This window comes from Hemitrygon akajei, unplaced genomic scaffold (assembly GCF_048418815.1).
Source record: "Hemitrygon akajei unplaced genomic scaffold, sHemAka1.3 Scf000164, whole genome shotgun sequence".
In the NCBI taxonomy this organism is placed as follows: domain Eukaryota; kingdom Metazoa; phylum Chordata; class Chondrichthyes; order Myliobatiformes; family Dasyatidae; genus Hemitrygon; species Hemitrygon akajei.
The window spans coordinates 934,458-1,006,546 of NW_027332050.1; the positions used below are offsets into that span (position 1 = coordinate 934,458).

Sequence of the window (72,089 nt, forward strand, 5' to 3'; positions counted from 1 at the left end):
TCTGTAATCTGTACAGAACCCATGATGTTTCTGCCACTTTGCCTCACTTCCATAGAATCCGTGCGCAAATCTTCAGGAAAAACAAACATTCCCCCCCCCCCCCCCCCCATCTGTTTTGGCTCTACGCATGGATTCTAATCTTACAGCAGAGCAATTCTGGCCCTTGGCAATCCCTTTACTCTTACCATTTCTATATACTTGCTTAGGGTTCACTTTGCCTACTCGTTATTCCTTCCTTTAGCCCTCCAGAATTCTTTCTCAAGTGCTATCTTGCAATTCCTGTACCCCATAATCACCTCATTGGTTCCTACCTGGCTATACTTGTGAAGTACATTTTTTTTCTTTTTCTTAATCATGACCTCAATAACTTTTGAAAACCAAGTTTCTCTGCACTTGTTACTCTTCACTATTATTCTGACATACGCATAGAAGTTTTGTAGTCTCAACATGTTGTTTTTGAAGTCCTTCCACCGACACAGAAAAAAACCTCACAATTGACGGCCTCCTGCATACTTCTTTGTTATTACCGCCTCTCACGTAAAACACATGTCAAAGTTACTTCTCAAACATTTAAACCATTAATGACCTCACCTCAGGTACCGCCGCTTCAAGAAAGCATTCCGAGTATGCGCAAATTCCTACCAGAGCACGGACCCACTAATTCAGTAAACATCCCAGTAAAGCTCCTTCGTACCCTCTCCAAAAGACACAACAAAATTTACTCCTTACCCTCCCCTCCTTGGGTGAAGTGGGGTCAGGGTGGGTAGTCAGCTGGCTGCAGTTCTCCAGCTGCGTCTGACTCCCCGGTGTTGATGACTAAGCAGCTCCATAGTTCAGAACCAATGACGGAGACGTGGAGACAATTCGTCCCTACGGCCTGAGGAAGAATGACGTGGACGGGAATCTGCACGTGGCGGTGTTGGGTAATTAGATGCTCAGGTGCCAACAGTGAAAAATGACCTGTGACAGGGAGGTTCTTGAGAGAACGGATGTGGCTGAAGGAGAGACGGGACTTCCGGGGGAAGGAGGAATTGAAAAGTAATAGTCAGCGATCACATTACCTCATAATCCGCAGTAGTGCAGAGGACATCATATCCCAAGCAATGACTGGAAGCAAAAACACAATGAGAGAGTCAGAAGCTCAATAGACAATGCAGACAAGAATCCCACACATTCCACAAAACAGTGAATTCTCTGATGTGGGCCATCAGAAGAGAAGGGCTCTCAGATCAAACCCAACCGTGCAACAAGGTACGACATTAAGAGAGCCGTGCGCGAAACATGGGGGATGTTATCTGGTGGGAGGCTGGTTTGCAGAAAGACGCCGTGCTGGAGAGGGGACCGCAAATGTATTTTTTGAAAGGAGCTCGGTTCTTAGCTCTCATATTGTATGTTGCCGAGTGTCTACAGTTACTGATTGGGCTCGGTACAAATGTTTAATCCAACTACTCAGTTGTGGTTCTTGCCTCGGTTTCCATCACAGGGAGAATCAGGATTTAAGCAATATGGATTGAAGAGGCGGAGTTTGTGAATGGAAGCCGGGTTGGGGAGGGCGGCTGGTCCCGGAAAACTGATTGAAGGAGGGAGGCGAGGCAGGCAGTGCCTGCTCGGAGGGAGTGCAGCACACAGAGGCAGCACTGGCAGGGATACAAGGAATCGGGATAGAGCGGCAGATGGTGGGACTGCGGCAGGAAAGGAATTTGATTCTCGTCTTACTCTTTGCTCAAGACTTCCACGCTGGCCAGCGAGGCGACAAGCAGAAACACGGGCAGCATTGTTACCCTATGAGAAACAGAAACAGTCACTATCCAGTATTTGCCATGGGCATAAGGCCATTCACAGGGTTATACAGCAAACAGCCCATCGGCCTGCTGAGCCAGGTCTAGTACTCAACATCGTTGTATTCCGAAAGATTTTGTACATTGGCTATAATCCCACAATTCTAACTGGCTCATCTCGATACAGGGGATGGAGTGTCAGTGTATCTCTACCCAAGCACTATCCTTCCCACCGCAGCGGGGCGCATTCTGGTTAGCATCCTCGACAACGGGAGAACCAGCCCTAGTTGATTTCGGTCATTTAACAATCCTGGTGAGCCTCTCACTCCGCCTCTTAGATCTATATTGTGTGCTACTGAAGCCTCTGCTACATGGGATAACGTTCCCGCTGTGTGAACTATGCATGCCCTCCATCGGTTAGAACACCTCAGGTAGCCTCCTCCACTCCAGGAAAAGACAGAGATTCTGTCAGAGAGATGGGGAAGGAGGGAGTGCGAGAGAATAGGCGGGAGAGGAAGAGTGATTGAGTGGAATTGGATGAACACGGTAAGGAAGATGTAAGAGCGGGTTGAGGGTAGGGCTGGTTGGACAGAAGGAGAGAGTTTGGTGTGGAGTGTAAAGATAAGCTGTGCACTGTATCTCGTACATGAGATAAACCAATTCAGTCAAATCTCAGCCGAGCAGAGATATTTCATTTCTAAAGCGCCTTCCCACCTTCTCAGCTGCCCAGACCAACTTACGTTTCTCTCCCTCCTCAGTTCTAATGAAGTGTACTTCATCTAATGTCTCTCCCCTTCCTCTCCTGACAGCTCCTGTCTGCCATAAGTATTTATTTATTGCAATTTACAATTTTTCACTCTCACGCTGTGCTGTTGGGACAGAAGAAGAAATTGCACCAAATATGTGAACGATGACACACTTCATTCTGAGATTGATTGCCAATGGCATCCCTTGATGATGGAGCAGGTCCCTGATCCAAAACATCTGAGTCAGTGAAAACATCCTCGCTGACTCCATCCTGCTGAGACTTTGCCCATTGGAGCGTGTCCATCTGTCTATCCATTTATCTATCGACTTATTGATCTACACATCTGTCGGTCGGTTTATCTATCTGTCTGTCTGACTGTCTATCTATCGATCTATCTATCTATCTCCCTTTACTTATGTACTTATTGGGAATTTTCTGTCTTTGCACTGTATTGCACAAAAACACGTTTCACGTCACACAGTGAATGCCAGTGATAATAAATGTGATCCCGAATTCTCAAACAAAACAAAACCTGCAGAAGCCGGAAATCAGAGCAACACCCACAAAATGCTGGAGGAACTCTACAAAGCAGCAGCACCTATGGGGGGATAAAATGTTTGGTGCAAGAGACAGATGGCCATAGAAGAAAGAAAACAAAATTGGGGAGGAGCAGTAGAGGGAGGTGACAGGCAGGCAAGGATATTAGGTGAGAGGGGGAAAGGGGGATGGGAAATGGTGAAAAGGGGAGGGGGCGTGGGGACATTGGTTTTGGTGCCGTCAGGTTGCACCTACTCAAACGGAATATCAAGTGTTGTTCCCCCAACCTAAACGTTGCCTCATCACGACAGCGGAGGAGGCCATGGATGGACATATCGGAATGGGAATGTGAATTGGAATTAAAATCAGTGGCCAGTGGGCGATCCCGTTTGTTCTGGTGGATGGAACGTAAATGCTTGTCGACGCTGTCTCCCGATCTACGTCGAGTCTGGTCAATATACTGGAGGCCTCACCGGGGGCGACAATGGTCTTCATTCTGAGACAGATGTCCATGGATGAAAGAAAAAAAATGGGGTGTGGGGGGTGTGGGGAGGACTACCAGAGCGAGGCGATTGGCGGGAAGCAGATAAGGTGAGTGGCGGGATAAGGGGATAGGAAATGGTGAAAAGGAATTAAGCGTGACCTCATCACGACAGTGAGTGATGGACATATCGGTACAGGAATTGGAACTGGAATTAAAATCGCTGGCCACTGGGAGATCCCGCTTGTTCTGGCGGACTGTACACAGGTCTTTTTCAAAGCCATCTCTCAATCTACGTCGAGTCTCGTTGATGTACACGAGGCCACACCGGAAGCACAGAACACAATAAAAGATTCCAACAGACTCACAAGTGAAGTGTCACCTCATATGAAAAGACTGTTTAGAGCTCTGAATGTTAGTGAGGGAGGTGTAGGGGCAGGTGTAGTACTTGTTCCGCTTACAAAGATAAGAGCCGGGAGGGAAATTCAGTGGGGAGGGACAAATGGACAAGGGAGTCATGTAGGGGCGATCCGTATGGAAGGGGAGAGGGGGCTAGAGGAACTATTCCTCGTTCAACCCTGCTACGTGTAAACACTACATCCCCTTCTCTCAATTCCTACGTCACAGCTGCATATGATCTCAGGATGAGGCTTTTCATTCCAGTGGTCATCCATTTTAGTTCCACATCCCATTCCCATTGCTGTATGTCCATCCATGGCCCTCTCCGCTGTCGTGATGCGGGCACACTTAGGATGGAGGAACAGCACCTTATATTCTGTACGGGTGGCCTCCAACCTGATAAACTGAACATCGATTTTTCAAATTTCCAGTAATGCCTTCCAAACCGCCGACCCTACTCAGCCCCCCACCCCCGCCACTTTCTATGTCCCATCTCCTTTTCCCTCTCTCACATCTCCTTGACCGCCCATCGCCTCCCTCTGGTGCTCTGACAATTTTTTTTCTGTTTTAAATGGTCCTGTCTCTTTCACATTCCAAGCTAATTTCTTTATCACCACTCCCTCCCCTCCAGGTTTCACCTAACACCTAGTGTTTCGCTCTCCCCACCCGGCGCCTTTTAAATCTACTCCTCAGCTGTTTTTTTTTCTCCAGTCCTGCCGAAGTGTTTTCGGCCCGAATCTCGGACTGCACTTCTTTTTTTCACTGATGCTGTTTGGCCTGTTGAGATCCTCAAGCATTTTTTGTGATTCTCATTCTGGTTATCAATAGAGGAGAAACCAGTTTCCATCCCTCGGGAATTTTCACCAAAGCTGTCAAAAATACGACGGGTACATCAGCAAAATACAATGCGCCAAATTAGACGCGTTGACGTGCCCGGGGAGAAGTACAAGGTATAGACTGGGTTAGCGACTGTTCCCCTATGGTGATCTTTATTCTCTGGGTATGGTGCAACAGCTCCACTAACTGGGCATCACCAGCAACAGATCTCTTTTCATTTAATAATGACTATGTCTTCTACACCAAAGACGATGCCCTTATAGCTATCCACAGGGTTTTCCATTGCCACCTTCCCACACACTCACTCAGCCGCTCCGTATCCCCTTTCATCATCCCACGCCCTGCCCTTCGCTCATACCGTCACACTGGTAAGTGTGGTCAGAAACCTTGGTAATAGAACCTGTGACACCCCTCAGTTCAAGGGCTGACGTCGCTGTGACCTGAGCACCACTGACCGTGATTTCCCTCTTCCCATAGACTGCGCACATGACAGAGATGCATGTAGACCCACTGTTCGTTGTGTGGTTATTAACCGAGCCCCAGGTATAATCTCACCAACGTCTCCCATAGGCTGATTTGTCTGAAACAGAGTCTCTTTGGATGGGATGAAGACGATATTGGAGGGTAAAGATCGAGGTGGATACATATATTCTAGTAGAAACGGAGGGCTGCGGTGCGGAATATTGCATAATGGGGACAGAGATGGAGGGACGAATGGCAGAGAGAGACAGAAAGAAAGAGAGATTAAATTGTAAGACGGATACTGGAGGAAGTAGGAGAGAAAGGAGCCGGAACAGAGATAGAGAGGTAGGAGACGGTGTGAGTAAGAGAGAGAAAGAGAGGACAGAGAGACATAGAGAGAGAGGGGGAGGGAGAGGGAGAGGGGGTGAGAGAGAGAGAGAGAGAAAACACGATACGTACAGCATAATCACTTGTCTACTGCCAGACGCTAAGTGCTACGGCTTACCTCAGTGTCGACTTGCTGTATTGGGTGTGCGCTTGTCCAGAGCCTCTATATATGGAGGGATGACACGTGCTGTTGCTATCCAGAACAGCCAATGCAGGAGAAGAAAAAACAACTCGTGATTTTAAGTATTCCAACCGCAAGTATTGCATCATCGAATGGAGCGACATTGTGCAAACCGCAGCTCATTAATTAACTAGGACACCACATCAATATCACAAACATGAGCGGATCCAGACTGCAGCTGAACCCGCCACCTACTTTGCCTACTGTGAGTACAGTATGTGAGACCCCTCACAGTTTTCCACAAAGCTTCCAAATTAACCTGAATCACTTAAGCAAATGAGAGAAGGCATCAACATCGTTAGAGTCCCAGGTTGGTCGTCATTGCTTTTCCGCTGCACCTGTTCTATTGTCCAGGTAATGACGCTCAGTGTCTGTTATTGGAGTAGAGTCCGGGGTAGAACTGTCCACCCACAGGTCGGATCCGGTGGCAGGAGTTGAGGAAACGACGTCAGATAAAAACCCTCCGTGCAGCAATGCCGACTGCGAAACTGTGCGCTCATGTAGACTCACGGTGAAGAATGACCCCGGCATGTTCGACCCCACAAGAGACGGTGGCGCAGGTTCCCCATGCGTTTCAAATTAAACCAAAGCATTTTCCAGGCGACACTCAATGCCGATTAGGGTTTGGACTGTCTGCGAACACGCTCTGTAATTAACTGAATCGGAGAAGCATAGGGTTCCAGATCAGAAACAACCAAGCGTTCTTACCTTAACACACCTTCCTGGACGATTTGAAATTAAATGCTACATCACCAATAAAGCTAAAGCAATTAATACAATAGCAGATCCCTTTTCGAAAATTAGGAACATATGCGTGAGTGCGTGCAATGCGCGGCCAGCAATGGTGGTGGAGGCGGATACGGTAGGGTCTATTAAGATATTTAGGTAGGTTCATGGATCTTAGCAAAATAGAGGGCTATAGGTAAGCCTAGTAATTTCTCAGGTAGGGACATATTCGGCACAACTTTGTTGGCCGCATGGTCTGTATTATGCTGTAGGTTTTCTATGTTTCTATTTTACTCTGGACAAGGTAAATGCAGAACATTAAACAACGAGAAAGAAGTAATAGAGTTAGTTGAATTTAAAACCGGTTAGCATGATACCATACAACAGACAGGTGACAATGAAATATATAGGTTTCTAGGTGTCAAAGCAAACAAAAAAAAAATCCGACTGCCACAGAGTCAAAGTTTCCACAGAATTTACTTCAGGATTAAGAAAATCTGGCAAACAAAGCTCAATAGTAAACATAAAACAAGTGCAATAAACACTTCCGGTATATTCTAAATAACGTCTTCGTTTGACAACAAATTTCGGCTCGATATCAATCTGGAAAACTTAGAAAGAAAAATAAGACCTCAAAGGAGAAATTTTTTGAAAGAAAAATGTACACTCTGGCACACTTAGATTAACATTACCGAGGACAGAAGGGGAAGAATAATAACAGACATTGAACAATAACATGAAACCCCGCTGGTTTCCCTGGCTGCATAAGTCTAGATTAATATACACTCCGGTCTTGCCGAACCCGTGATACTCAGAGGGCTCTCCCACCGCAAACCCCGTTCAGTGTGGATGCTGTGTACTTTGCTGCCCTGTTATAAAGTCACTGCACAGAAATAATAGACAGCACGCGGCATAAGATAAAAGGAATTATATTTATGAATCTTAACTAAAGGTTTAGAAAAGAAAATAAGGATAGAAAAAAACAAAAGGGCCAATTATAATTAAACTTAACTCTTCCAAGTGACATCTTGACCAACTGTGAACCCTTGCTCCATCTAATCACGATTACCCTAACAAAAGATCCAGTTCACTTTCGAAAACACCCGTTATCGCTAACCATAATCCAAATTCACCTGCTACAAAAAAACCATTACATTAGCAGTGGAACCTCTTCCAGGGTGTTAAATACTGAACAGTCAGGTAACACCTCTAGTAATATAGTTTCATAAAAAAAAACCGGAATTCATAGCCCACGTGAACGTATACATTCTGACAAGAAGTACAGTCCATTATACCTAAAGGAAAGATCAACTCAGAAAGCTTATGACATAGTCACTACAGGAGAAGAATTTAACAAATGGGGGAACATGACCCTCCCTGGAACACTAGTCCGTAATCTGAGCAGACTAGATGTCTACAACGAAGCTTCCAAAGCATGGCTCACATCGGGAGACCTCATCCCAGAAACAGAGGGACCCCTTGTGGCATTACAGGGCCACCTGGTGAATACAAAAATATCAAAAATACAGAATAAACGAACAAGAAATATGTCAGAAATTCGAGAGTGTCAAGGACAATGCGTGTGAAGTTGCCATTGGAAGAGAGAAGGTTCTTTGGATATCGAAGCCTGAAGTTTTAAAAGTCTCCTGGACAAGATATTATGCCCCACCAGGGTCCTCATATGTGGAGCACGTGATTGTGGAAGCAACAATAGTGATCTTTCAAGTGTCAATTGAATCTAGCATGGATCCGGAAAAATGGAAAATTACAACCATCACTCAAACTGTCAGGAAGGGAGAGAGCCAGAAGAAAGGACAGGACAATTAGGCTGATTTCAGTGTCTAGGAAGATGTTTAAATCGAATATTACAGTCAACATATTTTCTGACAAGTGTCAGCAAGTTTTCCTTAGGGGAAGGTTTTGCCTGACAAAGCTTTTGGAACTCCTTCAGAGATTATCAAGCAGAATAGGTAATGTAGAATCGGTAGCTGTTCTGTTCTTGGATTCTTAGAAGACCTCTGATAAGGCATCAGACATGAGGCTGCTAAAAACGTCAAGATCCACGGTATTACATGATAGATGCTGGCATTGAAAAAGCAATGACTGTTTAGCAGGTAGGAAAGAGTGAGAATAAAGAGAGCCTTTTCCGGTAGGCTGTCGGTGACTAGTGGTATTCCACAGTGGTCTACGTTGGGATCGCTTACGTTATACGTAAGAACGTTTTGGATACTGTTGGTCGGGATAACCTACCAGGGACAAGTTGGAGTGGTTGAGACTGGACCCTCGGCTCAGAAGGGAAGGAGGGAAGAGAGGAGAGCAGTAGTGATTGGGGATTCGACAGTTAGGGGGACAGATACACGATACAGGGCCCACGATAACTCGGATCGAGTTCTCAGTATTGTCAAGAGGGAGGGTGAGCAGCCGGATGTCGTGGTCTATGTAGGGACCAATGACGTGGATAGGAAGAAGGAGGAGATCCTACAAAGTAGATTGAGAGAGTCAGGTGCAAAGTTGAAGGACAGGACCAGCTACATGCTAGTAAGGCCAGAAATAGGAAGATAATGCAGCTAAATACATGGCTAAGGAGTTGGTGCAAGAGGGAGGGCTTCATGTTTCTGGACAATTGGGCTTTGTTCCAGGGAATGTGAGACCTGTTCCGACGGACGGGTTGCAGCTGAACTGGATGGGGACTAACATCCTTGTGGGAAGGATTGCTAGTGAATCCCCGGGGGGTTTAATCTAGATATGCAGGGGGAGGGGAACCAGAATATTAGAGCAGATAGTGAGGTGGAGCAGGATAAGGGTCATGCGAGATCTACAAGTATAGTGCATGGAGTAAAGCCAGATCTGACATATAAAGAGGCTTTGAAGAAAGTGAAGCAGAATAAAATGTGTAAATTTAGTAAGGTAGAAGGGGAAAAAGTACCTGAACTTCAATGAAGGAAGCATCAGGAACAAAGGTGATGAACTGAGAGCTTGGATACATACATGGAATTATGATGTAGTGGCCATTACAGAGACTTGGCTGGCACCAGAGCAGGAAGGGATTCTCAATATTCCTGGATTTCAGTGCTTTCAAGGGATGGGGGGTGGTGATGAAGGGTGGCATTACAGGTCAGGGATACTATTACAGCTACAGAGAGGGTGGGTAATGTAGCAGGATCATCTTCTCTGTCAGTATTGGTAGAAGTCAGGAACAGGAAGGGAGCAGTTACTCTACTGGCAGTATCCAATGGGCCCCCTGGGAGCAGCAAAGATACGGACGAGCAGATTGGGATTTTGGAAATGTGCAAAATGTTATCATGGGTGACTTTCACTTCCCTAATATTGATTGGCACCTGATTAGTTCCAATAGTTCATAAAACATAGAACAATACAACACAGTACAGGAAATTCGGCCTACAATGTTGTGCCGACTCTTAAACCCTGCATCCCATATACCCCCCCCCACCTTAAATTCCTCCATATACCTGTCTAGTAGTCTCCTAAATTTCACTACTGTATCTGCCTCCACCACTGACTCAGGCAGTGCATTCCACACACCAACCACTCTCTGAGTAAAAAGCCATCCTATCATACCCTCTTTGAACTTCCCTCCCTTTACCTTAAAGCCATGTTCTCTTGTGGTACCCTGGGGAAGAGGCGCTGGTTGTCCACTATATCTATTCTTCTTAATATCTTGTATACCTCTATCATGTCTCCTCTCATCCTCCATCTCTCCAGAGAGTAAAGTCCAGTCTCCCCTAATCTCTGATCATAATGCATACTCTCTAAACCAGGCAGCATCCTGGTAAATCTCCTCTGTACCCTTTCCAATGCATCCACATCCTTCCTATAGTGAGGCGACCAGAACTGGACACAGTACTCCAAGTGTGGCCTAACCAGAGTTTTATATAGCTGCATCATTACATCGCGACTCTTAGACTCTATCCCTCGACTTATGAAACCTAATACTCCATAAGCTTTCTTAACTACCCTGAACTGAACTGGAAGGAGACTAGCATCTTGCGGGAAGTTTTGCTACTGCTGCTCCGTAGGGTTTAAAATAGATTTGCAGGGAGAAGGGATACAAAGTGTTAGAGCAGATAGTGAGGTGGAGGAGGATAAATGTCATGCGAGAGCTGCAAGTATAGTGCTTGGAGTAAAGCCATATCTAGCTTACGAAGAGGCTTTGAAGAAAGAGAAACAGAATAAAGGGTGTAAAGGTAATAAGGTAGAAGGGCTAAAGTGCATGTACTTCATTGCAAGAAGCAACAGGAACAAAGGTGATCAACAGAGAGCTTGGATACATACATGGAATTATGATGTGATGGCCATTACAGAGACTTGGCTGGAACCAGGGCAGGAATGGATTCTCAATTTTCCTGGATTTCAATGTTTTAAAAGAGATAGAGAAGGGGAAATGGAAAGGAGGGGTGGGCATTACTGGTCAGGGATACTATTACAGTTACAGAAATGGTGGGTAATGAAGAAGGATCCTCTTTTGCGTCAATATGGGTAGAAGTCAGGAACAGGAAAGTAGCAGTTCCGCTATTCGTAGTATTCTATACATTCTATTGATAGCAGCAGAGATACAGAGGAGCAGATTGGGAGCCAGATTTTGGAAAGGTGTAAAAATAACAGGGTTGCTACCATGTGTGACTGTAACTTCCCTAATATTGATAGGCAACTGATTAGTTCCAGCGGTTTAGACAGGGCAGAGATTGTTAAGTGCGTCCTGGACGGATTTCTTTCACAGTATGTTGACATTCCTACTAGGGGTAATGCCATAGTAGATCTAGTATTAGGTAACCAAACGGGTCAGGTCAGAGATCTCTCAGTGTGCGAACATCTGGGGGACAGTGACCACCGCTCCCTGGCCTTTAGCATTATCATGGAAAAGGATAGAATCAGAGAGGACAGGAAGATTTTTAATATGGGAAAGGCAAATTATGAGGCTATAAGTCTAGAAATTGCGGGTGTGAATTGGGATGATGTTTTTGCAGGGAAATGTACTATGGACATGTGGTCAATGTTTAGGGATCTCTTGCAGGATGTTAGGGATAAATGTGTCCCGGTGAGGAAGATAAAGAATGGTAGGGTGAAGGAACCATGGGTGACAAGTTAGGTGGAGAATCTAGTCAGATGGAAGAAGGCAGCATACGTGCGGTTTAGGAAGCAAGGTTCAGATGAGTCGATTCAGGAAATAGGGTAGCAAGAAAGGAGGTTAAGAAGGGGCTGAGGAGAGCAAGAAAGGGGCATGAGAAGGACTTAGCGAGCTGGGTAAAGAAAAACCCCAAGGCATTCTTCAGTTATGTGAAGAAGAAAAGGTTGACAGGAGTGAAGATAAGGCCGGTTAGGGATAAAGGTGGGAAGATGTGCCTGGAGGCTGTGGAAGTGAGGGAGGTCCTCAATGAATACTTCTCTTCGGTATTCACCAATGGGAGGGAACTTGATGACGGTGGGGACAATATGAGTGAAGTTGATGTTCTGGAGCATGTTGATATTATGGCAGAAGAGGGTTTGGAGTTGTTAAAATACATTAGGACGGATCAGTCCCCGAGGCCTGATGGAATATTCCGCAAGCTGCTCCACGAGGTGAGGGAAGAGAATGCTGAGCCTCTGGCTAGAATCTTTATGTGCTCGTTGTCCACGGGAATGGTACCGGAGGATTGGAGGGAGGCGAATGTTGTCCCCTTGTTCAAAAAAAGGTGGTAGGGATAGACGATTGAGACCTTACGCCTGTGGTGGGAAAGCTGTTAGAAAACAATTCTTAGAAATAGAATTTATGGGCATTTAGAGAATCATGGACTGATCAGGGACAGTCAACATGGTGTTGTGAAGGGCAGATCGTGCCTAACAAGCCTGATAGAGTTCTTTGCGGAGGTGACCATGCATATAGATAAGGGAAGTGCAGTGGATCTGATCTACAGGGATTTTAGTAACGCATTTGACAAGGTAGGCTTATTCAGAAGGTCTGAAGGCATGGGATCCAGGGAAGTTTGGCCAGATGGATTCAGAATTGGCTTGCCTGCAGAAGGCAGAGGGTCATGGTGGAGGGAGTACATTCTGATTGGAGGGTTGTGACTAGTGGTGACCCACATGGATCGGTTTTGGGATTTTTATTAACGACCTGGAAGTGGGTGTAGAAGGGTGGGTTGGCAAGTTTGCAGACGACACAAAGGTTGCTGGTGTTGTAGATCGCGTTGAGAGTTGTCGAAGATTGCAGAGAGACACTGATAGGATGCAGAATTGGGCTGCAAAGTGGCAGATGGATTTCAGACCGGTGAAGTATGAGGTGGTACACTTTGGAAGGACAAACTCCAAGACAGAGTACAAAGTAAATGGCAGGGTACTTGGGAGTGTGGATGAGCAGAGGGATATGGGGGTACAAGTCCTCAGATACCTGAAAGTTGCCTCACAGGTAAATAGTGTAGTTACAAAAGCTTATGAAGTGTTAGCTTTCATAAGTCGAGGGATAGAGTTTACGAGTCGCTGGGGAATCATGCACTCTATAAAATTCTGGTTACGCCACACTTGCTGTACTGTGTCCATTTCTGATCGCCTCACTGTAGGAAGGATGTGGAAGCATTGGAAAGAGTACAGAGGAGATTTACCAGAATGCTGCCTGGTTTAGAGAGCATGCATTATGATCAGAGATTAAGGGAGCTAGGGCTTTACTCTCTTGAGAGAAGGAGGATGAGAGGAGACATGATAGGGGTATACAAGATATTAAGAGGAATAGATAGAGTGGATTGCCAGCGCCTCTTCCCCAGGGTACCACTGCCAAATACAAGAGGACATGGTTTTAAGGTAAGGGGAGGAAAGTTCAAGGGGGATATTAGAGGAAGATGTTTCACTCAGAGAGTGGTTGTTGCGTGGAATGCACAGCCTGAGTCAGTGGTGGAGTCAGATACACTAGTGAACGTTAAGAGACCACTAGACAGACATATGGAGTAATTTAAGGTGGAGGGTTACATTGGAGGCAGGGTTTAAGGGTCGGCTCAGCATTGTGGGCCGAATGGCCTGTACTGAGCTGTGTTGTTCTACGTTCTATATTCTATGTTCTAGCATTCTGCGGAAGTGGAATAGATAGCTTTGTGGCATAATCTTCAGATGATGCGAAAATAGGTAGAGGGGCAGATAGTTTTGAAAAAGCAGACAGGTTCCACAATGATTTAGACGGATTGGGAGAATGGGCAAAGAGGTAAGGAATTGAATGCGGTGTCTTCTCCTGTATGATTAAATAAAAGCACGGAATATTTTAGAATTCCTTAAATGTTTATTTGCTGGTTGAGTCGCTGCTGCAAAATGCCAATGTGATATTAGCATTAATTTCAAGAGGAATAGAATATAAAAGCAAGAATGAATGAAACTTCAGAAAACGCTGGGCTGGCTGCTTTTGGCGTACTGTGAGCTGTTTTGGTCTCACTAAGAAGGGATGTGCTAGAAGGTGAGTGTGGTATCATTTGTACTGGAGGGGAATTATATTTAATTAATTAATTTGAAGGATTAAAATGCAGGGAGAGCTCAGAAGATCAGGCAGCAACTGTGGAAAAGAGTGCAATATGTATTTAGGGCCGCGGAGAGTAAGCAGCTCTGATCTGGAATGGAGGCCACATTCTTGGAGCAGATGCAGATGAGATGAAGGAAAGGAGAAAAGGGAATGGTATTTTTACAGGAAACTTCCAGGGAAGAGATATGGACCAGGTAACAGTTGGAGCCGGTATGTTTCTAATGAAGAGGGTCGACTATTTATCTCCAGTGATGGAGACACAGAGATCGAGCAAGGGAAGGGAGTTGTTAAAATGGACCAAGTGTGGTTAAGGTCAGTGTGGACGTTGGTGGCAAATGTGATGAAATTCACGGCCTCAGAGTAGGTGCATGAAAAGCATCAATGCTGTCATCAGTGTTCTGGAGGACAAGATGGGAAACATTCCTGGGGTAAGTTTGGCACAGGGACGAAGCCCATAGACAGCTTTCGAGCCTGGATAAAGTAGAAGGAGCAGAAGGAAAAATATTGAGGGTGAGGATGAATTCTGCCAGACGGAGGAAAGTGATGGCGGATCAAGGTAGAGGCGTATTGAGAGTGGTTATTCACGCTGAAAATGAGGCAATCGTGGTCAGGAAATTGATCATTAGAGAGGAGATCACGAGCATGATAAGCTTCGCCGATGTAGCTGGGAAGCGACTGAATCTGGGAAGACAGAATCGGTTTGAGGTAAGAGCATTGGAGTACAGTGGGTCAGGAACAGGCAGCAAATGGGCCTATCCGGAAAAATCGGGATTGTGGATCTTGGGTATTGGGTCAAAATAAACAGATCTGGGCGAAGGATCTATGAATTTGGTGACAGTGGATGGGAGTTCTGCAGAACTGAGGAGGTCAGTAACAGTTTTGCGATGCTGCAGAGCTGGGCTTTCTTCATGTGGTAGGGATAAGGACGTGTTGGACTCCACAAATTCAGTCCGAAACATTACAACAGCACAATCTTTGTCTGGGGGTTTGTTGGTAAGTTTGGGATAGGCGCAGAGAGAGTGGAGTTTAGAGTGGGTAAGACATGAGGAGGAATGAGGCGTGGTAGTGTACCTGACTGATGTATCGTCGGGAATTAGGGATTAAAAGATCCAAAGCAGGGCAGCGAACCAATGCGATATGTGGAAGGAGTTTTGCAGAAGGGAGAAGTAGAAATCTGTGCGTCCGCTAAAAAGAGCAACACCTTGTATTTATTACTGTTAACACTGACTTAGACAATTTGGACGTTGTGTGATAAAAAAAAAAGTATGACTCTTCCTTCTCAGGCTCAAATTGCACAATCAAATAAATACGAAAAACAAAGTTTGTTTGCAGCATTCCACGGGAAGATTTTACTTTAGAAACTAGCAATATTGCACAGTCGACTTTTATAGCAGAGCCACTTGGTTCTCGGACCGAGGTGTTGACTGTAGGAAGGGTCGCATCATGTTTTAGAAGTTATTGTGTTTTTTTTAATCCAAAAAAGTGGCCAGGAAACTCAAAATAATCGAAAAAGTTAAAAATGTGGGCAAACTAGCCAATGACATGAAGTAGGATGCTAAAAGTCTGTTTTTCAGTTACGTAAAGAGGAAAAGGGAGGTGAGAGCTGAAAATAGACCTCTGGAAGTGATGCTGGTGAAATAGTAATAGGGGGAAAAGAAATGGCATATGAGCCGAATGAGAACTTCGCATTAGACCTTACTGTGGAAGACATTACCAGTGTGCGTGCCAGGTAGAACGCGTGAGAGCCTTTGCTATTACAAACGAAAATGTGCCAGGGAAACGAAAAGGCATACATTGTCTGACACGGAGCTCTTAAAGATGTTGCCGAAGAGATAGCAAATGCATTTGTTATGATCTTTCAAGAATCACTCGATTCTGATATGGGTTCGGAGGACACTGTGATTTCAAATGTCACTGCACACTTTAAGAAGGGAGGAAGGCAAATAAAGAAAAACATTTTAAGACTTATAGACTAACCTCAGCAGCTTTGAACGTTTTGGTGTCCAGTAATAACAATGATGTTTCTGATAATTGGAGATGAATGATAAAGCTGTCAAAAACAGCATGATCTCTGTCAACGGACACCGTGTCTGACAAATCTGAAACAGTTCCTTAAGGACGTAACAAGTAGTATGGAGAAAAGGAAAGGCAGTGGATGTCCTTTACTTGGATTTTCGAAAGGCAGTTGATATGGTGCTACTCATTATGCTTCATAACAAGATAAAATCACATGGCATTACGGGGAAGATACTGACGTGGTTGGAGGGATAGTAGAATAGCAGGAGTCAGCAAGTGGAATAAAGGAGGCATTATCTGTTTGGCTGCCAGTAACTGGCAATCTTCCTCAGGGGCCTGTATTTAGAATGTTACCTCTCATATTTCTTGTCAATTATTGAGATAATGGAAATTAATAGCTTTCTTGCAACATTCAGAGATGTTCTGAAGATGGTTAGATGGGTCGGTAGTGCCGAGGAAGCAATACGATTGAGGAAGGAAATTTGAGCATCAGGGTATATGGTGAGAGGGCAGGTGTATGGGGTTGAATCGATCCGGGATCAGCCATTAGGAAATGACAGACGGGCTCATTGATTTGAATGGCTTAATTCTACTCCTTTGTCTAATGGCTTCATGGTCTAAGGACTTACACAAATTGGCAGAATGGTCGGAAAAAAAGACAGATGGAATACAGTTTTCAGAAATAAATGAAAATGCATTTTGGCAAAAGGAACAAACGTGCAGAATGTTATCTAAGACAATTGAAACATGAGAGGAGCAGAGGGCCTGAAGAGACGACTTGCTAGACTCCATGAAGGTTGATTTACAGATTGAGATTGTCGTAAAGAAGGCAAGTGCAAAGTTGGTATTCATTTAAAAGTGGAATATAATATAAAAATAACGAAATGTTGCTGAGGTCTTGTAAGTCACTCTTCTGCTCTTGGAGATATTGCCAATAAGGCTGGCTTTTAAGATCTTACAGTATTGTAATCCTTCAAAGATACAAGTTTTCCCTTCCTGTACGGTTGATGCTGCACTGATTTCACTGTTAGCACATCCGTTCATAGTGGGACCAAAAACGGCTGACGTGCTTGGAGGGTTAGTAGAATAGCAGGAGTCAGCAAGTGGAATAAAGGAGGCATAAAACGGCTCACTGAACGGCTTGAACGGCTTGCCCAGCGCTCGATAAAGCTTCATTCAAAATTACGCCTTGATTTTATATTCTATTCTTTCTGAAATGAAGGTTCCACTGCTAATGTAATGGCCATTCTGTAGAAGCTGGGTATGGGTTATGGTTAGAGATAACGGGTGTTTTGGAATGTGATCTCGGCCTTTTGCTCAGTGGGGACGGTGTTTCAGTGGAGCAAGGGTTCGCAGTCGACTTAGCATCAGTGAATATGCTTTTTGGAATGGTTGGTTTTAAATATAACGACCCTTCTTGTTTTTCCTTGTTTTATTTTTCTTTTCTTTTCTTTACTGACACATTAGTTAAGTTAAGATTCATGGATATTATTCATTTAATCGTATGCCCTGTGCTCTACGCAATTCCTTGGCATTGACTTTGTAACAGAGCAGCAAAGAACACAACATCCAGACAAAACGGGGTTTGCGGTGGGAGAGCCCTCTCAATATCACCGGTTAGGCGGGACCGGAGTGTGTATTAAACTAAAATTACGCAGGCAAGGAAACCAGCGGGGTTTCATGTAATTATTTAATGTCTGTTATTACTCTTCCCACCTCTGTCCTCGGTAGCGTTAATCGAAGTGTGCTGGAGTGCAAATATTTTATTTCCGAAAATTTATCCTTTTCAGTTCTAACTGTTCTTTTTAAATTTTCCAGAATGATTTCGGCCAAAATATGTTGCTAAAACAAAGACGTTAACACGGATATCACGGAAGCGTTCTTTGCATTTGTTGTAAGTTTACTATTGAACGTTGTTTGGCAGATTTTCGTCAACCTGAAGTAAATTATGCGGAAAGTTTTTTACATTTGTCTTAATATGATCAAATTTGTTTGTTGTAGACACCTAAATACCTACTGTATATGTTTCATGTTCATCCATCTGTTATATCCTCTCATGGTACTAATTTTTGAATTCAACTAACTCTACTACATCTTCCCCTCTGCTTAATGTTCTGTAGTTATTTAGTCCAATCTATATGTCAGATTTTTTTCGAAAAAATTCTATTTGCATTCATTGCTTTAGCTTTAAAGGTGAACTAGCGATTAATTTCAAATCATCAGTAAGGTGTTTAAAGGTGTAATTGGTTTGGTTGCTTCTGATCTGAATCCCTATATTCCTCTGTTTCAGTTGCATTAGAGAGCGGGTTTGAAGACTGTCAAAACCCCAGTAGTCTGAGAGTGTCACTGGGAATTGCATGGGTAACCTGCACTGCCGTCTTAGGGGACGGAACAACGTGCTGGGGCGATCTCTTACAGTGACTCTACATGAGCACACTGTTCTGCAGTATGGATTGCTGTAACAAAGTGATTTAACCTGAGGGCGGTGCCCAGAACTGCTGCCACTGGATCTGACCTGTGATTTGACAGATGTTTTCCAGACTCACCTTGCTCAGATTAGAGACAATGAAGGTCAGTAGCTCGACAACAGAATAGGTCCAGTTCTGTGTAACGTCCGAAATGTGATGACGATCAAACTAGGATTCTAACTACACAGATGTCTTCATCCATTTGCATAAGCGGCTGAGGTTCATTTGGAAGCATTGTGGAGAGCGGTGGGGTGTCTCACATACTGTCCTCCTCGTAGGCAAAGTGGGTCAGCTGCTGTCTGGATCCACTCATGTTTGTGACATTGCGGTGGTGTCCTAGTTAATCAATGAACATCTGTTTGCACAAGGTATCTCCATACAATGTTAAGAACATAAGAAAATAAGAAATAGGAGCAGGAGTAGGACATCCGGCCCATCCAACCTGCCTCGATATTCAATAAGATTATGGACGATCTGTCTGTAAACTCAGCTCCATCGACCTGCCTCTTCCCCATAACCCTTAATTGTCTTACAATGTAAAAAAATACTATCTAACTGTTACTTAAATATAGTTAGTGAAGATGCCTCAACTGCTTCCCTGGGCAGAGAATTCCACAGATTCTCCTCATGTCCATGCTAAATCTTGTCCCCTGAATCTTGAGGCAATGTCCCCGAGTTCGAGTCTCACCTACCAATGGATACAACTTTCCTACTTCTATCTTATCTATCCATTTCAAAATGTTGCATGTTTCAATAAGATCCCCTCTCATTCTTCTGAACTCCAGAGAATATAATCCTAGGCAACTCAATCTCTCTTCACAGGTAACCCCTTTATCCCGATGCAACATTTGATAATTGACAATAGACAATAGGTGCAGAAGTAGAGCATTCGGCCCTTCGAGCCTGCACCGCCATTTTGAGATCATGGCTGATCATCTACTATCAATACCCTGTTCCTGCCTTGTCCCCATATCTCTTGATTCCCCTATCCATAAGATACTTATCTAGCTCCTTCTTGAAAGCATCCAGAGAATTGACCTCCACTACCTTCCGAGGCAGCACATTCCAGACCCCCACAACTCTCTGCGAGAAGAAGTTTTTCCTTAACTGTCCTAAATGACCTACCCCTTATTCTCAAACCATGTCCTCTAGTACTGGACTCTCCCAGCATCTGGGACAGTCTTCCTGCCTCTATCTTGTCCAATCCCTTAATAATCTTATATGTTTCAATCAGATCCCTTCTCAATCTCCTTAATTCCAGCGTGAACAAGCCCAGTCTCCCTAACATCTCTGCGTAATACAGTCCAGACATCCCAGGAATTATCCTCGTGAATCTATGCTGCACTTCCTCTACACCCAGGATGTCCTTCCTTAACCCTGGAGACCAAAACTGTACACAATACTCCAGGTGTGCTCTCACCAGGGCTCTGTACAAATGCAAGAGGATTTGCGGGCGGAATACTTAAAATCACGAGTTTCTTTTTTTTCCATCTCCTGCACTGGCTGTTCTGCAACACACAACCAGTACGGCAAGACAACACTGAGCTAAGCCGTAGTACTTAATGTCTCAGTATTAGAACAGTAGTCAGTGGATGTTAGAAACAAAGGGTTATTCTACACTTATCGCTCCCAATTTCCACCTCTCTCTCTCTCTCGCTCTCATTTTCTCTCTCTCCTCTCTCGCAATTCCATCTCTCTCTCTTTCTCTCTGTCAGTCTCTCTCCCTCCCCTTGCCTCGCTGCCTCTTCTAATTAGCTTTCTCTCTCTAATTCACACACTCTTACATCTCCGTTCCAGCTACTCTCTCTCGCCACTCCTGCAGTCTCTGTTGAACAATTTCATCTCTCTCCCCCATCCGTCCCTCCGCCCCTGTCCCCATTTCGCCATGTTCCGTCCCCATCCCTCCGTCTCCGTCTGGAATATGTGCATCCACCTCGCTCTCTACCCTGCCATATCATCTTCAACCCACCCGAAGAGACTCAGTATCAGACAAAACACCGTGCCGGAGATGTTGTTGAAGTTAAGCCTGGGTCTGGGTTATTGATCACACAAGAAACATTGGGTCTAAATGCACCTCCAGCATGTTGGCTGTCTGTAAGAGCGGGAAATCATGGCCAATGGTGTTCAGGACACAGCGACGTCACCCATGAACTGAGGAGTGACACAGATCCAAGGACCAAAGTTTCTGACGACATTCACCATGTGTAGGAGTGAGCGCAGAGCAGGGCTTGGGATGATGAAATGGAATATGCAGCGGCCGGGTAAGTGTGTGGAAAGGTGGCAATGGAATATCGTGTGGATGGTTGTAAGGTCATCTACCGTGGTGCTGAAGACAATGTCTTTATTAAATAGAAAGTGATCTGTGGGTGTTGATGCCCTGTTTGTGGAGCAGGGCCACCACACCACAGACTGAAAACCAGCCTGGGAGAACAGTCGCTAACTCACTGCACTGATGGCGCTCGGCTTTCTCCCCAAAGAGCTTGCTCAGTGAAGAGGGAAAAGTTCGTTCGAATTGTGCGCGACGTTTTTGCAGATGTACCGAGTGTATTGTGGACAGTGTTAGTCTCGGAGAGGGCAGTGAAGATTACCTAGGGAGGGGTACTGGTCTGTCCTCTGGAGTAGTTATTAACAATTAGAATCAGAATCACAAAAAATTGCTTAAGGAACTCAGCAGGCCAGGCAGCATCTATGAAAAAACAAGTACAGTCATAGTTTCGGGACGAAACACTACTCTAAGACTGGAGAAAAAGAAAAAGCTGAGGCATCGACATAAATCGTGGTGTGGTGGTAGTGTCCTGAGGTTAGAGCGAAACGCCAGGTGATAGGTGAAACCTGAGGGGGAGGGATGAAGTAAATAGCTGGGAAGTTGGTTGGTGAAAGAGAGAGAACGACATAGAAGAAACAAATAACGAGGAGTAGCACCAGAGGGAGGCGATGGGCAGTCAAATAGATAAGGTGAGAGAGGGAAAACGGGATGAGAAATAGATAGGGGGTGTTGCTGGAGGGCATTACTGGAAGTATGTAAAGTCAATGTTTGTGCCATCAGTTCGATGCAACCCAGAGGACTATAAGATGTAATTACTCCATCCTACGTGTGGCCTCATTATGACAGTGGAGGAGGCTGTGGATGGATACACCGCAGTGGGAATGGGAAGTGGAATTAAAATGTCTGACCATAGAATGCAAAGCCTCATCCTGAGAGAATATGCGGCGCTGCTGGAGGAATTGAGAGAATAGGATGGTGTTTTACAAGTAGCAGTGTCAGACGAGGTATAGAACAAGTACCAGCGTAGAATGCCATCCCCTTCTCTCAGTTCCTCGGACATCCACAACCAAGCAGACCTCTCCCTATCTCCTTATTCACGTTCTGCTCTCCATACGGATCTCGCAGTGTGCGACTTTCTTATCTTTGCAAGCAGAAGAAGTGCCACAGATCCTTACCTAAACAGTCCTTCCATGTGAGCCGACACTTCCCCTGTGAGTCTGTTGGGGTCACTTATTGTGCCCGTTGCTCCCGGTGTGGTCTGCTGTATATCGATGAGACTCGACGTAGATTGGGAGACCGCATCGCCATGCATCTACTATCCATCTGCCAGAACCAGCGGGATCTTGCAGTGGCCACCGACTTTAATTCCAATTCCCATTCCCATTCAGATTTGTCCATCCATGGACTCCTCCACTAGAACAACACCTTATATTCCATTTGGATATCCTGCAACCTGATGGCGTGAACATCGATGGCTAAAACTTCCAGCAATGTGCCCAGGCCCTTTCCCCTTTTCTCCAATTCCCATTGCCTTTTCCCTCTCTGACTTCATTTGCTTGTCCACCCGTCGCCTCCCTCTGGTGTTCCCCCTACCTTTTATTCTTCTTTCTACCATGGCCTCCATCCTCTTTCACCAATCACTTCCCATCTATTTACCTCATCACTCCCCCTCCAGCATTCACCTATCACACAGCGTTTCTATCTCCCCTCCACCCAACTTTTTACTCTACTCCTCAGTTTTCTGTTTTCCAGTCCTGCCGAAGTGTTTCATTCGGAAAACTCCAGTGTATTTGTTTCCATAGATGTTTCCGAAATGGGAAATATAAAGGTTTGTGTGTGTTGGAGAGAATTACTGGAAGTTTCAAAGATCACTGTTCATGCCATCGGGTTGGAGGCAAGCCAATCAGAACATCAGACGCTCTTTCTCCATCCTAAGTGTGGCTTCATCATGACAGAGTGGAGATCAGGGATGGACATACCTCAATGGGAATGGAAGTGGAAGACCACTAGAATGAAAAGCCTCACCCTGAGAGCATATGCGGCGGCGACTGAGGACTTGAGAGCAGGGGATGGTGTTTTAACATGCAGCAGGGTAGAACATGTTATAGTTACTCTTGCCCTTTGCCGCTTTCCATACGGATTGTATATTTGTCTCTGCCCACCGATCTTCCTCCTGGCAAACGGAGCAGTTGCTACACCTGCCCCTGCACCTCCCCCCTCACTGACATTCGGTGGTCCCGGTGTGGCCTGTTGTATATCAACGAGACTCGACATATATTGGGAGACGGATTTGCCAAGCATCTATGTTCCGTCCGCCAGAACAAGTGTGTTCGGAAACTGGCAACCGAGTTTAATTCCATTTCTCATTCCCATTCTGATATGTCCATCCATGGCCACCTCAACTGTCGTGAGGAGGCCACGCTGAGGGTGGAAAACAACACCTTATATTCTGTATGATTACATGCAACCTTACACCACGAAAATCTTCCTGTAATATCCCACGCACCCTCTCCCTTTCACAATTTCCCATCCCCTTTCACCCCTCTCACTTTACCAGAGAAAGGGAAACTAGTTTCAATTAAGTACATTTCCTTAGAACTGAGGAGAGAGAGAAAAGTAAGTTGGTCTGGGCAGAGAAGTTGGGAAGGTGCTGTAGTAATCAAATAAATATCCCTGTTCGGGTGAGATTTGAGCACTCCATGTTGTAGATAAGTTGATTTATCTGATGTACGAGGTAGAGTGCAAAGATTGTTTTAAGCACTGTACCAAACACTCCGCAACTTCTGTCCGACCACTCCATCCCTCTATCCGCCCTTAAACCTTGCAAATCCTCCTCGGCAGATTTCACCCAGTCACTCTTCCTCTCCCGCCTAATCTCTAGGAACCCTCCTTCCCTTTCTCTCTAAGAGAGTTCCGTGCAGGTTTTCTGTCTTTTTCTGGAATGGAGGAGGCTGGTTGGGCTGTTCGAACCGTTGGAGGGCATGGATAGTTCACACAGCGGGAACGTTATCCTATGTTGCAGATATGTTTCAAAAGTACACCATACAGATTTAAGATGTGGGGTGAGAGGTTCACAGGTTCACTAGCCGTAGGGCTAGCTGTGGTGGTGCTGGGGTTTCTCGAGCCAGATTGCGGTGCCCTAGTGGGGCAGGATGGATATACTCTTGCCTGCAATCCCTAATATCGTGATGAACAAACAAAAATTGTGCTTATTTGCCACTATACGAAATCAATACGAAGCTGTTGGGTACCAGAATTGACCCAACCGGCCGAAGGGCTGCCTGCTGTATGACCCTATCAATGACCCTATGCTGATGGCAAATACTGGGTAGTGACTGCTTCTGTTTTCACAGGGTGACCATGTTGCCCGTGTTTCTGTTTACGGCCTCACTGGTCTTCGAAGCTGGCTTTCCCTTCTGCAGTCCCAGATCTGCCGCTCAGTCCCCATCCCTGCCTAGCCCGGCCTCTCTGCCCTGTACCGCCTCCGACACGACCCTGCCTGACTCGCCTCCCTCCTTCCATTCCGTCTTCCTGCACCAGCCTGCCTCCTCTACCCTGCTTCCCTGCACCAACTCGCATCTCCAATACACAGCGCTTAAACCCTGATTCTCCCTGCTACGTAGACCGGGGCAAGGACGACAACGGAATAGTCGGTTTACACAAATGTATTCAGCCACGTCAGTAACGGTCGACACTCGGCTACAGCCAATATAAGAGCTACAAAGCGAGCTCCTTTCACAAAATATATTCTCTCTCGAAAACCAAGTCAAAACATGTGTAACTCCTGCACGTCAAAGCAGTGGTTTCACCCGCATCAGCACTCACCACATCATCACTATATGGTATCAGCATCGTTAGAGTCCTAGGTTGGTCGTCATTGCTTTTCCGCGGTTACACGGAGCTGCACCTGTTCTGTTGTTCCGGTAAAGACGCTCAGTGAGTGTTATTCGAGAAGAGTCCAGGGTAGAACTTTCCATCCAGTGGCAAGAGGTGAGGAACCGACCTCAGGTTACAACCCTCCGTAGAGCAATGACTACAGAAAAACTCTGCGCTCATGTAGACTCACGGTAAAGAATTTCCCCGGCACGTTCGACCCCACAAGAGACGATGGCGCAGGTTCCCCATGCATTTGAAACTAAACCAAGGCATTTTCCCGACGGCACTCAATGCTTGCTCGGGTTTGGACTTTCTTTGAACACAGTCTGTAATTGACTGAATCAGAGAAACATAGGGTTTCAGATCAGAATCAACCAAACAATTTATACCTTAACAAATCTTCCTGGATGATTTGAAATTAAACGCTACTTCACCAGTAAAGCTAAAGCAATTAAAACAAATAGTTGTACTCTTTTCCAAAATTAGGAACATATAATCTAGACGAATAAGTACAGAGCATTAAGCAGAGAGAAAGATGTTACAGAGTTCGTCGAGTTTCAAACCGATTAGCATGATGCGATACAACTGATAGATGACTATGAACTATATAGGTATTTAGGTGTCAAAGCAAAGACAGATCAGACTACTACAAAGCAAACTTTCCAAATAATTTAATTCAGGCTTAAGAAAATCTGCCAAATTATGCTCTTTAGTAAACATAACAAAATGTGCAATGAAGACTTCCGATATAACCAATGTATCACAATGCCATTAGTTTCTATATAATTATAGAGAAGGATAGGTCTGGACCCAGGGTTGAGATTTTTGATTGGTGAAAGGCTAACACTTGAGGATTTAGAAGGAGTGGATTGGGACAAATTGTTGTATTGGAAGGATGTAATAGAGAAATTGAGGTCATTTAAAGGTGAAATTTTGAGGGTGCAGATTCTTTATGTTCCCGTTAGGTTGAAAGGAAAGGTTAAAACTTTGAGAGAGCAATGGTTTTCAAGGGATATTGGAAACCTGGTTTGGAAAATGAGAAAGATCTACAATATATACAGGCAGCATGGACTAAATGAGGTTCTCGAGGAATATAAAGAAGGTAAAAAGAATATTAAGAAAGACATTAGAAAAGATAAAAGAAGATATGAGGTTGCTTTGGCAAGTAAGGTGAAAATAAATCCAAAGGGTTTCTACAATTATATTAATAGCAAAAGGATAGTAAGGGATAAAAGTGGTCCCTTAGAGAATCAGAGTGGACAGCTATGTGTGGAGCCAAAAGAGATGGGGGAGATTTTGAACAATTTCATTTCTTCGGTATTCACTAAGGAGAAGGATATTGAATTGTGTACGATAAGGGAAACAAGTATGGTAGTTATGTAAACTATGATGATTAAAGAAGAGGAAGTACTGGCGCTTGTAAAGAATATAAAAGTGTATAGATCTCCGGGTTCTGACAGGATATTCCCTTGGTTCTTGAGGGAAGTTAGTGTAGAAACAGCAGGGGCTCGGACAGAAATATTTCAAATTTCATTAGAAACGGGGATGGTGCCGTAGGATTGGAGAATTGCTCATGTGGTCCTATTGTTTAAAAAGGTTTCTAAGAGTAATCCAAGCTATAATATAGCTAGTAATCACTGTAAGTTTGATGGCAGTGGTGGGTAAATTAATGGAAAGTATTCTTGGAAACGGAATATATAATTATCTGGATAGACAGGGTCTGATTAGGAACAGACTACATGGATTTGTGCGAGGAAGGGCATGTTTGACAAATCCTATCGAATTTTTTGAAGTGGTTACTAGGAAAGTTGACGACGGTAAAGCAATGGTTGTTGTCTGTTTGGACTTCAGTAAGGCCTTTGACAAGGTTGCACATGGAAGGATAGTTAGGAAGGTTCAATCGTTAGGTATTAATATTGAATTTGTAAAATGGATTCAACAGTGGCCAGATGGGAGATTCCAGAGAGCAGTGGTTGATAACTGTTTTTCAGGTTGGAGGCCAGTGACCAGTGGTGTGCCTTAGGGATCTGTACTGGGTCGAATGTTGTTTTTCATATAAATTAATGATCTGGATGATGGGGTGGTAAATTGGATTAGTAAGTATGCAGGAGACCCTAAGATATGTGGTGTTGTGAATAGTGAAGTACGTTTTCAAACCTTGCAGAGAGATTTAGGCCAGTTAGAAGAGTGGGCTGACAGATAGCAGGTGGAGTTTAATGTTGATCAGTGTGAGGTGCTACATTTTGGTAGGACTATTCAAAATAGGACGTTCATGGTAAATGGTAAGGCATTGATGAATGCAGTAGAACAGAGTGATCCAGGAATAATGGTGCACAGTTCCCTGAATGTGCAATTTCATGTGGATAGGGTGGTGAAGGAAGCGTTTGGTGTGCTGGGCTTTATAAATCAGAGGATTAAGTATAGGATTTGGAATGTAATGTTAAAATTGAACAAGACATTGGCGAGGGCAAATTTGGAATATTGTCTACAGTTCTGGTCACCGAACTAAAGGAAAAATGTCAACAAAATAGAGAGAGTACAGAGGAGATTTAGTAGAATGTTACCTGGGTTTCAGCACCTAAGTTACAGGGAAGAACAAGTTAGTTCTTTATTTTTTGGAGCGTAGAAGGTTGAGGGGGGACTTGATAGAGGTAATTAAAATTATGTGGGGGAAAGCTAGATAGAGTTGACGTGAATAGGCTTTTTTTCATTGAGAGAAGGGGAGATTCAAGCAAGAGGACATGATTTCAGAGTTAGGGTGCAAACGTTTAAGGGTAACACGAGGGGGGACTTCTTTACTCAGAGAGTGGTAGCTGTGTGGAACGAGCTTCTAGTAGAAGCCGTAGAGGCAGGTTCGATTATGTCATTTTAAAAAATGGATCAGTATGTGGACAGGAAAGGAATGGAGGGTGATGGTCTGAGTGCAAGTCTGTGGGACTAGGTGAGAGTAGGCTTTCGACACGGACTAGAAGGGCCGAGATGGCCTGTTTCCATGCTCTAATTGTTATATGATTCTATGGTTATATCCGAATTAACATCTTCATTTGACAAAATATTTTGGCTCAATATCAATCTGGAAAATTTACAAAGAAAAATAAGGTGTTACAGGACAAACTTTCTAAAAAAAAAATACACTCCAGCACAGTTAGATTAATATTCCCGAGGACCGAAGGGGGAAGAATAATAACAGACATTAAACAATAACATGAAACCCCGCTTGTTTCCCTGGCTGAGTAAGTCTAGGTTAATATACACTTTGGTCTGGCCTAACCCGTGATATTGAAAGGGCTCTGCAACCGCAAACCCGGTTTTGTGTGGATGCTATGCACTTTGCTGCCCTTTACAAAGTCAGTGCCGAGGAATAATATCACGTGGCATAAGCTAAAAGGATTTATATTTATGGATCTTAACTAAAGGTTTAGAAAAGAAAATAACGATAGCAAAAAACAAAAGTGGCCCATTATAATTAAACTTAACTCTTGCAAGAGGCATATTAACCTATCCTATGTCAACTACGAACCCTTGCTCCATGTAATCACGGTGACTCCTGACAAAAGATCCAGTTCACATTAGAAAACTCCCGTTATCGCTAACCATAATTCAAACCCAGCTGCTACAGGAGGTTGCTGCAGGAAGCTGCTACATTACTTTAGCAGTGGAACCTTTCCTGGGGTGTTACATACTGAGAGGTTAGGTAACCCTTCTAATAATATAATTTCATCAAAGAAAGCGGAATTCATAGCCCATGTGAGCATATGCATTCTGACAAGAAGCACATGCCGTAATACCTATAGGAAAGTACAGCCCAGTAAGTTTATGAAATAATCACTACAGGAGAAGCATTTAACAAATGTGGGAACATGAACATCTCTGGAACAATACCCTGTCATCTGAGCAGACTAGATGTCTACAAGTTCACTCGGAAACAGTCCAACAGCACATCCTTTGTCTGGGGGTTTGATTGTAAATTTGGGATACACGCAGAGAGAGCAGAGCTCGGAGTCGGTAAGGTTTGAGGAGGAATGAGCTGTGCCAGTGTGGCTGATTGATGTCTCGTCGGGAATTCCGGATTAAAACATACAGAGCAGGGCAGCAAACCAGATCGATATGCCGAAGGAGGAGGTTTGCGGAAGGGAGAAGGGGACATCAGTGCGTCGAGTGGGAAGGGAAACACATTGTATTTTTATTTTACTGTTAACACTGCTTTAGATAATTTGGACTTTGTCTGATAAAAATGACTCTGCCTTCTTAGGGTCAAATTGTACAATCAAATAAATACATAAAACAAAGTTGTTTGCATCATGTTACTAGGTGATTTTACATCAGAAATTAGAAATAGTGTGCAGTCGACGTTCTGGGCTAGGAACCCGGCTCTCAGCCTGTAGGAAGGGTCTCTGAATGTTTGAGATTTTTTTTTTAATCGAACATAAGGCCTCTAAGAAAGCCATACGAATCCAAAAGAATAAACATGAGGGCAAACTGGCCAATAATATAAAGTAGAATGCTAAAAGTTTGTTTGTCAGTTATATAAAGTGTAAAAGGATGGTGAGAGTTGAAACTGGACTACTGGAAATAATGCTGGAGAAGTAGTAATGAGGTATAAAGAAATGGCATATGAAGCTCATGAGTACTTTACATCAGCTCTCCCTGTGAAAGACATTAACAGTGTTCCTGAAGACCGTGAGTGCCAGGGAGCATGAGTGAGTGCCTTTTCTATTACAAAGGAAAAAGCGCCAAAGAAACGCTAAGGTCTTAAATAGGACAAGTGGACCATATGGTTGACATCCCACAGTTCTGAAAGAGGTTGCAGAAGAGATAGTAGATGCAGTGGTTATCATTTTTCAAGAATCACTGGATTCTGTTATGGTTCCGGAGGAATGTCAAATTGCAAATGTCTCTGCACTCTTTAAAAAGGGAGGAAGGCAAATAAAGAATGAAATTACAGTCCCTTTCGGCTACCCTGCCTGACAAATCTGACAGGGTTCCTCGAGGACGTAACAATTAGCATGAAAAAAATGAAGGGAGGTGGATGTCTTTGGCACAAATGTAACCCTCAGGCTCGCCCAGCTCCTGTTCGTCCAGGGGAGTCGGCCTTCGGCCCCACCAAACCGGGTAATCAAGTTGTGTGGATGTTGTGCAATGTACCCCCAGCTACAAACGCACAACGCAAAATACCAGATAGCACACCATATGCAATTAAATTATAGAACATTATGAATCTTAATCTGAATATAGTACTGAAAATAAAAAAAAGTGCGCAAGTCAAGTCAAAGTCACGTTTGAGCTCACTCAGGAGTCATTCTTCCACCATCGGTCTCCTCCGAGCGTCGCCGAACTTCGGACTTCCACATCCCAGCCCACTCTGCCTGGTGGTCTACCCGCTCTCTCCACTCGCGTCCTCCCTCTTCATCTCTCCTCGACAAAAAACCCACGAAGACAACGTCCTTCCTGATACACAAGACAAAGCAACAATCTCCGATGGGCTAACAGACATAACCCAAACATTGCTGCTACAGAGAAACAATTACATCAGCAGGGAACATTACTGAGAAGCCATTACTTTTGCCTTAGCAGTGAAACATTTGAAAGAAGCCATTACATAGAAAGATAGAAAGCGTATGGCACAATACAGGCCCTGCGGCCTAAAACGCTGCACTGAACATGTCCTTACCTTAGAATCTACCTAGGGTTACCCATAGCCCTCTAATTTTCTAATCTCCATATACCTATCCAGAAGTCTCTTAAACGACACTATCGTTTTCGCCTCCACGATCGTCGTCGACTGCCCATTCCGCGAACTCACCTTCACTGTGCAAATAAACGTACACCTGGCATCTCCTCTGTACCTACCTCCAAACACATTACAACTGTGCCCTCTCGTGTTGGCCATTTCAGCCCAGGGAAAAAGCCTTGGCTATCCACACAATAAATGCCCTTCATCATCTTATACACCTCTATCAGATCACCTCTCATCCTCCATCTCTCCAAGGAGAAAAGGCCAAGTTCACTCAAACAATTCTCATAAGGCATGGTCTCCATTCCAGGTGACATCCTTGTAAAGCTCCTCTGCACCCTTTCTATGGTTTCCACATCCTTCCTGCAGTGAGTCTATCAGAACCGAGCACAGTACTCCAAGTGGAGTTTGAACAGGTTCCTATATAGCTGCAGCATTACCTCTTGGCTCCTAAACTTAATCCCACGATTGAAGGCCAATACACAGTCTGCCTTCTTAACCACAGAGTAAACCTGCGCAGCAGCTTTGAGTGCCCTATGGACTCGGACCCCAAGATCTCTCTGATCCTCCACACTGCCAAGAATCTTACGATTAATACTTTATACTGCCATCCTATTTGATCTACCAAAATGAACCACCTCACACTTATCTGGGATGAACTCCATCTGTCATTTTGCAGCTCAGTTTTGCATCCTATCAATCTCCCACTGTAATCTTTGATGTCCCCCCAAACTATCCACAACACCACCAAACTTTGTGTTATCAGCAAATTTACTAACCCAACCTTCCACTTCCTCATCCAGATCATCTACAAATATCATGAAAATTAGGGGTCCCACAACAGATCCCTGAGACACACCACTGGTCACCGGCCTCCTTGTAGAATGTGACCCACCTGCAACCACTCATTGCCTTCTGTGGGCAAGCCAATTCTGGATGCTCAAAGCAATGTCCCCTTGGATCCCATGCATCCTTATTCTCTCAATAAGCCTTGCAAGGGGTATCTTGCTGAAATCCATATACACTACATCTACTGCCTTGCTTTCATCAATGTCACATGTTCAAAAATTTCAATCAGGTTCATAAGGCATGACCTGCCTTTGACAAAGTCATGCTGACTCTTCCTAATCATATTATACATCTCCAAATATTCATGAATCCTGTCTACAAGGATGTTTTCTATCAACTTGCCAACCACTGAATGGAGACACACTGGTCTATAATTTCCTCGTCCATCTCTACTCCCTTTCTTTAATAAAGGAACAACATTCACAACTCTCCAATCCTTTACTTGTATTTCCAGAAGACATTTCACAAGGTGCCACGCATGAGGCCGCTTAACATGATAAAATCACATGGAAATACAAGAAAGATGCTGACATAGTTAGAGGGATGGCTGACAGGCAGGGGCCAGCGACTGGAATAAAGGGGGGCATTTCCTGGTTGTCTGCCAGTGACTAGCAGTGTATTCCAGAGGCCAGTATTAGACACCTACTTTTTATACTTTTGTCAATGATTTAGATAAAGAAATTGACGGCTTTGCAGCAACATTGTCAGAAGTTATGAAGATAGTTGGAGGGGAATGTAGCTCTGAAGAAGCAATGGGATTACAGAAAGAAAGTGGGGCATCAAGGGAAATGATGAGAGGGCAGGTGCATGGGGTTGAATCGATCCGGGATCAGCCATTAAGAAATTGTAGATGGACTTACTGGTTTGAATGGCTTAATTCTACTCCTTTGTCTAATGGTTTTATGGTCTAAGGATATAAAAATTGGAAGAATGGGAAAAAACTGGCAGGTTGAATACAATGTTCAGAAATGAGCTGGTCGTAAAGAAGGCAGATGTTGGTATTCATTTCAAAGTGGAATATAATATAAAACAGCGAGAGTAGCTGAGTACTTATAAGAAACAGTCCGCACTGTTTGCACTTGGTGTACTGTCAACTGTTTTGTGCCCCGTATCTCAGAAAGCATGCGCTCACATCGGGGGGAGTCCAGATTACGAGGATGATTCTGAGAAAGAAGGGTTAAGATGTAAGAGCGTTGGCCCTGTACACACTGGAATTTAGAAGAAAGCGAGTAGATTGTATTGAAACCTACCAAATGTTGAAAAGACTTGTTTAGGTGGATGTGGAGACGATGTTTCATATACAGAGTCTCCAGAAATTGTAGACACAACCTCAGATTTGAGAGGGATCACTTTAGAACAAAGTTAAGTAGGATATTGTTTTTCCAGAGAGTGGTGAATCTGTGGAATGGTCGGCCACGGACAGGTGTGCAAGCCAAGTCCGTGGAAATATTGAAAGCAAAAAAAAAGAGAATTTCCTGATTCGTCAGGGCATCAAAGGTGATCCAGGATTAAACATAATTGATTGACGAAGCAGCTTTGATGGGCTGAATGGACTGTCTTAATGTACCACACAGTGACTGCCATTTCGTTGCCAGAAAGCTAGGTGCAGCTCTCCGTCATCTCATAAATGGGAGGGTGATTGAATCACCGAGTTAGCAGATGCCTTGCCAGCTTTGCATATGTGATTCATGCTGAGTTGGAAGCTTTGAGCAGAATGGCCAGGTGCTTCAGAAACAGTCTTCCCAATAGGCAAAGTAGGTGGTGGCTTCAGCTGCTCTCTGGATCCACTAGTATAGGTGCTACTGATGCAGTGTCTCCCGGTGAATTAATGAGCTTCTGTTTGCACAAGGTAGCTCCATTGGATGATGCAAAACCTGCGGCTGGAGACACTAAAATCATGAGTTGTTTATCTTCTCATTTATATCAATATCCTGTGTTATCTCTCAGTATGTACAGGCGCCGGACAAGCACACGCCTTGTACAGCAAGGCGACACAGAGGGAATGCGGACCACTCATGGTCTTTGCAGTGAAATTGTGAACTCTGGAGATGAGAGCTTAGAGAAATTGTAATCATTCGGTATGAGAGACAAGAAATCATACTACATCTATTGTTCTTTTCCCCTTTCTCTCTGGGTTTCACGCTTCACTGTATCTGTCTAACACACACTCCAATATCTCGCTCTCAGCGCTTCCTCCCTTCTCTTTCCCACTGTCCCTCCAGCCTCTATTTCATCAATGCTCCCTCGCTTTTCCCTATTCTCTCTCTCTCTCTCCCTCCCCCCCTCTCTCTCCCTCTCTCTCTCTCACACATATCCCTCAGCATTAGTCTGTTAATATGGATATCTGTCGCGCTCTTTGCCCTCCACATTGCCTTCATGTCACCCACAGGAACGCAGTATTTGACAAATCACTGTGCTGGAGATGTTGGTGAGGTTAAAAGCAGAGACTTGGTTAATGATTACACAACAGACAGTGGGATTAATTTAATTTCTGGAAAGGTGACAGGCTCAGAGTAGTGGGAAATCACGGCAGTGGCTGCTTAGTTCCCAGCGATAACAGCCATTGAACTGAGGGGGGCACATGTCCAGTTCCCGTGGTACGGAGGGTGAGTGAATTTTTTTTTTTTGAATACCATACAATACCCGGTCCCCTTCCTGCACGGTCTCTCACACCAGCTCTTTCCCCTCCAACTCCTTTACTCCCGATCAGCTTCTCCCCATTCCACACTCTTCCGCTTCCTCTCCAGAACCTCTTTCGAGATCGTTCATTTCCTTTCTGTTTAAGGCAGACTGCGCAGTCTGGATTGATCTTCATAGTCTGGAATAGACTAACTGGGGTGTTCTGACCGATAGCAGGGGAGAAGTATAGATGGGTTACACAGTGTGAATGGTCACCCTTGTAGCACAGTTCTCAATAGTACAGAGGACAGATTGACGTGGCCGTGCAAAAGGTTCAGAGGGACTGTGAGCAATGTCACCCAGAGGTGGTGGTATGGTGGTGAGGGGTATTGGGACCAGGAATACGCTGTCATGGGGCATAGACAGTGGATGTATGCAGTGATTCTGACTGTCCATCCCCATTATCCAGGTGAACATACAGAAACATTGGCATTGCTGCCTGCGGACAAAGTGTTTCTAAATAGAATGGTATTGTGTACTATAATGGGCATGGTGGCCCGAAGGGGAGCTTGATCAACAACCTGTGAATCGCCCTATGCCTATGGCAAATATAGGGTAATGGCCGGCACAGCACAATTTTGTGTGCTTAACACTGCTCTACCTTCTCTAAGCCCATGACTATGTGGCTAGGAACATCTCAAATATCAACTGTAAACTGCTGTGAATGTAATCATTGTTGGCAGAATTTAGATTTGTGAGGAAAGGGCGTACAAGAGCAAGATATACCAGTTAGTTGAGTGGTCCCACAACAAGAACCTTAGACTCAACTTCAGCATGACCAAAGAGCTGATTGTGAAGTTCAGGAAGGGCTAAAAAGAGGGAGCAAAGTCAAACAGCATCGAGAGGTCAGGAGTGGAAAGAGCGAGCAATTTAAAGTTCCTGGGTGTGAATATCTCTGACGCCCTAACATGGACACAAAATATTGTATAGGTATAAAGAATGCAATTCAGGGACTTTATTACACTCCGAGTTTGAGGAGATTTAGGTTGTCAACTAAAATACTTGCTAACAACCACTGGACACTGTGGGGAGAAACTCACCTTTGTCAGGCTTTGCACGTATAGCGTGATACAACTGTGGTACCGCAAAGTCTATGAGGTTGGGATGGCTCGCTCACCCACCCACACCCCAGTTTGTGTGAATGCTGTGTGATTTTCTACCCCCGGCAATCGTCCTTTGGCAAGATATAACATTTCTCACACTGAATACAAATTATAAAGAAGTATATTTACGAATGTTAACTTAAGCACCTAGTTACCAAAGGAAGGACTGGAAAAAAAATGACCTATTATACTTAAGCAGCCACCTGTGCACAGTGGAGATCAAATCATCCAGAAACATTTGTTTCCGCTTGAAATCCACGACAAACAAAAGGGCTCTACTTCCAGAGTATTGGTCCTTCCTCCTGAAGACATTCATTTGCATAAAGCACCTTGTGCAAGAGGGACGGCGTCTTCATCCATCCTCCCTCCTGCATTCTCCCAGCTCCCACCAACACAGAGCTGCCCTCACAGCATTCTGTAGAACCCTTATCAATTCTACCATCCTGACTGGATGCCACTACATTCTTAAGTTGTACAGTAAATCCCCATTTCTCAGATCAAACCCTACAAGCTTATAATAAAACAGACTTCTCTCACAAAATTGATAAACTGAAATGCCTACAGCATAGCAGACAGAATGTTAATCAGGGTGTTACACTTACATGACTTTATTTCTTAGAACAAGATTTTGATGATTGATGATTGCCACTTAATTGTAACTGTGTAAATTGTCAGATTGAGTTAACCTGCAGCAGTATCCGGCGATGTGCTGTACGGTGTGGGTGATGGGGGGGTGATTGATAAGTTCCTGGCCGGATGTAGAAAGAGTCAATTTTAGAGAACCGAACACATTTAATTTTCAACATAGTCCCGTCCTACATTTACACACTTTGCCCAGCGGCCGTGGAGCATACGGATCTTGCTCATCTGCAGGGGTGATTGATAGGTTTGTCGCCTAAGAAACATAGAACGATACAGCAGAATACAGGCCTTTCGGCCCACAATGCTGTGCCGACCCATAAACCCTGACTCCCATATAAACCACCCCACACACACACACACACACACACACATTAAATTCCTCCATGTACCTGTCTAGTAGTCTCTTAAATTTCGCCAGGGTATCTGCGTCCACCATTGACTCAGGCAGTGCATCCCACGCACCAACCACTCTCTGTGTAAAAAACCTTAATCTAATATCCCCCTTGAACTTTTCACCCCTTACCTGAATGCCATGTACTCTTGAATTGAGTGATGCCCTGGGGAAGAGGCGCTGGCTGTCCACTCTATTTATTCCTCTTAATATCTTGTATCCCTCTATCATGTCTCCTCTCATCCTCCATCTCTCCAGAGAGTAAAGCCCAGTCTCACCTAATCTCTGATCATAATGCATACTCTCTAAACCAGGCAGCATCCTGGTAAATCTCCTCTGTACCCTTTGCAATGCTTCCACATCCTTCCTATAGTGAGGCGATCAAAACTGGATACAGTACTCCAAGTGTGGCCTAACCAGACTTTTATAGAGCTGCATCATTACCCCACGACTCTTAAACTTTATCCCTCGACTTATGAAAGCTAACACTGCATAAGCTTTCTTAACTACCCTGTCTTCCTGTGAGACCGCTTTCAGGGATCTGTGGACATGCACTCCAGATACCTCTGCTCCTCCAAACTCCCAGGAATCCTGCCCTTTCTTTTGTACTCTGCCTTGGAGTTTGGCTTTGCGAAGTGTACCACCACACACTTCTCTGGTTTGAACTCCATCTGCCACTTCTCAGCCCACTTCTGCATCCTATCAATGTCTCTCTGCAATCTTCGACAATCCTCAGCACTATCCACAACACCACCATCCTTTGTGCATCTGAAACTTGTCAACCCACCCTTCTGCCCCAACATCCAGGTTGTTAATAAAAATCATTGTGGAAAAACACTAGTCACAATCTTCTAATTCGACTCTCTCCACCATGACCCTCTGCTTTCTGTAGGCAAGCCAATTCTGAAACCTGGTCAAACTTCACTGGATACCATACCTTCTGACTCTCTGAATAAGCCTACCGTGTGGTACCTTGGCAAATGCCTTACTAAAATCCATGTAGATAATATCCACTGCACTACCCTCATCTATATGCCTGGTCACCTACTCAAAGAACTCTATCAGGCTTGTTAGACTCGATCTCCCCTTCACAAAGCCATGCTGACTGTCCCTGATCAGACCATGAATCTCTAAATGCCCATAGATCCTATCTCTAAGAATCTTTACCAACAGCTTTCCCACCACAGGCATAAGACTCACTGGTCTATAATTACCTGGACTAATTCTACGATCATTTTTGAACATGGGGCAACCTTCACCCGTCCCCCCAATCTTCCTGTACCATTCTAGTGGACAACGAGGACATAAATATCCAGGCTCATCAATCTCTTCTCTCGCCTCATGGAGCAGCCTGGGGAATAAACCTTCAGACCTCGGGGACTTATCCGTCGTTTTTTTTTAACAAATCCAACAGCTCTTCTCCCTTAATATCAACATGCTCCAGAACATCATCCTCACTAATATTGTCCTCACGATCATTAAGTTTCCTCTCATTGGTGAATACCGAAGGGAAGTATTCATTGAGCACCTCACTCATTTCCACAGCCTCCAGGAACATCTTCCCAACTTTATCTCTATTCCATCCTATCTTCACTCCTGTAAACCTTTTCTTCTTCGGATAATTGAAGAATGCCTTGGGGTTTTCCTCTAGACTACTCACCAAGACCTTTTCATATACCGTTCTTGCTCTCCTCAGCCCCTTCTTAAGCTCCTTTCTTGCTACCCTATATTCCTCAATAGACTCATCTGATCCTCACTTCCTGAACCTCACGTATGCTGCCTTCTTCCAACTGACTAGATTTTCCACCTCTCTTGTTAACCGTGGTTCCTTCACTCTACAATTCTTTAACTTCCTCACCAGGACAAATTAATCCCTAACATCCTGCAAGAGCTTCCTAACCATCGACCACATGTCCATAGTACATTTCCCTACAAAAACATCATTCCAATTCACACCTGCAAGTTCTAGCCTTATAGACATAATTTGCCCTTCCCCAATTAAAAATGTTCCTGTCCTGTCTGATTCTATCCTTTTCCATGATAATGTTAATGGCCAGTGAGCGGTGGTCAGTGTCTCCCAGATGCTCATCTGGGAGATGAAAGATCTGGGAGATGAAAGATCTGTGACCTGTCCCGGTTCGTTTCCTAATACTAGATCTAGTATGGCATTCCCTCTAGTCGGCCTGCCAACATACTGTGACAGAAACCCGTTCTGGACACACTCAATAAAATCTGACCCTTCTAAACCCCAATGCATTCTTCAATTATGTGATGACAGGACCGACTAGAGATAAAGGTGGGAAGACGTGCCTGGAGGCTGTGGAAGTGAACAAGGTCCTCAATGAATACTTCTCTTCGGTTTTCACCAATGAGAGGGAATTTGATGACAGTGAGGACAATATGAGTGAGGTTGATGTTCTGGAGCATGTTGATATCAAGGGAGAAGAGGTGTTGGAGTTGTTAAAATGCATTAGGACGGAGTAGTCCCCGGGGCCTGACGGAATATTCCCCAGGCTGCTCCACGTGGCGAGGGAAGAGATTGCTGAGCCTCTGGCTAGGATTTTTATGTCCTCGTTGTCCCCTTGTTCAAAAAAGTTAGTAGAGATAGTCTGGGTAATTATAGACCAGTGAGTCTTAAGTCTGTAAAAGATTCTTAGAGATAGAATCTAAGGGCATTTAAAGAATCATGTTCTGCTCAGAGACAGTCAGCATGGCTTTGTTAAGGGCAGGTCGTGTCTAACAAGCCTGATAGAGTTCTTTGAGGAGGTGACCAGGCACATAGATGAGGGTAGTGCAGTGGATGTGATTTACATTGTTTTAATGAGGCATTTGACAAGATACCACATGGTAGTTTATTCTGAAAGTCAGAAGGCATGGGATCAAGGGAAGTTTGGCCAGGTGGATTCAGAACTGGCTTGCCTGCAGATAGCAGAGTGTTGTGGTGGATGGAATACATTCAGATTGGCTGGTTGTGACTAGTAGTGTCCCACAAGGATCGATTCTGGGACCTCTACCTTCGTGATTTTTGTTACCGACCTGGATATATGGGTAGAAGGTTGGGTTGGCAAGTTTGCAGACGAAACAAAGGTTGTTGGTGTCGTGGATAGTATTGAGGATTGTCGACGATTGCAGAGACACATTAATAGGATGCAGAAGTGGGCTGAGAAGTGGCAGATGGAGTTCAATCCGGAGAAGTCTGAGGTGGTACACCTTGGAAAGACAAACTCCAAGGCAGAGTACAAAGTAAATGGTAGGATACAGGGGAGTGTGGAGGAGCAGAGGGATCTGGGGGTACATGTCCACAGATCCCTGAAAGTTGACTCACAGGTAGACTGGTTAGTTAAGAAAGTGTATGGAGTGTTAGCCTTCATAAGTCGAGGGATAGAGCTTAAGAGTCACGGAGAAGTGATGCAGCTGTATAAAACTCGAGTTAGACCACAGTTGGAGTATTGTGTCCAGTTCTGGTCTCCACACTATAGGAAAGATGTGGAAGCATTGGAAAGGGTACAGGTATGATTTACCAGAATGCTGCCTGGTTCAGAGGGTATGCATTATGATCACAGATTAAGGGAGCTAGTGCTTTACTCTTTGGAGAGGAGGATGAGAGGAGACATGATAAAGATATACAAGATATTAAGAGGAATAGATAGAGTGGACAGCCAGCGCCTCTTCCCCAGGGCACCACTGCATAATACAAGAGGACATGGCTTTAAGGTAAGGGGACGAAAGTTCAAGGGAGATATTAGATGAAGGTTTTTTACACAGAGAGTGGTTGGTGCATGGAATGCACTACCTGAGTCAGTGGTGGCGGCAGATACACTAGTGAAATTTAAGAGACTACTAGACAGGTATATTGAGGAATTTAAGGTGGAGGGTTATATGGAGGCAGGATTTAAGGGTTGGCACAGCATTGTGGGCCGATTGTCCTGTACTGTGCTGTATTGTTCTATGTTCTATGTTCTATGTACCATGTACTTTCCCACCTTCCCCTCTGAGCTGAGGGACCAGTCTCGGTGTTGGAAATGCAACCGTCCCCAGCAACAATATCCAAGACAGTATACTTATTATTGAAGTTAGTGTTAGGGGTTTGAAAAGGGGTCAAGAAGAGACCCTATGAACTGTACTGTTTTTAAGAGAGAGGGGGAGGCATCCCGAGCAATGAGAGAGAGAGGGAGAGACAGAAATTGCCTGAAAGAATGATGATGTTAAGGTTCCTCTGCTGATTGTTCATCTTCCACCTTTCAACCGTACTTGCCAGCTTGTACGGTTTCTGCAGAATGTGATGGGACGAGCAGGTTGATGGACAGCTGATGTCCAGCATGTGGAGATAAGAAGCAGATCCGCTGAGCCACAGACAGACACACCACGAGACACACACTGTGTCGGACACTGAACGAGCGTTGTGCACCCACGTGAAGGTGGGGTTTTGGAGGATCATTTCGGGGAAATCGATCAGTGGCTCACAGAGTGAAAAGGTGCGACTGGTGGGGAATTATTTGTGTGTCCATCCTTGCCTGGGTGATAACTTCACCACTGAGGAACAGTTGTACAAATCATGGTCATAGTCGGTGACCACAACAGGACTTCGGAAGACAACGAGAAGATCGACGGCATCAGCTCTCACCCCTCTCTCTCTCTCTTTCTCCCTCCCTCCAATGTTACTCAACTAAATATGATGAAGTTAACTGAACTCTCTTCATCATTGTAAGATTGTATCCAATTACCCCTGGGTTTGAAAGAGCCTAGTTTTGTTCCTATTTCTACACATACATATATGTCTATATCTATATCATTGCTAACCTGTTTGATATATTTGCATTTATATTACTGTATTGTGTAATTTACTAATAAACATTATTCGTTTATCGCAATACCGGACTCCAGTGTGCTTTCCATTTCTGCTGGTTCTTTAACCCCGTCCCTGTGGACGCGTCCAAAATTGGGGCCTACATCCGGGGCTTTGAACAAAATTGTGTGGGGGATTGTTTGAATTGAATGGGGTACATTCCCTTATTTTGATTTGGTTGTGTGGAAAAACAGCAGAAATGGAGTTTGAGGTTCACCCTGTACACATCAGACTTCCAATATAACTCGGAGTCCTGCCATATGCAGAAGTTCGCTGACGACACGGCCATAGTGGGGTGTGTCAGGAATGGACAGGAGGAGGAGTATAGGAAACTGATACAGGACTTTGTGATATGGTGCAACTCAAACTACCTGCGTCTTAATATCACCAAGACCAAGGAGATGGTGGTGGACTTTAGGAGACCTAGGCCTCATATGGAGCCTGTGATCATTAATGGAGAATGTGTGGAGCAGGTTAAGACTTACAAGTATCTGGGAGTACAGTTAGACGAGAAGCTAGACTGGACTGCCAACACAGATGCCTTGTGCAGGAAGGCACAGAGTCGCCTGTACTTCCTTAGAAGGTTGGCGTCATTCAATGTCTGTAGTGAGATGCTGAAGATGTTCTATAGGTCAGTTGTGGAGTGCGCCCTCTTCTTTGTGGTGGCGTGTTGGGGAGGCAGCATTAAGAAGAGGGACGCCTCACGTCTTAATAAGCTGGTAAGGAAGGCGGGCTCTGTCGTGGGCAAAGTACTGGAGAGTATAACATCGGTAGCTGAGCGAAGGGTGCTGAGTAGGCTACGGTCAATTATGGAAAACCCTGAACATCCTCTACATAGCACCATCCAGAGACAGAGAAGCAGTTTCAGCGACAGGTTGCTATCGATGCAATGCTCCTCAGACAGGATGAAGAGGTCAATACTCCCCAATGCCATTAGGCTTTACAATTCAACCGCCAGGAGTAAGATATGTTAAAGTGCTGGGGTTGATTGTATTTAATGTATCTAAGTAAACTACTTAAGAACTTTTTAAAAGCTATTATTAGTGCTTTTTGAGAGAATGATTTAGATGCATATCATATTTTTGCTGAGTAATTTATGTAATTAGTTTTGCTAAAACAAGTGTATGGGACATTGGAAAAAATGTTGAATTTCCCCATGGGGATGAATAAAGTATCTATCTATCTATCTATCTATGTTTATGGTGGATCCAACCCCTGATGCTTTGTATGAGGCTAAGAGGGATGTAGTGATGGGAATCACTCGTAAGCTAAAGATTAAAGTGACCGCTCGCACAAGGAGGGCTCAGGTACAGCTGTTAAAAGCACAACATAATGTAGCCGAGGGGAAATTCGAAGAGGAGGTAGAGATGTTTGTTGAGGGTAAAGCACTTACTGAGGCAGAGGTTCAGCTTCAGGCAGATAAAATGAAGTAAGAACATGAGTTCCGAGTAAAAAAAAACAGAAACTGGCGGCTGAGGAAGCAGAAAGCAGAGAGAGGAGCAAAATAAAAATCCGGAAATTGTGACTTTAAAGGAGAGAGCTCTTACAGAAGAGGAGGTTCAGAGAGAGTCAGTAGGATATTATCTAAGAGGTGGGGTGTTGATGGGGAAGTGGAGACCACCTACTGTGCCTGCAGATGGGGATTGGGCTATTGAACATCAAGTGGTTGTCCCGGAAGTTTACAGGGTTGAAATTTTAAACGTGGCTCATAGTCTGTCTTTAGGTGGACGCTTTGAAGTGGAAAAGCCAATAAATGAAATTGTTGAAGGAATTCTACTGGCCTAATTTAAGGAAGAAGGTTGTGAACTTGTCCAGGACTTGCCATATCTTTCAGGGTGCAGGAAAACCTAATCAGGTGATCCCAAAAGCAGCATTTAGGCTGATACCTGTTTTTGGTGAACCATTTTCTAGGGTCATGGATTGAACGGGTCTATTGCCAAAGACTGCAGCTGGCTACGAGTATGTGTGCTGTGTCTAGGTTCCATGGAATGGTGCCCCTGTGGAACATCAAGTTAAAAACACTTATCAAATTCTCCACACTGGTAGATCTAACTAAAGAGATTCAATCTGACCAGGGTAGTAACTTTACATCGAGAACATTCCAGGGGATAGTTAAAGAGTTGAGAGTTAAGCATATTGTGTCACCTTTGACCTTACTCAGAGAGCAATGGTCAAGTCAGAATGTAAATGTGATCAGGTGTTGTCATGACTCCGACCTCACACTAGTGAGTACTGTCATGACAACGGAGGAGTTTGTCGTGGCTAGTACTGGAGGACAAAATCATTTTACTGAACTCCCTGTAGTTTTCACAAGACTCAGAAAGTCTGATGTTTTTTGAAAAATATTGATGGGAAAATTCAACATTTGCAGTCAAAGCCGAAAAAAAATTGAAGATTTTAATTAGCCGGCATAAAGGTTTATTCCCTGATATTCTCAGACTGTGCACAACGGCAGTGCATGACATCATTGTCAAGTCAGCCCAGCCCATTAAAAAGCATCCCGACAGAATGAACTTGGAGAAAAGCAAGCTGGTGGAAAAAAGAAATTGAGTACATGCTTGCACCCGGTATCATTTGGCGACCTACCACAGACTGGGCAGCGTCTTGTGTTCTTGTGCCAAAATCGGACGGTAAAGTGATATCCTGTACTGACTACAGGAAAGTCAATGCCATCACAAAGACAGATGCTGATCCTATCCCGACAGTAGATGATTGCATTGATAAAGCTACGTACCTTACAGAAAATTGACTTGCTAAAAGGATATTGGTGTGTTCCTTTGACTGAAATGGCTAGAGAAATCACAGCATTTGTCACACCTTCAGGGCTGTATGAATATAATGTTTAACCTTTCGGAATGAAAAATGATCCAGGAACATTTAAAAGGATGATTGACTCGGTAATTAGAGGTTTAGAAAACACAGGGCCTTATATCGATGATTTAGTGGTCTGGAGTGACACGTGGGAAGAGCACACTATGGCTGTGGGGAAATTGTTTGAGCAACTGTAAACTATATTGTGTTATCATCCCATATTCAGAGCACCTGACTTTTCCAAACCATTCTCCATAGCAACAGATGCTAGTGACAAGGCTGCTGGAGCAGCATTATTGCAGAAAGGTGAGGATGACATTGAACACCCAGTGACTTATTTCTCCAAGAAATTTAATATACACCAGAAAAAAAAACTATTCCACTATGGAAAAAGAGTTACTGCCACTTATTCTGTCTTTGCAACATTTCAAAGTTTATATTTGTCCTGTCCACAAGCCACAGATAGCTTACTCAGATCATAATCCCTTAGTGTTTCTGGTTAATATGAAAAATAAGAACAGAAGGTTGTTGAATTGGAGTCTGATATTGCAGGAATATGACCACGAAATTAGACATGTCAAAGGTACTGACAACATCTTAGCCGATTATTTATCTAGATGTTAAGTTTGAAACTGTACCTGTTTTACTCTGTTATCTGATGATTACTCATGTATTGTTATAAACTCTGTAATTCACATTTAACCTGAAATTTTACCCTCCGTAAAAATTTCTTAAAAGGAGGGGGTGTTGGGGGTCACCCTAGTATGGAAAGGGGTCCAGAACAGACACTGTAAACGGTGCTGCTTTTAAGAGAGAGAGGGAGAATCTTCCAGAGCAATGAGAGAGAGAGAGAGCGAAACTGCTCGAAAGAATGATGTTATGGTTCCTCTGCTGATTGTTTACCTTTCACAAGGTTACTTGATTGCTTGTACAGTTTCTGCAGAAAGCGGTGGGAGGAGCAGGTTGATGGACAACTGGTGTCCAGCATATGGAGATGAAAAGCAGATTCGCTGGGCCACAGTCACACCAGGAGACACACACAGTGTCAGACACTGAACGATAATTGTGCACCCACGTGAAGTTGGGGTTTTGGAGGATCAACTGGGGGAAATTGATCAGTGGCTCACAGTGTGAAAAGGTGCAAATGGTGGGAATTATTTGAATTATTTTTGTGTCCACCCTTGCCTAGGTGATAACAGTCGTATGTATCATGGTCATAGTCGGTGATCACAACAGGACTTCGGAAGACAACGGGAAGATCGACAGCATCACCTCTCTCTCTCTCTCAAACATTACTCAACTAAATACCACGAACTGAACTGAACTCTGTCCATCATTGTAAGACTGTATCCAATTACCCCTAGGTTTGAAAGGGTTCCTATTTCCACACATACATATATATCTATGTCGGTATCATTGCTAACCTGTTTGATATATTTGCATTTATATTACTGTATTGAGTAATTTACTAATAAACACTATTAGTTTATAGCAATACCAGACCCCAAAGTGTTTTCCATTTCTGCTGGTTCTTTAACCAGGTCACTGGGCACGTGACAGTAGAAAGAGATGGGTTATTTACTTCAATCATTCTGCACTACCACTCAAAGAGTTGTACTGCATGTGCATGTAAAGACAGCTGTATAACTGATCTCCTTCTACCTTAGGCCAGAAACTTATCTCCTTCTCCATGTTCACAGGTTACGGGGAGGAAGGCCGTGGAGTCAGGGCTGAGGCAGAGGGTGGAAAGATCAGCCAGGATTGAATTCCGGAGCAGCGTTGATGGGGCCAGATGGCCAAATTCTGCTGTTGTGTCTTGTGGGCTTATAGATGGGTGCATGGATCTGTGAAGGGCTATGGTCCAGATTCCCTCTCCACAGTGTAACACCCCGGGAAATGTTTCACTGCCAACGTAATGTTCTCTCTGTAGAAGCAGTGTTTGAGTTATGGGGAAAAATAACTGGCTCCTTTGTTTGGAGGGAGGTGAAGAGCGAAGACGCTGGAGAGAAGCGGTGGTAGGACTGGACGCATTGGGGAAATTATAATTAGATGGAGACAGGTGCCGAGAGCGACGGAGGATCAATGAACTGAGCTCCAACTTGTGCACATTGACTGTTTAATTATAAGGGGAACTTTGTTTTTTTAATCTTTCTTATCTTTACTAATCTTTCAGTTAATATTCACAAATATAATTTCTTTAATCATATTCAGTGTGCTGTCTGATATTTCTGGGCATTGAGCTGTAACAGGGTAGCAAATTACACAGCATTCACACAAACCGGGTTTGGGGTGGGTGCGCCGCATCAGTCTCCCGGTTTTGGCGGGACCAGAGTGTGTCTTCCCTGGACTTACGCAGCCAAGGAAAGCATCCGGGACCTAGGCACGTTGTCAAGTGAGTTTTCAAATAAAAGACATTTCCACAACGGTGGACTGATTACCATTAGGACCCTGGGGTTTATCAGCTCTCAGGAGTCGAGTTCTGTACTTCTGATCTTACAGTTGTAAATTTTATCATCTCTTTCTCGCTTATTTAGTTTTCTAATGCTTTTGAAATCTATTTCCTTATGACACCTGTTGTGTCATTCGTGGTGTGGATTATCAACGGGCTAATATCTATCCTCCTGTTTTCCAAAGGAATGCATGTTTTAAATTTGAGCAAAAAGTTACGAAGGCGAACAGACATAAGAAAATGAGTCTGATGAAAGTTTTCAGGTCGAATCGCTAACTGTTTACGAATTTCCATAGGTGATGCCTGGCCTCCTGAGTTCCTACTGCAATTTGTGCGTGCTGCATGCAGAATTCCAGCATCTGCAGATTTTCTCGCGTTTCTGATAAGAAATGAATCTTTCCTTTAGTGGATGCGACCAAAGGGGTTCACCAAAGCACTAAATTGACGGGTATATTGTTTCACATACAAAATGCTGGAGGAACTCAGCAGGCCAGCCAGCAACTGTGGGAAAAAATACAGTCGACAGATCGGGCGAGACCCTTCGGAGAGAAAAAAAAACTGAGGAGTAGATTTATAAGTTGGAGGGGTGTGAGGAAGTTGAGAAAATCCAGATGATAGGTGAATCCTGAAGAGGGAGGGATGAAGTACAGATGCTGGGAGGTTGATTGATGAAAGAGACAGAGGGCCACGGGAAAAAAGGGGAGGGGCAGATTTTCTCTTGTTTGTAAATTTAATTGTTTCTAAAGCTTTTCGTGGTTTTCACGCGGTCATTCAAAGACAACAAACAACTTGTGTTCCTACTCTCTCACCGGGATGATTTTAAAACCTCCCCGACACACCACAATGCAGCTTCGATCTTGGATAAACCAATGGGAAATCCTAACCGTGCCAATGATTTCAAAACAAGTACAGCGGCCGAACATATAATATCGCCGGCAGAAGAGAGCCGGTGACTCCTGGATCCCTGACTCCAAAACAAAGACACTTTAACAAAAATGCTGCGTGAATGAATACCGTGAAACAAACATCAGAAGCGGCAGTATTCTCGCCGAGATCCCACTTAAAATTTCTATCACTTGTTCGATATATTTTCCGAATCGATTCATGCAGCCAAACAGCTGAGGGGCCTTTGGCTGACTTGGGCGGTGCAGGCTGTTATCCTGTGGGGCTCAGAATCTCTGTGCAAGCAGCTGCCTGCCCGCAGGGCGAATTCCAACACACACATTCCTCAGGAGAGGGAGCGGCCTCTCTGCTGAAATCGGAGCAGCCGGCTCGGTAGCTTGCTGTCAATCAATACTGAAGGAACTTGGTTTAATAAATTGTTTAACCATTCCTTCTCCACGGAATGGAAACAAAATCGATACAGAGATAATATTTATGTGATATCGAATCTGAGAGTGAATTAGTACCGTTAGAGTTGCTGCCCAAAATGCTGAGGGTTTATAATCTTTTTTTTCGTGGTCGGTGTACTGCCCTGATTCCTCCAGGTTGTTACAGCCAAGGGTGTTAATGGGAACAAGGTCCCTCTGCCTATTAAATGCTCCCAATGGCGTTCACCTAAATAGCCTTTGACAACCAAGTCCGGCTCCTGGCCTGCACGTGTCGCTTAGCTACTGACCCCGACGGAACAGTTTCTACTGACAGGAGACGGGGCAAGAGTCATAATAATTGCCGTTTCGGGCAGATGTGGCTCGTCAGCCGCGGTTGACAGTTCGTCTGGAAGGAATTCTCTGCACTGAAACCTCCGCTACCTTATGGCTGAATCTACTCATGAGAAAGGATTCGATAGTATACACAGAGCGAAAATTCCGGAGCTGCAGTTCCTAAGTTGATTTCAACCCTGACTGGCAACTCCTGAGACGCTGCCGGTGCCAAACTGTATGGATCTCTGCCGATCCTTGCTGTTCATTATGCGCGTGGAGCGGGGCAGCCTGCTACATGGACAACAGCTTGCTCTTCGTATCGTATTGACCTGGTCAACTCTGGCCGACAGAGGCCCTCACCACACACTGCCCAACGAAAGGGACCCAAATAGTCGAGTGTCAGATTGTGCCACGTGACCCCTGACTGACCCCACACCGCGTCTGTGGGAGAGTGATGCAGCAAGGCTGGTAGAACCACTGACATCCTCGGCCTGGGGAAGAGGTAGACACCGCAGCCATGGTTCCACCCACCTGACACAGCTGTCGGTTCTGGCTTTGGTGGCGCTGCAGAGGAGGTTCACCGGGTTGATTCCTGAGATGGGGGGAGGTGGCGGTTAGACTACGGGGATCTATTGATTCCCCTGGGACTGTACTCGCTGGAATTCAGAAGATTGAGAAGAGATCTGATAGGTACCTATAAAAATATAACAGGGATGGAAAAATAGAGGCAGGAAAGTTTTTTTTCCCAGTGGTAGGAAAGACTAGAACGAGGATGCATAGTCTCAAGATTCGGGGAGTAGATTTAGGATGGAGATCATCATTCCCAGAGAGTGGAGAATTCTCCGCCCGATAAAGCAGCTGAGCATTCCTCAGTAAATATATTTAAGACAAGGTTTTGATAGATTTTTGCATACTAGGGGAATTCAGGGTGATGGGGAAAAGGCAGGCAGGTGGAGATGAGTTCATGGTCAGATCAGCCATGACCTTACTGAATGGCAGAGCCGGCTCGACGGGGCAGATGGCCGACTTCTGCTCCTATTACCTGTGTTCTTACTTCTTATCTTCGACCGGAGCGGGTCAGACCCTGGGTTGAGGAGGAGGAGCACAGCGAACAGGGGAATCCCTGAGGGGAACAAGGTGAAACACATGCAGAAATATAAAAAGCTGCGTTAACCTTACCTCACGTCCGCATTTATCTTCTCAGTTGATTTTTGGGCCGATCTCACAAGTTCTCTCCTTATTATTCAATCCCAGCTGTCCCCAACCTGGCGCCCACGGATAATGGTAAGGGTCCATCGCATCTAATCGGTCGGGAAAGCTTGCTCGACCCCAAACGTGGGACGGACGTCCTCTCGTTAAAGTCTGCAAGTCCCAGGCTGTGAATTCGAGCCGCCCACGCTCTGCGAGATACGAAGCTCCGCCCAGCAGGTCCCGTCCTGCCCGGGGCAAGACGAGTTTCACCTTAAACGTCCCAGCACAGAGTCACCTGCTCATTCGGAATCATATCAGAGCCCTTCCCCAGCTTCCTCCCACTTCAACTGTGAACAAGATATGTCAAGTCCTTTGCTAAACAATTGCAGGGAATTCAGCAAAAACTAATCTGTAAATCAATTTCCTTGTTTCTTTTTGAGTTTAATTACAGAAGTTTGGCTATAAAATTCATGTTATTTTGCATGCATTTTTTTTGCTGTAAAAGTGGTCGCGGAATCCCCGCCCCTTAAGTCACCCCCGTGTAAGATAAGGCATACGAAAGAGGAACTGTCCAATACGGGGTACGGAGGTCTCAGAGGGTTAGGAAACTCCCAGAGAAGTTGGCCTATGTTGCACCTGAGGAACAGCGCGTGAGGTTTACTGTTTGGGAAGCAATGTCACTGTTTGTGCCTGGGTTAGGGTTTGGTAAGTAACAATGTAACAATGGGTTACATTGTTTACTATCTATTGTGCTGTAGAAGTAATTTAGCTTTCATCTGAAGAAGGAAGTCGTAAGGATTTAAATTCCAATTCTCTTCAACGCATTCCAGTCCAGTTGGGGTCAACCGCCATTTATCCAAGCCCAGCTGTTACTTCACATTACCCAGTCATTTAAAGTGGGTGCGTGGACTGGTGTGATTCGCAGTTATCGAGGATCAGATACCCTCCGCCTTGCACTGGGAACGTCAGACATTGAGGTTGGCGAGTGCGAATGGGTATGGATGGTCATATCCATAGACAAATGAGTGTTTAGTATTTCAGATAGTTCCACGACTTACATCTTGCTGGGTCAATGAGGTACTGACTCGCTTTACACTAAAACCTGCTCCACGCCTCCTCCATATTCTAATGTCCCGAAGATACTGATCGGTAGGACAATTTGCCTGGGGAGAACACCTGGGAGATCAGAAGGTGAATGTGAACTGGAGTCTGGACTGGAGACACTACAGTCGGCTCTAGCTTGTGTTCAGGACGTCCCCTTATTATTGAATTGAAGCACTGAGGTGAATAGATATTTCACCGCGCTGCTAACCTGCTCCCTGAATTTCAATGAATCACGGCATATACAAATGTGAACTGCCACTGCGGAAATGGGAATCTGAGGAGTTTTGTAGTGTTAAGAAGTGTGAGTTCATGGAATTGATTGTGGGATAATGTGCATAATGAAAGATACCTCCTCAGAATACACAAAACAGTTGGGTTTATGGAAGATGGGCTGAAGCAAGAAGGGAAGGAATTATGTTGGCACGCGTGGAGCTAGAGTCCGGATTAAAGTCACTGTTGATCCCTTTGGCTTCAGCTCAGGATGCGTCTTTGTTAGTGATTGGGAAGCAACAATGTGACCGGATATTTCACCGCGCCGATAACCTGCTCCCTGAATTTCGACTGAGTCACTGCATAGATAAATGTGTTCGTGCAGCAGCTGAAATCCCTCAGCAAGTACGCCACGTAGTGAAAGATCGACTCAGAATCTCTGAAATCGAGTCCTTTTCCAGAAACCTGGTAATACATAACGTTTGCCACGCGCGTCATCCACAGGAGGATGAAGCTGCCGGAGAGAGTGAAGAGTAAAACTATAGACCTCTTCCTGCTCTCCATCTCCTGGTCACTGCGGTCCTCCCTCTTGTTCTGACCCTTCAGACCTTTACGAATCCGGCTGGCTACTAAAATGTACCGAACTGTCAGAGTGTTGAGCAGCAGGATTACAGCGAAAGGGAGGAAGGGGGTTAAAACCATATCGATCCAATCATAAACAACCCATCCAGGGTCACTGAAATAATTGCCCATGGTTACACAGCCCCACGGTACGTTGTCGATGATTACCCATGGTTCCCGCACGAAGTACCGGGGAACGTTTTTCAGACAAAACAGTACGCCTGTTGATGTTATAACCACAGCCGCAGTTCTTCCGGTACAATATTTTGTTTTCAGTTTCTGGCAGCAAATGGCGACAAATCGATCAAATGTGAAAATAACGGTAAACAGTGTGTGGATGTGTACGTCAGAACATCGATGACACAGGGGTAATGCGCAGAAAACTCCACGGGAAATAATGCCAACTGATTCGATACATAATCACCTTGGTGATAATGGTCAGTAGATCCGCCGCTGCCATGGCCACCAGGTAGCGAGTGGTGCAGATGGAGAGTCCGCACTTTCCCCGGAGCAGAATCACAATCGCCACTACATTCACTGAAAAGAGATGAGTCAGAGAGTATGTGAGTGAGTGTGTGTGTGTGTGTGTGTGTGTGTGTGTGTGTGTGTGTGTGTGTGTGTGTGTGTGTGTGTGTGTGTGTGTGTGTGTGTGTGTGTGTGTGTGTGCCCGTGTGTGGGTGTGTAGGACAGCAAGAAAGAGAAGAAAACTGACACGGCAGTTTACTGAACACATTTTCCTGTAAGTAACACGAGATCCGATTTCAGCTACAGTTCAGGAGTCGGTGAACGGCTGCTAATCTAGTAAAATTCACGAGCCACCCTCTCAGTGAACGGCCTTCTTCCTTGTGGAGGTAAGATAAGCGGGTAATTGACGGGGATAAATGCGTTCTGCGGGAAACGCAACGAAGGGTGCAATTCCGATTCCTGCCGCTGGTGGGAACAGTTTGATCGTGACCGACCCGGGCTCTGCAATCTCAGCATCTGCTGGGGCCGAGAATGGATAAAGAGGGAAACCACACATTCGGAATAAGGAAGGACATCATCAGATCCAGGAGGGTTCATGGAAATCAACAAGGACTCATCGTTTCATGCAGAGACCGTTCTTCAGAACGAAGCAGTACCTCAATTTTCGGCGGATCTCAGAGCGATAGTGGGGACAACAGTAATCAGAGGCTGAGTGCCTCAGTTATACTGGTTTAATTATCCAGCGCAGTTCAATTCAATAACACACGGTAGCAGATCCTTGGCAGTGGTTCATGTGAACAGACGCAATTATTGACCAACAAACGGTGGAATCTGACAGTGACAGTCATCAAACGGAGACGTGAAACACACCAACAGTGGTTCATTCTGATCAATAACTCAGAAGCAGTGAACACAGAATGCACACCTTCCCTGTCATACCTTTCCTGAAAGCTGCTTGTCACAAACATTGCTTCCTGTTATTAAAGGCAGGGAAACGATCGAGTCGCTCCCATGAGTTAGAGGAGAGACAGGGGGATAATTTCATTTTCATTAAGCATGTAAAATCAGAATATTGAATTTACAGGATCGATATCTCTGACCTACATTTGTTCAATGATTTACCCATAAAGAGGATCAAACCGGTTAATACACAGAAATATCAAAACAGGAATTGTTGCTTTTTCTTACCAGGAACTCCAATGACGGCAATAAACACGAACAATATTTTCTCCACGTTCAAGTACCTATCCAACATTGCCATTTTCTCTCCAGTGATGTGTCCCCTGTGCTACAGGTGATCTCTCGAAATGAAAAGATGAGACAGCACATGCGTGGGGGTTTTAATTAACATTTGGGTAATCCACAGGGACAGATTTCAAAAGAGTTTAAAACGAAGATTCTTAAATTATTTGCAAACCTATTACTTCAGAGAAGGAATTCCCGTGGTGATAGAATGTGGTTAAATTAATGAATTAGTTTTTTTAACCATTTGTGTGAGTTAGTTTGTCTCAACAAAGACGCCTGAACATTTGTGGTGGCTTATCGATTAAATGTGTTTCTACTGGAAATATATACTTCCAAGAAACCAATTGTCAGACACACACATTAAAGTGAATTAATTAGTTATAGCTTATGAAATCGTACTGAATCACTTAATGTTGCCATTGCCCTGAAGAGTATAAACTCCAGCTGTGGTTTGAGTTTGGGTCTCCAAGTAAATGTCCGTTTGAGAAAAGCTGTTCAAATCCACTAAACCCTGTAATTTCTTCAACGACTTTGTCACAGTCGGAGCATTTGGAGTTCGTTCCTAACTTTAAGCATGGCTTTAAAACTCAGCAATCTAATGGGGGGGGGGGGAGATACTTTTTTATTATGTTATGCCCTGTTTTATATCTTTACTGCTATGCTGTAGGATTTTCAATTATCTGGTCCATAAGAACGGAGTGAAATTATCATAAGAATGATAATGTTGAACGTGTGCCTTCAAATATGATGTCGAAGAACTGGGGGGGTGGGGAAGTTTTTGCATGAGTAGCACTGAGGTTGGTCTTGGGGATTTTATTCGGCGGCAGACGAAGGGAGTAGTCGCTAGAAGGAATCAGTCATAGGACTCGATCTGCTGGGGAAGCAATTGTTCGAGATATATTACGAGTAACGTTCGGAAAGTGGTGTGAGCTTTCACGCTGACTGAGGGCCTAGTTCATCAGTGACGAGAAGTTCAAGGTGAGTTCCAAGTTGTGCATAATTCTTTGCTGAATTACGGCGGGCCCTTATCCTTTGCTATTTTTCTTTACACATCCTTAAGTTAAGATTCATAAATGTAATTTCTTTAATCGTATGAAGGATGCAGTCTGTGATTTCGTAGTACTAATTTGTAACAGCGTAGGAAATTACACAAGATCCTCATGCTGGGTTAGAAAAACAGAAACGTTGAAAACCTACAGCGCAATGTAGGCCACAATGCTGTGCCGAACATCTAATTAGTTCAGAAATTACCGAGAATTACCTATAGCCCTCTATATTTCAAAGCTTCATGTACATATCCAAAAGTCTCTTGAAAGACCCTATCGTAACCACTTCCACAACCATCGCCGGCAGCACATTCCACGCATTCGCCACTCTCTCCAAGAAAACCGTGCCCTCTCGTTTTAGCTTTATTAGCCCAGGGAAAAGCCTCTCACTATCCACACCATCAATGCCTTTCATCATCTTATACACCTTTTCATGTCAATTGTCATCCTCCGTGGTTCTAAGGAGAAAAGGCCGAATTCACAGAGACTATTCTCATAAGGCATGCTCCCCAATGCGGGCAACGTCCTTGTAAATCTCCCCTGCGCACCTTCTGTGTGAGGCGAACTGAATTGAGCACAGTACTCCAAGTGGGGTCTGATCAGGTTTCTATATAGCTGTAACATTATCCGCACGATAAGGCCTCAAGTAAATGTTGTCTCGTGAGAAGAGGAGCGACTGATATTGTCTGTTATAACTGTGGTGAAGAGGGACACGTCAGGCAGTACTGTAAAGGACGGGAAACCACTTGGAGAGGGAGTGCAGGGTACCTATGCGGAAATATCGGTGAGGCCTGGCGTCTCGGTGGGAGTACGTTCCTAGCAATAAATCAAGGCACACCCTGAAACAAAAATAAATCTATTCCTGAAAGCTCAGTGGGCCAAGCTCCGCTGTATCGCTACGGATGTGAGTATTTATGCTAGAGCCATACTTGACACCGGCTCTCAGGTTGCTCTGCTGTACCACTCGTGTTACAACCTGTATTTGAGGCATTGACCATTGACGCTAGAGATCTGGTACGATGGTTAATTGTCATTGAAGTTGCAGCTTTCGGAGGCAAATGTGGGAGTAGGTAAGGTCCTTGATACGTCAGTGTTGGTGTGCCGGATCCGGTCGAGAGGGAGGAACCTTCAATTCTTCTGGGGACGAATACTCCTATTCTAATGAAGGAAATCGTTGCAGAGTACTTTCATAAAACCTTGTTGATTTACTCTGTTAATAAAACTGATAAATCAGTCCTACTTTTAAAATCTTTTCTATTTCAATGTGGTATTCTCAACGTGTGGCGTTTTTTTACACCCCCAAGAAAAGGAATAGTCATATTTCTCTCAGATTCATTATATGTACTCTCGGATTGACTACTTTTTTATAGATAGAAACTTGCTTCCATTGGTACGATCCTGTGATTATAAGGAGATTGCTTTGTATGATCATGCACCTATGCTTCTGGCTTTCAGATCACCTGTTTACTCTGTACCAAATAGAAGTTGGCGTTTTAACTTATCATTGTTATCTGATAAAAATTTTCTGAAGTTTTTGGATAACCATATTACTTTTTTCTTTAAAGAAAATTTTAAAGGAGATACTGCTGGTACTACAGTCTTGGATACAATTAAAGCATGTGTCTTGGAGAAATTATCTCTTACTATACCTATATAAAGAAAAAAAGCTGACAAAGAAAGGTCTGACCTAGCAGCGATTTTAAAAAATATTGATCGAATGTATGCCCTATCTCCAGATCCAAGTATACATAATAAGCGGATTGAAATCCAATCCAAGTATACTCTTCTGCTGACAACCAATTGAACGACAGCTGTTGAGAGATAAAACTTAATTTTACATTCACGGGGATAGAACAGGTAGTTTATTAGCCAATCGCTTATAATCTTTTAGAGTTAATCGTCAAATCACAGAAATTTTTAAAGATAATGGCACTAAGATATCCGACCATTCTGAAATTAACAACGTATATAAAGACTTTTACCTTAAGTTGTATCAGTCTGACTTTTCTTCAGATGATACCTATATGAATGCTTTTTTTCAGTAATATCAACATTCCTACATTGTCTGCTGACAGCGTACACAGTTAGATCAGCCTATTTCCAATGAAGAAGTGGCTGAAGCGAGACGTGCTTTACATTCTGGTAAGACCCCAGGACCTGATGGCTTTCCTGGGGAGTTTTATAAAACCTTCACTACGTTATTTACACCTTATTTATCCTCTGTTTTATCAGAGACCTTTAAATTAGGTAAATTCCATCAATCTTTTTATGAAGCATTTATTCTTCTTATTCTTAAAAAAAAAGTAAAAATCCAGCTGAATGTTCTTCATACAGACCGATTACTTTATTAAATGTTGATGCAAAAATTCTATCCGAAATCTTAGCTGGAAGACTTGAAAATATTTACCATGACCAGACAGGATTTATTAAAAATCGTTACTCACATTTTAATATACGTCGGTTATTGAATGTGATATATTCACCATCCAAAAAATATCAGAGTGTATACTGTCCTTAGATGCAGAAAAAGCCTTCGATAGGATTTTGTGGAAATATCTTTCTAAGACCTTAGAAAAGTTTAACTTTGAGCGTAATTTTATTCGTTGGGTTAAATTAATTCACTTGTCTCCTACTGTCAGGTTATTACTAACTCTCAAATTTCTAAGCCCTTTAAATTACAGTGGGGAACTAGACAAGGTTGCACTCTTAGTGCCTTAGTTTCTGCTTTAGCTATAGAACCTTTAGCAATAGCATTTCGAGAATCTCAGGGCATTTCTGGTATGCCAAGGGAAGATATGACTCATAAAATTTCGTTATACGCTGATGATATTTTACTTTTTATCTCTAGCACTGAAACTTCTTTAGCTTCGGTTCTTTCTTTAATTTCCCAGTTTAGTTATTTTTCAGGATATAAGCTGAACTTACATGAAAGTGAGCTATTTCCTTTAAATGACCTAGTGTCATCAAATGCCAAGTTTCCGTTCCAAGTTGTTACAAGTCAATTTACATATCTAGGTGTAACAATTACTAAAAACTAAAGAATTTATTTAAAGAAAACTTAAACTCTTTATTGTTTTATGTGAAAAAGACTCTTTCTAAATGGTCTTCTATTTCTTTATCCCTAATTGGCCGAATTAATTCGATTACAATGAAGATTCTTCCTAAATTTTTATATTTTTTTCAGGCAGTACCTATTCTTATTCCGAAGACCTACTATGATTCTTCAGATTCAATTTAAACATCTTTGGAATGATAAACAAGCTCTTTGAAGTAAAGTTTACCTACAAAGAAATAAAGAGATGGGTGGATTAGTCCTACGCAATATTGGGCTGCCAATATAAGGAATATTACTTTTTGGTGCTATTATATTTATCGTTAAGATAGCCCATCATGGGTCTCCTTAGAAGTTAATGCTGTAAAAAATACCTCTATTGTTTCTCTTCTTGGATCATACTCTTCTTTTACAGTAAATAAAACAACAGATAATATCATTGCAAGCAAAGTTTAAGGATCTGGTCTCAATTTAGAAAATTTTTTGGTTTAGGGTTTTTTCCATTATCACCTCCCATTCTCCATAATTAATTTTTTATCCCTTCCATGACTGACAAAGTCTTTAAGGATTGGGATGAACTAGGTATTAAGTGTTTTTGGGACCTCATTATCTCAGGGTCTGTTGCTTCATTTGACCAATTGCCAACTAAATTCGCACTGCCAAACACACATTTTTACAGATACCTTCAAATTAGAGATTTCTTACGTTCACAATTAAATACTTTCCTATAGGTCCTGATAAAAATTTACTGGACGATCTTTTTAATGGCTCTATTACCGATATCTATAACTTGTTGATTGATTTTAGACAAGACTTTATAGATAAAATTTTAAAAAAAGCTTGGGAGGATGACCTAAATTGTAAGCTTTCGGATGAAAGACGGAATAAAATTCTTAAACGGGTTAATAAATCATCTTTCTGTGCTCCATATTCCTTTCTACAATTTAAAGTTGTTCATAGAGCTTACATTTCTAAACAGAAGCTGTCCAGTTTTTATCCGAACGTTTCTCCACTTTGTAATAAATGCATCTCTGCTGATGCCTCTTTAATTCATATGTTTTGGTTTTGTCCTAAAATTGAAAAGTCTTGGCGGGAAGTCTTCCAACCCTCACAACTTTTTAGGGTCCAATTTGACCCAAATCCCATTACCTCCTTGTTTGGAATTATTGCAAATGAAGATATAACTTTAAATACTCCTTACTTACAGGTTTTAGTTTTTACCTCTCTATTAGCAAGTAGAGCAATCTTGCTTAAATGGAACGAGTCTATCCCTCCTAGACATCTTCAATGGCTCCGTGATACTATGCCTTTTTTAAATTTAGAGAATATCCGCTGCTCAGTCTTATATTCGAAACAATCCTTTTTATGATATCTGGGGACCTTTCCTAAATTACTTTTCCAATTTATAAAGCTCAACAGTGCACAGACTTTTATGTATATTTCTATTTTGTCTTCTTAAGTAAATATGTTTTTTTTTCTAATTATCAATTATCATCCTTCAGCTTTTTTCTTTGGTAGTTGATAGGGTGTTGACTTTATATATAAAAATATTTTATGATGTATAATCTATCTTTAGATTTTTGACTACGGAGTGGTATACCTTTATGTGATGTGCTATAATATTTTGATCAATTTTATTACAATATATTAATGTACACACTTTATGTTGAGATGTATCTATGTGTTGCACTGTGTAAATCTTGTTTTTTTTCATTTTGAATAAAAATATGGTAAAAGAAAAGAATATATATTATATTACCATAATCCCCAACAAAACTTCTAGAATGAAATGATGAAACAATGAAATAATAACTTGCTCCGAAAAGTTCAACAACTTCCGTACTCAGAATTCTATCCTGTTTGTTACACGGTAATGTGGAATTCTCCTCAGTGTGGATATATCGCTGGTCATTGATGTATGAAAGAAAATAAAAACCCTGTGATAAAGACCTCGATAATTACCCATGGGATGCTGTGAGGCAAGGAACTGAAACGAAGCCGGAGCAAAAGGATGTTTAACTGAGAATTGGGTAGAATTGCAGCAGCAAGCTAAATTACAACGGGACTGATTAGTGAAGCAATAATGTTTGCCATGATGTTATGCACCGTCTTGAAGAGAAGTTGTAAACATTAATTAGAAGTTTACATATTTGTGAGGAAGGTGGGTGCAAGGACCGTGGAAATAATGCATTTGAATCAGTTTTAGAGTGCTTGTGGAAGAAAAGAGTGAGTGATAAGAAGCAATAAAGTTCACAGCAAAGTGGAAGGACGAGTAAAATATTTACTGATTTACACTCATTTTAAGTGTAATATCGAACTTATTACCAGAAAAGGAACGTAAAACTGAAGATCAAATGAAGAGTCTGCAGCCGATAAGAAAGCTGCTGGGCCAACATCACTATTTACAGAGAAATAATAAGCAGGTCTGGATTTGAAACAGGAGGTCAGTGGTGGACGCAGCGACGCAGCTCCGTATGGCTATGGCAATGAAAGTCAGCCTATTTCCAAACATCTCCTGCTAGCATACAACCAAAGAACCGAGTACTATTTTCACTAATCCGAACCCCTTCCGCATTTGCGATCAGAGAGAAAGGGGCAGAAATCTGAATGAATAATGTCACATGCACTACATCCTTTTTTCCCTCAGAATCTGAGGAATATTGATCATGATATTGGGACATTACTACCCGCGGATAATCATAGTGAGCTGTTAGAGGCAACTGATGACCAGGGTGCAGTGTAATGTCAAGGTACATATGTTCCTATGCGAACATATCGAAAGACCACAGCACATAGCTGCTTAATGAAGCGTCAGAATTATATTCGTAACATTCTACTTTTCCGAAAATACAAGGATTGAGGACTAAGTGAAGAATTAAAGAATCCGTTAAGTTACTTTTGGATGTTAGCAGAGGATACCGCTAGCCGTGCTAACCAAACGCAACCATGCGAGAGGCAAGCATAAAAACAGAAGAACTTATAGGAACAAGGAGAGGATATTTAGCTCATCGAGCCCGTTCCGCCATTTAATAAGTTCATGGCCAATCTGACCATGGACACATCGCCACCTACCTGTTTTTCCCCCTTAACCCTTAGTTCCCCTGTTTTGCAAAAATCTATCCGACCTGGTCTTATATATATTTCCTGGTGTAGTCTGAAGTGCTTCACTGTGCACAGAATTCTACCGATTCACCACTCTCTGGGAAAACACTTCCTCCTTATCTCTGTCCAAGATCTACATTCTGCATCTTGAGGTTGTGTCCCCTAGTTCTGGTTTCATCTACCAGTGGAAACAACTTTCCTGCCTCTATCTTATCCATTCCTTTCTTGGTTTCATATGTTTCTATGTCCTATAACTCCAGGCCACAGTCTTCAAATGAACTCAGAAAAGGAAGAAGAAAGATATTAAAGATAGAAATAGAGCTGAATCAGAAGATGCAAGCAAAAGACTGTTCGTTAGGCGCTATCATCCTAAACTCCTCCCTTCGATTATAAGGCAGGTAACATAATAAAGGAAACTACCTTCACTCCATCTTTAAGGCAGTAATGACCATCTTTACGAATGGGGGGGGGGGAGCGCTTGTGGCCAGGCTACAAGTACAGTGTGCGAATATGTTACATCAACGGTGGTGATGGGAATTATGAAAGCTGATAATATACAACAATTTGTTCATTTAATCGCAATCCTATCTTTGGTCAGTCATTGGGAGTGAGAAAACGTTTAAGTCGTTGGAGATTTGGTGACATCGTGACGTCATCTTCTAGATATTTTTCTAATAATTTGCGAACAGTACATAACTTACAGCGTCCATTTGTTTTAGACTGAAAAGGATTTCCTCGCAGCACACAGGAATCTGGAATGCCTTTAATATTGTTTGATCCCTCTGTCCTTACACACAACGAGGTATTGAGGCGCAGTAAAGAGTTATAACGTGTACACTACAAAGTGCTGTGTGAGATTATAAGGGGGGTAACGCATTAAATAATATACCTTCGCTCCATCAGTAAAGCAATGAAGGCGTTAATTCCGGACTGGATTTTGGTGGGGCCATTTTCCCAGTACAGTGCCCAAACCTATTCATTCAAGTGGTGGGGACGGAGATAATTAAGTTTGATACTGTGCAACAAAAGGCTAATTTACTCTGAATCCTCTCCTTGGTCAGAGATTGGTGAGAGACAGCGGACGCCGCTGGAGATTTAATGACGCGGTGACGCCATTTTTAAATAGGTTGAATATTAACCTGCGGAAGATACATGAATTCCAGCGTCCATTTTCTTTAGACACGAAGAGGTTTCTTAAATGTTGTATGATTTTAATTATAAATTACTTGATCACTGTTCAACACTTAAAAGTTGTTTAGATTGTGAACAGATTGAGAATATCGAATATTTCACAAGAACTGAACATTTGTGAGTTCAGTTGAAAGAGAAACAGAGTTAATGCGTGCGTGAATGAACGGAAGGCAGTCGTGTGATTGTTAGCATTGTATTGAACGGATATTTGAATTAATCTTTCGTATTACCCTTTCTGCAAATGTACGCTTCATGGTTTGAAATAAATTTGCAGGAACATTTGAGTATCAGAGACTGCTTCTTTTTCCGAAATTGTCTAAAGTTTATGTATGAGAGCCTCAATCGCCACATCTGATTTCCCTTTGTTCTTTAGAATATTTGAGAAGGATTTTCATTCTAGGAATTAACTGCTGGTCCTATATACGCCAGTTTTCAGCAACAATTTTGCAGGAAGAAACATTGGAGCTAAGATTTTTGTTTCGCCTTACCTGCGTATTTTGATTGCATTCTTGTGTCGGTTTGCTTTAGATTTGATTCAAAGCGAGAAACGGATTCCACACTGGGCATGAGAAATGAAAGTTAAATGGATCGCGTATGAGTGCATCTGTTCCGGGTAAGATAATCCCGCTATTCAAATGTAAATTGATTTAAGACACATTTGTGTGTACTAGAATTGGGAATTTCGGGTGGCTGGCTCACTTGGGAAGCATCAAGTGAAGCTTCTGAATATTTTGGAATGCTGATTTTGAGTTGCAGGGTTCCATTGGAAAAAATATGTTTTGTTGCAATTGTAGTATCTACCCAGTAATAACTAAAGTGATTCCAGTTTAGATAGGGTGCAGTTTCAGTCCGGATTCAGATCTTTGATTTCAAACTCAGCCCCAAATTAGTAAATTATCCAAATCCTGCAGAATGGTCAAATTAAAGTCTCTCAGAACACTATAACAGCAGACTCTAGATCTACTTGTAAAGTGTGTAATAGATTCCACCATCCTTACGGATCATCACTAGCCACTGTCCACCAGGCAGTATACACTCCATCCACGAACTAATGGGCCTCTCATTCTTTTGACAGTTCTGAATCTATGCAGCCAGGTTTCACTAGATCCCAGGCCACCTGCATTTTTGAAAGTGTGCATCATCGGGAACCCAGTCTAATACGTCACAAAAAATAATATATCCCACATTGATTCTTCTCTTTCATCTGCCTGTTCTTTTTTTCACTTTTCAATATGATTTATTCTGGCTCATAAGGGACACAAAGCCGTACTGACTGTCCCCAAGCAGAATACGTTTTTCCGTTAAGAAGCCTCTCCAGTTCCTTGCCCACTACTGGCCGAAGACGCATTGACCTGTAATACTCATGACTATCCCTATTACTTTTCTTGTACAAAGAAATAACATTTGTCATTCTCCAAACTTCCCGTACTACCTCTGTGGCCTGTGATGACGCAAATGTCATGTCCAAAAGCGCAGCAATATCTCTGCTCGCTTTCTCCAATTACCTGGATTGCATACCTTCTAGCACCGGGAAATGGATAATATTCCTGTAATACCAACTTCCAGCTCGTAATTATAAACACCTGCATGCCGCAACACACCTGCCCTTTTCCGCTGTATCCACATTCATCAAGGTCTCCCTCACTGGTGAATACCGAAGCAAAGTATCATAAAATGACTTTTACTGACTCTTTGCACTCCAGACTCATGCTTCCTCTTTTTTCTCTGATCTCTCCAACTCTCTCTCTTTCTCTTCATTCTCCTGTCTTTCACCTACCCTAATGCGGCCCTCCCATGTCTTCTCAGGTCCCCTTTTTTTATTTCTCTAAGTCCATTGTGAAATCCCACCTAGCTACATTGTGACTTTCCATTGCCCTGCCTGATCCTTCCTTCCAAAACCTTAAGTATATTTATTTCTTCTCCTTGAAGAGGTGTTCCACACCTTTTATCAATCAGCGTTACTTTATGGGGCTATCCGATTCCCGCCTCAAGGAAAGAAGCCAATGCTGAACCCCAGTCAAGTGCTCCATTGACAATCTCCATATTTCTCTTGTGCATTTCAAAGAACAAATCGCTTCCTTAATTCGACTCCCACGTTCCTACCAAACAGTGTCAATTAAATACATTCTATATTGTTTGCTCCTATCCCAGTGTAAAGTTTGTCGAATAGCTGTACTCCATCGTTCTGAATTCTGACACGCGGAGAGATCAGATACCTGACCCACTTCACTTCCTATTATCAGCACCAACTCGTCCACCTGCCCGCTACTTGTGCCAGGTCTCCTTCCTAGAAACACCTGAGAAATTCTGTCAAATCTAAACATTTTAAAAGGAGGAATTGCCTGTGAATATTAGTGAAGCCGTGTTCATTTATCACCTGTGCAAAAGTTATCTCCCCATCTGTCATGGTCTCTGGGTGTTGTTTTCGTTTTAGTGATGGGAGCTCTGTACAGAATACTCTCAAACGAGTGTTTCTTCCATTCTTACTTTAGAGTTCCACTCACAGTCAACTGAAAGACAGTATCCTCCCTTTCCGCAGCTGTGATACGATCACAATTTCCCTGTTTTTAAAGGGCTTTCCCTTTACTCTCTTTTACCTGACTATGAGCATTTTGAAACATCGAACCCGAAAATTCCGGACGTCATTCCTCCCCTTGCGATTGAATTGACTTTGTTTCCTACATCCTTCACATACATGATGAATAAAAATATTTAAGTTACTTCTCCGTCTAAATGTGCAATGTAAATCCTAGTAATTTATAATAATTTATATAAATATAACAGGCAATGTAACATAGCAAAACATTCAAATCTGCTTGAGCTAATCAGTTTAATGACCTGGTGAATGAGTCTGTCCCGGAGCCTATTGGCTTTTATGCGGCGGTAACGTCTCCAGAGTAATTGTCAAATCTCTGCGATAGTTTATTCATTACTGGATGACTAGGCATATGATTGCTTCAATCCATGACACATACCTACTGATATTCTAAACTGTTCTATTCAAAAACTTCGGTGAATTGCAATTGGAGTGGGCGTTATCTACACAGATGGCCATTTAATGTAAACATATACCTCATTCCATTCTTCAGCTCTTGTCTGAATTTCCTCTGTGTCAGTGTATAGATACAAGTATTGGTGCACACACTGAGAGTTTGCAACATAAAGCCAAATTGCTGTAGTATATATACCGGGGAACTCAGATATCTGTCCAGGAAATAGTAATTTTCCGTTTGCCAATTCAGGGAATGAACAACGTAAGGCATCCAAAACAATATGAAATTAGCTGAAATTGCGAACAATAAAATCATCGATTTTCTGCGGTTTTCCACCTCGGTATCTTTCTGTTTATCGCTGCTCTTCCGAAGCCCTCTGCGGACTCTGTTTGCCGCAATTATATGTCTTACTGTTAATCCATTGAAAATAAGAATTAAGCCGATAGGTAGCATCGGTGATAAAATGCTATCCAGTAATTCGATTCCTTTCCACACGGGTAAAGTAGCGTATTCATGTGTGAGGGCGCAACGCCACGGTATGTTGTCAATGATGACGTAAGGTTCAATAGCAAAGTAAAACGGGACACTTCTCCCGCAGCTCACTATAATCACGGTCACCATAACCACCGTTGCGGTTCTCTCAGTGCAGTATCGTTCCCCGAACTTTCGACAACATATTGCGATGAAACGATCGAAGGTAAAGCTGACCGTAAACCAAACAGAACAGTCCCTCGTTACAACCCTAAATACAAGGTTCAGAGCGCATACCGGAGTGATGAGCAGGGCTCTGGAATAAATGTAGATATTGTTGGTCCGGTCCAGTAAAGCGAAAACTATAACCGCCATCATATCCGCTGTTGCCATTCCAACCAGGTAACGGGTGATGCATTTGGAGAGTCCGCATTTTCCCCGAGATAGGATCACAATCGCCGTTAAATTAACTACAGGAAATTTGGAGAGACAGAAAAAAAAAAACAACAACACAGAATTATCGTTAGCTGCTAATATCTGAAGTCCCACCATTTTTCCAATGCTATGCAGGATATGATCTTTTTAAAATTTGGAAGTGAAATGCAGAAACGGACAGAATGAGCAATGGGTTGGCGACTTCCTGACAGATTAGAACCGGGCATCTGATTTTCACGTCTCTCGTACTGGTGAAGGTCAACCGCTCCATAAACAACGCCATTTCCATTATTTGAGGTAAAATAGCTGAAGGGTTTATTTGTGGTAAAATCGTGAGATTTAATGCATAAGTTATATTTCAACGTTTTATGCAAGAACTGACCTGTGTGTCTGTGTTGGACTGGCCAGTCAGTTGAAACCTTTCCTATCTGGAAATGCGACCACTATCGGTTCAGAATGCTGAGCAAGTTGAAATTATGGAACTATGGCAATAGCGGCACCAACGTCATTGACAAACGAAATAAAAAGCATCACATAGAAACAATATAGAAGCTGAATAGCAAAATTATCAGATGTTTGAACCCTCAATTCTGGAAACATATTTCAGACGAAGGTAGCATCTGTGCATAGTAAAATTCCAAAGAGTGCAGCGGAACAAAATCAAGATACCACAAATTAAGTGACCTGCTCCAGTACCTTACCAGGGATACCGATCGCAACAATTGTAGGATAGAAAATGCCCACGATGTAGAATATAGGCGGATATCCCATAATCCGTCAGAGGCAGCGTTCAGTTGCACGAAACTTTCTGACTGCTCATATGGACTGGTGGCAGGTTTTACGGAGTTATATATAAGTGAGAGCAAATCCACTGAGACAATTACTGTGGTTATCACATCCGTCGCGTGAGGGACAACCAGCGAAACAAACATTTACATTAAAATGTTTTTCTCGCTCTGTCACCGTACCATGAATTCGTCTAGCCAAGGGATGTTACAAGTTATTAACTTTTAAACAAAAGATAATATGAACGTTACCAATGTACTTTTCAAGATATCTGACGTCAGCTGCTGAAATGGGAGATTTTCTGATAAGTGTTGGTTCTAACGTAGACAATCATCCTGCACAAACAACATGAACAATCAACTTCAAACAAATTTATTTTGTCACATTCAGCGGAGCACAATCGCTTCTAAAATTGAGGGCGGGACACCAGTTCAACAGATGAAATAGGGTACAATTTATTGAGGGGGAAGTTAGGATAATTTTTTCTGTCGCTTGTATCAGTCATTTCGAGTCATTTGAACGACGAAAGTCAAAGTAACAGCTGATGACAGGTAGTACATATGTTCTTCTGAGCGTATAAAGGAGATCGACAGTTATATTCCACGAACCTTTGATAATATAAAGTTACGCGGCCATACGGCTTGTGGACGGATTGATGAACGTTCTTTTCTCGAATAGCAGAGAGTGGATGGTTGATTCTTTGACTCTGACAACTGTAGTGCAGGGACTGCTGTTAGGCCCATTGTTTATTTTAATCATGCATTCTAATGACACAGATATCGGTGTAGAAACCTGAATAAGAAGAATTGCGGACGATTTCAAAGTTCGAGGCGTTGTTCCGGCCAGGAACTCTATCCAAGCTTGTAGCTTGATGCTGTCCTGCTAGGAAATGGGCTGAAAAATGGCAGATGACATTTAATACAGACACCTGTGAGATAGTCAGAGTTTCGAGGAAAGATACAACAGGTTTCGACTCATATATTGAATATGTGGACTTTAGTGTGCAGTATTTAAAAAGAGACCTGGCGAAACAGATCGATAATTCCAGGAAATCGGTGTCACGGGCAGTTCGTCTCGTAATGAGCTCTGATCACATTGGCCTTCACAATCAGATCACTGAGTACACGAATGGGGACGTTCTGTTGGATCTGTACAACACGTTGGTGAGGCCGTCATAGAATTTCGTGGGCTGTTCTGCCCATCTACTTACAGTTTTGAAATATCATTAAGCTTCAAAATGTCCAGCGATAATTTGAAAGGAAGAGTTCGGGAAATGAACAAGGTGAATGCACGCCGATTTTTTTCCCATCCAGGGTCTATATTGTAGACACTATAGAGAGGGTGGGTGGATACTAGAGAGGGAGTGCAGAGGAGATTTACAAGGATGTTGCCTGGAATGGAGAGCGTACCTTAGGAGAACAGGGCCTTTTGTTCTTGTAGTGACAGAGGATGAGACGTGAACTGACAGAGGTGTATAAGATGAGGCAAGTCATTGATCGCGTGGATGATCAGATTTTTTTCTTCCCCCTTCCCCCAGGTTCAAAATGGGTAACACAAGAGGGCATAGGTTTAAAGTGTTTCAAAATAGCTACAGAGGGGATACAAGGGGTAAGTTCTTCACACAGAAACGAGGTAGTGGAACCGGATACAGCATGGTATTTTAAGAGTATTTTAGAAACGTACATGGAGCTTAGAAAAATAGAGGGCTATGCACTCTGGAAAGTCCAGGGAGTTTCTAGAGTAGATTACATACTTGGCACAACATTGTGCTCCAAAGGACCTGTAATGTGCTAAAGATTTCTGTGTTCTATGTTTTGTCCTTTGAGTGAATCTACAACTGGAGGTCATAGGCTTGGGCAGAAATTTGAAACATGCAAGAAGTGTATGTAGTAGAAGTTATTCACTCAGACGGTCGAGCGAGTGTGGAAGGAACTGCAAGCGTAACTAGAAGATGCGGATTCAATCGTATCATTTCAGTGCAGGTTGTGTAGTTACGTGGATGAGAGTGGGATAGAGGGTGCAGATATATGCAGTGGGACGGAGGATCACAGAGGGATGACCTAGATGTACGCAAGTGCATATTTCTCTGTAGTAATAACCTGTGACTTCATGACTCTCTCTGTCCCATTTCCCTATCTAGTATCCTCTCTATTTCGTCACCAATCTAAGTGTGTGCAGAACAGAGGGTGTGTTCAAACTCAACTTTCAATCTCATTTCCTTCTACTTTTGTACAAACTACTCTGTGCCAATTGTGGAATTCGTACCGAATAGCGGCCCTCAACTTATTGGAAAATAAGTCTTACAATTCTACATCCAGTGTGGAACTTGTACCAGTGTGCAAGCCTTTGTTGCCAGGTGAATGCCTCACGTCTGCATCCACCGTGGAGCTGGTATCGATGCGTAATATGCAGAACTGGTATCATCACTATGGGCTGACTCACCACTCTGTATGGATTGCGAACAATCACTGTTGCGAGGCCCTCGGCTTCCTTGAGAATACCTCAGCACTGATAACACGCTTTTCTCTTTCACACTGTGAATACAATTTGTTAGGCTGACTGCGCTAGTCTCACCGTGTGATTCAGCCTTTCTTGTAAATTGCTTTCTATCAGTAACTCCGAAACACATTGCCATTGTTTGCGACGGCAATTCCTTTCAATCCTTTCTCTGCCATTGCATTATCTACTGCGCAATTAATCAATACAACCTGTTGATTGATCAATACATCAACGCTCGTACTAGTTTTGTTGATTACGGCTATATTTGTGTTGTTACCAAGGTGTCATTTATTGTCCGTCTCCAATTGCTCCTCCGACGGCAATGATTAACTTCTCTTTTACAGGATTGCAGCCTTTCCAGTTTCGCATAGGAAGAGGTAGAGAGTAACAGTGACGGACGGAGATATATTTCTCGGCAAAACAGGTTTCTGACTCACACGGGAACTATGAGATAGCGAGATCCTCTGTGGTCATTGTCCAGACGCTGGAGGTGCTGCCTGGACGAGCACAGAACACGGTTCACACAGCAGAATGAAACGTGATGAAGCGGGGGTCTTTGCTTGATGACATCAACATTCCTACTGACTTGCTGAAGATTTAAGTGTGGAATATTCCATCATACTCTTGTTCCGTGTCAGCTGTGGGCAAAAAGTAGGATAGTTTAGGAGGCGAGTCACAGAGCAAGTCTTCGATGTGAATCTATGCATCCTGTCGCAAGGCAGTTTGAAACTCATTTTGCCAATCTACCTGGGATTCACTGGGCTCCATTCTTATAGACCGATCGCCAATGTCAAGAAGCATTGATTTTAGAGGCTGAATGCGAAGCGATAGTGTTCCACAATGCGGTACCGGAATCTATATTGGGTGTCAACAATGTGGTCTGAGGAATTCCTGTTGAAGACGGAGGGAGTTACGAAGGAGGAATGCTGGAGATGTGTTTAGTTAACAACCTGAAGATCTATTTTTTCCCCTCCAGCTATACGAAGAATGTGGAATCCATAGAAGGCGCGCAGAGGGAACTTACAAAGATGTTACCTGGAGCATGCTTTATGAAAATAGGTTGAGTGAACTCGGACATTTTTTCTTTGGAGCGACTGAGAATGAGAGGTGATGGTGGATAGAGATGTCTGAAACGATGAGAGGCATTGATCGTGTGGATAGTCAGAGTTTTTCCCAGGACTGAAATGGCGAGCACGACAGGGCACAGTTTAAAGGTGCTTGGAAGTAGGTACTGAGGAGATGTCAGCGGCAAGTTGTTTTTTTTTCCACAGAGAGTGGTGAGTGCATGGAATTGACTGCCGGCGACGGTGGTGGTGGCCGATACGATAGGGTCTTGTCAGAGACTCCTGGACAGGTACATGAAGCTTAGAAAAATAGAGAGCTATATGTCACCCCAGGTAATTTCCAAGGTAAGGACAAGTCCGGCAGAGCTTTCTGCGAGGATGGGCCGGTATTGAGCTGTAGGGTTTTTATGTTTCTATGACGCTGGAGGAAAGTAGGAGTAAATTCTCCAGAGAGTGAGACATAGATGTCGAGAAATATTCACCCGTTTCAGGGTGATAATATCGTTCAGTCAATCAAAGGTTAGGCAAATTGTTGCAAAATCAAACAATGTAACCTGCAAAATATTGATGATTACTATCTGAATTAAATGGAAATGCAGGAAACCGCATCAAATTTCAAGCGTGTGAATATGGTTGATCAGGATCTTCAATTGGAGATATCTAAGGACACGGGTCTATTTACATGCTGGAAAGTGTTTTGCTGCCAACTCTGCTACTAAAATTCCAGATGGCGTATCTCCGGTGAATACAAGTACTGTCATTGTCATCCTGAAAATGTTTTTGTACTGGTCAAATAAATATCGCAAATGTTTATTATGGTAAATATAATCAACTACAACCAGCAATGAATTACTAACGGCTCAGTGTATCGTGGGTCTTCCGTCATCAGTGACACGTATACAATGGCTCTCCTTTAATGGCAGGGAGTTTTTTTTTTACGTGGGTCACATGTAATATCGCAGAACGACACTTTCTAACAAGTAAATAGACCTGTGTCCTTAGGTAACTCCAATTGAAGATCTTGATCAACTGTCCTCACACGCTTGAAATTCGGGGTGGTTTCCTGCAGTCTGCTTTAATTCAGATAGTAATCACAATTATTTTGCAGGTTACATCGTTGGTCTTTGCACAATGTACATTTGCTTAAGATTACCCTGATTACCCTTAAGATAAGTCCCTGTCATTAACAGAGAGCCATTGTGCTCTGTTAATGATCAGATTGCATACTTATTTAGTGCACAATATACATGCTTTGAAATTTACTAATTGTTAATATTTTTCAAATTAGCAGCTTAAATTTTGTGACAAAATATAATCTCCAAGACCGTTCTATTTAAAATGTGATAAACAGTTACTTATTGGCACAACTGGTGGCGGGCCTGCTGTACTCTACCCAGAGGCAGCTCGTCCACTTTTCGGCCTCTCCTAAAATTCAGCTCCTACGGGTGGCTCCGGGTAACGGTTTGCATCTGAAAGTGGCAACCGCTAGTACGGCGCTTCGACAGGCGGGCTAAACCAGTTGGGAGTAGCCAGGAAACTTGAACCCTCGTGAGTTAGGGATTTGCTTACCGCAGCATTTGAAGCCAGTTCCCGGACTCGGTGGATGAGATCAACTACAAGATGCAGTAACCAATAAGGCGGTGCCGAAAGCTTCATGGAGAGCGAAAGATAAAACAAGGCACAGAAGGCGTCACGGCTACCGCTGCAGCCGAGGCATTCTCCAACCTTGACGTTCTTTCCTGCCATTGGACTAAAACTTAAGCTTTAAGTTTTAAGAACAAAATAGATAGGTATATGGATGGGAGAGGTCGGCAGGGTTATCGACTGGGTGCGTGTCGATGGGAGTAGCTGAATAAAGTTTCGGCAGAGACTAAACGGGCCGTATGTTATCTTTTCCGTGCTGTAGTGTTCTAGTTTTGAGGCTGAGAGAGTGGAACTGCCCCAAAGCAACATCGTTTTCGCTATGAAATTCTGCATTCACAAGTTACGCCATCATTGGAAACGACGGACAATCAACACTGCCAAATAAATAAATGGGCGTTAGAAATGAAACAACAGACAAATCGGCTAGGACATAACCCATTTATATTCTCTCAGAATTTTACTCTGCACGGTTTTCACAATCATTTCAACTATACGTCTGTTTTCCAGTTATAATAATGCATATTTCTTAGAAATTCTCACCACAGCTATTTCAGAGAAAGAGATTTTCAGTTTATCGTCAATGGGCGTATATCAATAGATAGATACGTTCATAAATATATAGACAGATCGATTGAGAAGGATTACATTTACGAGACAGATAATTTGATTTTTCTGGGCTGTGAGGAGAAACTGAGGTTCTTTCCCTCCTTCCAAGGGATCCAGTACTACAATGAACAGGACTAGAGGAACATCACTTCCCACCCGGTGTTATCAGTGCCTTCTAACGAGCCACCGAACACATGTTACTTCTTTTCCAGATCCGTCAATTCTGCAATTTTATTATAACATCACATTCACACATAGAATATCACTGCTTATTCAGAACTATCTTCATGTATTCTGCTGAATTCATTGCCTGTCTAATCTCATGATGGACAGCAAAAATAGTAATACCATAAAATCATATCAACATCCCTCTTTATAAAAATACTCTAGCACAATCACACTATTAGTGGTGATCCCCTGCAATCAGATATCGCACTGTCGCTGAATATCAGAACATATTATTTATTTATTTATTCTTCAATGTCCACTCCCTTGCAGCAAATAAAATGCTGATAACGCACAAATTACTAACTGCAGGATCAATGCCTAAAATATGTATC

General features: G+C 43.3%; 1 long non-coding RNA gene across 1 annotated transcript; it reads right to left on the reverse strand.

Annotated features, from left to right (window-relative positions):
* Nucleotides 1-1,061: 1,061 nt before the first annotated feature.
* LOC140724118 (uncharacterized) lies at nucleotides 1,062-49,173 on the reverse strand. Its single transcript, XR_012098041.1, has 4 exons — nucleotides 48,984-49,173; nucleotides 5,748-5,822; nucleotides 1,717-1,782; nucleotides 1,062-1,107 (listed from the first exon to the last, which is right to left on the reverse strand). It is a non-coding gene; the product is annotated as an uncharacterized lncRNA (long non-coding RNA).
* Nucleotides 49,174-72,089: the final 22,916 nt, after the last annotated feature.